At 37.9% G+C, this 54,755-nt stretch overlaps 4 protein-coding genes across 6 annotated transcripts; all 4 read left to right on the top strand.

Annotated features, from left to right (window-relative positions):
- The first annotated feature begins 1,100 nt into the window (after nucleotides 1-1,100).
- LOC133858151 (mitochondrial ATP-independent inner membrane protease subunit 2-like) lies at nucleotides 1,101-8,366 on the top strand. 3 transcript variants are annotated; one of them, XM_062293610.1, is made up of 6 exons: nucleotides 1,102-1,263; nucleotides 1,815-1,987; nucleotides 5,649-5,832; nucleotides 7,550-7,659; nucleotides 7,776-7,890; nucleotides 8,026-8,366. In XM_062293610.1, the coding sequence occupies exons 1-5, from the start codon at nucleotides 1,192-1,194 to the stop codon at nucleotides 7,855-7,857; spliced, it is 621 nt and encodes a 206-aa protein (XP_062149594.1). In that variant the 5' UTR covers nucleotides 1,102-1,191; the 3' UTR covers nucleotides 7,858-7,890; nucleotides 8,026-8,366. The 3 variants fall into 3 exon arrangements, with proteins under 3 accessions (XP_062149595.1, XP_062149594.1, XP_062149593.1); XM_062293611.1 differs by having other exon boundaries at nucleotides 1,101-1,263; nucleotides 7,553-7,659; nucleotides 7,776-8,366; XM_062293609.1 differs by having other exon boundaries at nucleotides 7,776-8,366.
- Nucleotides 8,367-11,937: 3,571 nt separating this feature from the next.
- Nucleotides 11,938-15,027, top strand: LOC133857283 (rho-N domain-containing protein 1, chloroplastic). The gene is made up of 2 exons (XM_062292489.1): nucleotides 11,938-12,090; nucleotides 13,593-15,027. The coding sequence occupies exons 1-2, from the start codon at nucleotides 11,943-11,945 to the stop codon at nucleotides 14,723-14,725; spliced, it is 1,281 nt and encodes a 426-aa protein (XP_062148473.1). The 5' UTR covers nucleotides 11,938-11,942; the 3' UTR covers nucleotides 14,726-15,027.
- A 3,222-nt stretch (nucleotides 15,028-18,249) lies between these two features.
- LOC133857282 (putative E3 ubiquitin-protein ligase XBAT34) lies at nucleotides 18,250-52,878 on the top strand. Its single transcript, XM_062292488.1, has 10 exons — nucleotides 18,250-18,380; nucleotides 45,718-45,923; nucleotides 46,583-46,697; nucleotides 47,015-47,095; nucleotides 47,215-47,303; nucleotides 47,408-47,499; nucleotides 47,726-47,807; nucleotides 48,350-48,452; nucleotides 50,462-50,547; nucleotides 51,970-52,878. The coding sequence occupies exons 2-10, from the start codon at nucleotides 45,804-45,806 to the stop codon at nucleotides 52,651-52,653; spliced, it is 1,452 nt and encodes a 483-aa protein (XP_062148472.1). The 5' UTR covers nucleotides 18,250-18,380; nucleotides 45,718-45,803; the 3' UTR covers nucleotides 52,654-52,878.
- Nucleotides 33,785-37,802, top strand: LOC133856850 (uncharacterized). The gene is made up of 6 exons (XM_062291889.1): nucleotides 33,785-33,903; nucleotides 35,515-35,633; nucleotides 35,754-36,383; nucleotides 36,616-36,795; nucleotides 36,886-36,953; nucleotides 37,395-37,802. The coding sequence occupies exons 1-6, from the start codon at nucleotides 33,785-33,787 to the stop codon at nucleotides 37,800-37,802; spliced, it is 1,524 nt and encodes a 507-aa protein (XP_062147873.1).
- Nucleotides 52,879-54,755: the final 1,877 nt, after the last annotated feature.

Here is a 54,755-nt window from a genome sequence, read left to right as displayed (position 1 = left end):
ATGAAAAAAGTGTTATAATATTAATTAAATTATTAATATCATAATTTCATAACATCTTATGATTTTAAGATGAATTATGGTTTTACATAGTATCATAGCATTGCCATTGTCTTTGTAATTCACATTTTATTTCAATAAAATATTTTACGTGTTAAGCTTTACTTATTAACGTAAAATTTGAGTCCACACTTGAAACTGAATATTAGAATATTAATTTAATGATTAAATTAACACTTTAAAATTTTGGGGCAATTAATAATTTAACATAAATAATCCATAAATAGATGATTAAGATATTACAATAAGTTGGGTAATATTTGGATGTAGCAAAATTTCCGGAATTCATCCGTAAGCAAAATTTCCGGATGAATTTCAAAATTTTTACTATGTAATTACAAGAATACCATCTATAAGCAAAATTTTTGAATGAATTCTAAAAATTTTGCTAGTGCATAGCACTGCCCCAATAAGTTTGACAAAAACATTGTATCTAATATACACTAATCTTTATAAATCACTTAAGCCTACACAATTATATATCCACACACCACACAAAATAGTGAATATATATATATATATATATATATATAAAAGTAAAAGAAAAAGAAAAAGAGGGGAAGAGATCCATCTTCACCGCCCCCTCTATGGTGGCGGAGATTTGGATACATTGATGAGGGGTGCTACACATGCACCCCTCATCCACCCTTCATCCTCTATTTACAATAAAAAAATTGATTTTAAGCAAAAGGGTGTCTCTAATGTCACATCAGAGACACCATTTTGCTTAAAATCAATTTTTTTAAGCAAAAAAAGTGGACAAAGAAGAGATGATGGGAGGATTTTTAGCATTTCCCTACATTGATACATTCTTATTTGTCAAAGGGAAAACTCAGGATGTTTTTAATAAATCTCAGAAAAAAAAAGGATGAAAAAAAGAGTCCAACCTTTTTTTTTTGATAGAAAGGACTGTACTAAGTTATAAAAAAACAGTGGCTTAAATTATAAAAACAGTAAAAATCTGCTAAAATGATGAAAATATTGAAAATGGATGACACCAAAATATAAAAAAAAATGAAATCTAGGGGTTTTACTTTTGATATCCCTCACACTGAGCCTATAGTATTCTTCTGAAGGCCGAACCTCGTTAAACAACAACAAAAAAAATAAGACTGGTCTGAGTCTCTGTTTGCGATGGTTTCCCTATCAACGTGGTTTCGGTACATAGCCCACAAGATCGAGTACTCCGTCTCTCTTAGCTGGAAGGTCCTTCACTTCGTTTCCCTGTCTACTCGTTTACCAATTTTCATCGTGATTTTTGCTTATGGGTTTTGTTGATTTTGAATAATTGGTTCCTCTCATTGGAAACGTCAATTTTCTTTAAATATTTATGTGGGTTCGTTATGATTTGTTTATTTAGTTTTTATTTTTTTGATGGGTTTGTTCTGAATAGCAAATGGGTTTTCTGGGATATGATGAAAGTTGTTAGATTTATGTTTATATCAAAGAAGTGCTAGTCAGAGCAATGTAAAATGGTAAAGAGAAGGTGAGGGTCTAGGTTAGAAATTTTAGCTTATAGGTGTATAATGGGAAGTAATTCTTCGATTAAATGGAGGGTAGAGGGTATGCTTGGTGAAGTAGTGCTTAAATTTTTTGTTGGTTCTTCTTCATTTATTTTGCTTCTTTTTTTTTTTTTTTTTTTTTTTTTTTTTTTTTTTTTTTTTTTTCTTTTCTTTTCTTTGGTTTTTTCGCACAATAGTGGTCATGGGTCTCTTTTCTCTATGGATTTTCCTGACCATATCAGCAATATGATGCAGGACTATCAAAGAGGTCAAATATCCAACAGAGAAGCAGGCGATGCGATTTGGAAGAATCTACTTCAGGGACGGTTGACGTACTTGCACTGGAATAAGGGTGAGGAAATGACTCCTACTACAGGTGCTCAAGGGGGAACTCTTCTCGTCCGGAAAATACCAGCTGCAGATCCGACGTAATTTTACCTTTCTCTTACTGAAGAGAACACGTTTTCTGTATGTTTGCATCTTAATTTTCTATTGCTGCGGTATGATAAAGTATATATATATTTTCTTATGAATTTACTGGACAAACTTGAACATACCCGGTGTCATTACTTATAATGTCTTTATACTATGCATTTCTGGTGAGTTGTTGCTTAGGTGACCTTCATAGGAGGCATTTCAATTGTCTTTGGGGTTCAAAATGTAATTTGTGATTTCATAATTCAGCCAGGAAGTTCATAATTGTTAATCCAAGCTCGATTCTCTAATACTTTTCTTCCAATTTAGTTGAACATTTTGAAGGATCTGTTAAACTTACCACCATCATATTTTTCATTTGAATTCAGCTGCAATTTACAGAAATATTAATAACATTTAGTTCCATTTCATAAAAAATGTGTAATTATAATTCACTTCTTCATATTTATCAAAAAAGAAAAGGAAAAAAATCTTAAATTAGATTATATTAGGTTAGTGTGAGCCATTTTCAACCACTAGTCCACTATGTCTATCATAATTAAAAATTTCATCCATAATCTCTTTAATATTTACACATGGGCATGCTCACTTTAATTGAGTTTTTGTATATAGTTAAAGCACTATCTGCTCTGTATTCACTTCTCATATCAATGTTCTTGGACTTGAATTTCAAAAAATTAATATGGTTCTATTGGTAAGCTTTAGGCTAACTAAAGAATGCGAATATTATCATTCCCCTTCTTATCCTGTTGTTTGCTTGGGGATTGGGTGTATTTTTATTTATTTGGGGGGTAGATTTAATTTTCCAGCGTATTTTTTTTTAAAAAAAAATTATGAAAATGGAGAAATACTTAACTATATCATCCTTGATGGTTTGCTTGATGCCTATCGTCACAATTTCGTTTTCCTTTTTTGCTTCACTTTGGAACACCGATAGAGGTATAGCTTGTTATATGACCTTAGATATACACGGAATTGAACAGTTTTGACTGAATTCATCTGCAAATCCTGTATACTACATTCCTGATTGAAGTAGAGTTTGTTTGTTGTGCATGAAAACACTTGTGCACATGATAAAAAATGGAGTGTGAGCCATAAGCCTGTAAGTAATAGTGTTATTTTCAATCATTGTTGTGCTCTGATGCCTGTTTAAATATATTATGATTTATGGCATCGATGTTCATATGGGATCTTATTTAGTTTTTACTACTTCCCAAACTAAGTGGTCGGTAGTCCTTTTTTTTTTTCTTCCCTTCTTGTCCCAAATTTGTAGAATTCAATGCATTTATATTTTCTACTTTCTGATGTTACCCTTACTTTAGATAAATTTAAAAAATGGCCAAAAGCAAAAAAAAAAGGAGAAAAAAGAGATAAATTTAAATGTATAAAATAAAGCAATAGAACTATAGAAGCATAGTTGGCACTAACATACCAGATAAATTTTTCTTGTGTATAAGGGTAATTTTGTGCAACAGGATTACGTATATAACATCGCCAAAATTATTTGAGCCTCCTCAACCATTGTGCTTTTTTCAAACATGATACGATTTGGGACGGAGTGATTATGCATTTTTTTTTTTACTTACCGAAAAGAGCATGTTGTTTTTTATCCTAGTTTCATCATTTGCTTTTGTGTCCTGTAAATGATAAGGTGACAATGGAGGCATTGCATGAGGAATTCGAAGGGAAATGCTCATCCTATTATGCTTTCCTCCTTAGCAGGATAGTAAATATTTAGATGTCACATATGTTTCTAACCTTAAACACCGTTGAACTAGATCATATTTTGTTGGAGACTTGTTGGCTATCGTTCACAAGTATGAATTGGAACCTGCTTCTCTTGCCCAAATAGTTTTCTATTTGAGTGATCTGGAAAATACACGAGAAACAACGCTGGAAATTTGGTGAAAGTTCTGGGAATACATATGGAAATTGCATCATAGTTACTGGGAGAGTTGTTGTCAATTAGAACAAGTTTATGAAACTTTTCCTTTTTAAGGATGATACTTTTGGATTTATTTCCTTAAATGTGTTAAAAGCATATGTCACATAGAAGATTAAAATATCACCTGGTTAGTTGGTTCAAGGTTTGCTCCCCTACTTTTGAGGGAGGTTTGGGGATTCGGAACTTGAGGATGTTCAATAGGGCCCTTTTAAGGAAGTGGTTGTGGCGTTATGTGCATGAGAGAGAGGCTTGGTGGAAAATTGTTGTGGATGCTAAATTTGGTAGTGGTTGGGGTGGGTGGTGTTCTTTTGATCCCCCTGGGCCGCATAGGGTAGGGCTTTGGAAGAATATTAGGAGGGAGTGGAGTTTGTTTTTTAGCCATACCAAATTTGAGCTGAGAGACGGGTTCAAGATCAGATTCTGGGATGATGTGTGGTGCAAAGAGATGACCTTTAAGGAAGTATTCCCAGATTTATATGGCATTGCTTGTGAAAAGGATGCGTTTGTTGCGGCTCACTTGGATTTTTCTAGTGGTTCCCTTCAATGGGATGTTAGCTTTGTTCAAGGGGCTCATGATTGGGAAGTGAATGTCTTGACTTCCTTCTACACTTTGTTGTATTCCATTAGAGTGAGAAGGGAAGGGGAAGATAAGCTTTGGTGGGCCCCTTCTCACAAAGGGGAGTTTGATGTTAGATCCTTCTACAGGGTCCTTGTTTGTATAGATGACGTTCATTTCCCTTGGAAGAGTATTTGGCGGACCAATGCTCCTTTGAAAGAGGGTTTTTTTTTTTTTTTTTTTTTTTTTAGCATGGTTGATGGCTTTAGGGAAGATTCTTATCATGGACAATCTTAGGAAGATGCATGTCATCGTGGTTGATAGGTGCTGCATGTGCAAAAGGAATGGGAAGTCTGTGAACCACCTTCTTCTCCATTGTGAAGTTGCCTGCGCCTAATGGAATGCTATTTCCAGCCGCTTTGGGTTGTCTTGGGTTATGCCTCATAGGGTGGTTGATTTGTTCGCTTGCTGGTGAATGGGTGGTCGCTCTTAGAGTGCTGTTGTGTTGAAGATGGTGCCTTCTTGCCTTTTGTGGTGCCTATGGAGGGAACAAAATAATAGAAATTTCGAGGATCAAGAAAGGACATTAGAGAAGCTCAAGACCTTTTATTCTCTTTTTACTTGGACAGCTGCATCCTTAGCTCCTTTAGTAATTGGCTTTAATGATTTCCTTGTTCTTTTTTCTTCTCCTAATTAAGCAGTTCTCTTGTATACTTCTTGTGTACCTGGGTTGCGCTTATAATGATAATTTGCTTGAGATCTACTCCAGGTTCAGATGTTCATTTTGTTATAACTCTTTATATAACGCTTGAAAGTTTTCAAAAATTAATGTGAAAAGGTTAACTTCATAAGTTTCTCACATGTTGGCAAGAAAGCAGATTTTGTGTTGTTGAGAGTTGAGATGAATGATTTGGAGAAGGCCTCCGCGACCATTCTTCCTTGTACATGATGTGATTTATATTAACAAACATGTCTGTATGTATGACTTTGGAAAGAAGCTAACAAATCATAGCCTATATTTCGGTTCTATGATGCTGCCATCCTTTGTTTTTCACACTTTTGGATTGTCTTGATATCACATTGGTCGTCTAGTATCTTGATATCTCTTGTTTGACTTACAATTTCATTTACAGCATGCATGTTTCTTTGACAGGCGTGTTTTTGTTGGAGATGTTGTAGTGTTGAAGGACCCCCAGAAATCAGATAACTATCTAGTCAGAAGATTGGCTGCTACTGAAGGGTATGAAATGGTCTCTAAGGATGAAAAAGATGAGCCTTTTGTTCTTGAAAAGGATGAGTGCTGGGTGTTGGCTGACAATGAAAACATAAAGCCTAAGGTAGACAGGACTTTCTTATTTAGTAATTCAATCATTATATTCAGATAAATTGTCTGGTTCGTTTACTGGATTACCCTACTTTTCTTTCTACATGGTATGGATATTGGAAAAGCGAATAAGCGAGAGAATATTACTCTCCTTCCAAGCAATAAGTAAAATAGTAAGCGATAATTCTACATATCGAATTTCAGTGCTATTCCTCTTTATGCTTTTCTTCTAAAGATATTTTTTTTTTCACTTTTTTTTTGGGTGGGGGGTTGTAATACTCTCAAACATGCTAAATACTTGGAGAAAAATGATAATTTAAATGGGAGACATTGTTAAGCCTAGGTGCTGGTCTCGCCAAAGAAGTGTAGTACTGGTCATCCAACTAGGAAGCTCACAGGACTAGCATTGAATTATTCAGAAACATCGAGTCTCTAGATGAAGAACCTAATGAAACCTAGTGTTTGATCTATATGATATATACTGCATTCTGGGACTGGTTCTAATTTTGAAACTTTCCATCAGAAAATCTTGGAGGAACGAATTTAATTATTCTGCTTGGTACTTCATAAGTAGAGCTAAGAGACAGTTTTCATAAAGCTACAATCAATTCAGTTCATGATTTAGATTCTGGAAGATCTCTCTCTCTCTCTCTCTCTCTCTCTCTCTCTCTCTCTCTCTATATATATATATATATATATATATATATATATATTCGGGTGTATCTATCTCTTTGGCTGATTACGGAATTGTGTTTACCGAAAACACAAGTCCATGGTGAGAGAAGAAGTTCTATATTATCTATTGTACTTTGCTTTCAAAGTTATATGCTTTTAACATGTGCACAAGCTCACATAAACTGGAGCTTATGTAATTTTGTCTTGGTTTGTTCTCCAATGCTTCCAAGTTCTCATCATCTTTTTGTCATTTCGTTCTATTCGAAAAAGCTATATCATCTGTTGGTGGAGATCTGCATAATCCCCCTAAAGAAGTAAAGAAAGAGAGATTGGTGACAGTAAGAGACTCCCCTAAAGAAAGAAATAAAAGAATTAGTCTATGATACTTTAGAATTTACAATTGCATAGTCTTTTATAAAGTATTGCCGAATTTCATCTTTTGTTAGTTAGAAGGTGCCTATTTCTCTCTTTAGCCTTGAAAGTGAAGATCTTTTAGACCATGTCATTTTGGGTTGTTGGGAATTTTATTAATTTTTATTTTTCCTTTCTGAAGAACTACCACTTTGTAACTCTTTGCAATGCTGAAAGAGGCACAAAAACTATGTAAATCTTGTAAGATCCAGCATTGTTCAGAAATGTTCTCATTGTGCATGTCTAGAATGTTGGCAGTTTTGATTGTGTCCCCCTTTAAAGGGGGAGAGTGATCATTTTACTACCTTTTTTTGGGCTATTATTATTTCGTAGTTCATCAATAGAATTCAGTCTCCTCAACTAAAGAACTGAAATTAGAATGCTATAGTTTTGGGAATTTTCCACTTCTGAATCCAGCCCTACATTACCCATTTAGAAGCATGCTAAAACTTATATATGCAGTTATTTGTGTTTTTTTTTTTTTTTTTTTTTTCTTTCAATTTTTATTATTCTTTTTCACAGATTGAGAGCGGCAAGCATAGAGTGGTTAGGGTCGATTGTTATATCCAGCATATGCTTATGCTTGATTCTTGAAATGCCTGGGCACAAACGGATAATATATTTTATTTTTCTCTCTCTAATAGCAGGAAGCCAACGACAGTCGAACATTTGGTCCAGTGCCCATGACTGACATTGTTGGCAGAGTAATATATTGCCTGCGAACGGCTGTAGATCATGGCCCTGTGCAGAATAGGTGAGCTCAGATGTTCAAGTTCATTTTACTTGCTCTTTTTATTATTATTATTATTATTATTATTTATTTATGGTAGAAAGTTCTGATGATGGTTGAAATTTTTGTTCGTATACCAGTCATTTCAGTATGAGAGAGGATTCACCAGTGTTGGAAGTCGAACTAGATGTTGATGAGATGGCAAAAAATCACAAAGCCTAAAATTCTGCCCCACATAAAGCACTGACTTAGTTTGTATGTATTGTTCTTTCCTCCCAATTTTCCAATTGGATTTCTTTTTTGCTTGAACTACAAGGGAAAAATAAAAGGAGGACTTTAAATTGTTCATCGGCTATGGAAGGGTGGTGTATTTATTGTTTCCTTGACCAGGTTTTCCGATCGGGTAGTCCGGTCTTTCTTTCCAAACTGATGCATATGAAGCGGCCTCTGCCGAATTGAGTTTCGGCTATATTTGACTTTACTTTGGAAAGATATTGTAGTCTTAAAACTAGCCAAAAGAGTGGAAGGGAATCAATCTTGTTGCTGTTCTGGATGCTTATATTGGACCTCTTTGGCTTGCCTTTAATTGCCTATGAGCTTACCATTGCCAAGTGTTGAAGTGTAACATCTGGTTCTGAAAACTCCCTATTTTTCACACCAACTGCTGGCCATTATTGGGCTTGTTTTAAGACTCTTTATGCTCTAAAATCAGTGCGATTGTCTTCTACACAGGGTCAGGTCTTTGTCTCTGTTTATGCTCTGCACCTATCACTGCCTGTAGCACAATGCTCTCTGATGGCTCTGTTGGTCGATCTCATTCAAAAAAACATGTTTTGCAATTTTCTCCAAATATAATTTTATTTTTTTCTCTCTAAATAACATTTTGATACTTGGAAAGGACCATGATTTAGCCTACATTGGTCTTGATGAAGTGCACCCATCAGAATTCTGCCCAAGCCCTCTTTTTTTTTTTTTTTTTTGAAGAGATGCCCAAGCCATTTTAAGGTCAAATCTTTTTGCTGTTTTTTTTTTTGCCCCTAGGACAGGGTACGAGCAAAAAACCAAAGGCAAAAGGTCAAAAAAAAAAAAGAAAAAAAAAGGGGAAAAGGGTAAGCAATAAATGGGTGTTAGTTGGTTCAATTGATAAAGGATAGAGGTTTCTTTCAAATTGAGTGGGAGGAAAATGAGTGTTAGTTGGTTCAATTGATAATTCAATTATGTTAGTCTTATTAAAAATAAAAATAAAAATAAAAATAAAAAATGGGCTTCTCACATTTTAAAGAATATATGACAATTTTATGGGCAGGATTTGAGGAATTGAATTCTACCTATAGGGGCGAGGGGTTCTAGAGATGGGTGTAAGATTGGCTCCATTTGATAAAACTTTTACTTTTTGCCTTAGTGTTTTGTTTTCTTAAAACAAAAACATTAACAAACAATTTAAACACAAATTACTCTTAAAAAATAATTTAAAAAACTACTCTTAAAAACATAAAATCATCTTTCATCTTTTATGTTACATTTCAAACCAAACACACACACACACACACACACACACACACACACACACACACATATATAAATAAATAAATAAATAAAAAAAGTCCTAAAATGCATTAACAAATAGAGCTCATTGCTTAAAGGGGTTTGATACTCGCACAACAGGTTGTCAAGTTGTGCAGCATGCTTTTTCCTTGCTTAAAAGTTGACAAATCCAATTGATTTTTAGTGGATAAAAAAGAAAAAATAAATGCTATTTGCTTTGGTGTTCCTATAAGTTGACTTCATTGAGAAAATGTACACTATTATTTGTGTTGAGCATCGTCGGATGCGAACTATTGTGTGTGGTGCTCCAAGTGGGTTATCTATTTTGGATTCGGCTTTTGTGCTATAAAATAAAAGAACGGACGGTAAAAATTGATTGATAGATATTTTAAAATAGAGAACGCCAATCTTTTAAAGGAATTAACAGTTTCGTTTAACGATATTTAACTCAAAAAAGTTGTTCAAACATGAAGCAAAAAATATACACAGTAAAGCTAAAATACAAGATGCAAGACACTATAGTTCTACTCCCAGCTTGAGGCATTGGTCATGCGATCTCCATGCTATTTGCTTGCAACTCTTGTTGATTACTCACCACTAACATCCTTCTTGGAAGTTGATAACTCGTTCCTTTCACATTGGCACAGAGACCCTCGTCCTCCCAATGATGATGGTAGTTCAAGTAATGATGGAGAATAACATATCAACAATTTTCAACTCAATTCATTCTTTAGTCATAAAGTGAGTAAAATCTTGTGATTTGTAAACCATGTGTCGGTTCAGGCATGTGTGTTTCTTTCAGTGGTGGTGAGGAGGTCCTTGAAGCTCTTTTTAGTTTGCTCTTGGATCTTGGAGAGATATAAGAAGGCAGTGACAAAATAAACACCGAAAGAGTGGAAATAATAAATAATAACAGGGTTACAAGAAGGTTGAGATCTTTGGCTATGGGAAGAGCAGAGGTGCAAAAAATGTCGATAATAAGGGCAAGATTTGTTGGAGTGCCTGGGGGCATAAGCTAAGCTGACCGTAGTGGTGGAGGATGAGCTTGCCAAGCTTAACCATGGAGATTGTGTGGCCAATGCCTCGAGCTGGGAGTAGGACTATAGTGTATTGCATCTTGTATTTTGGCTTCATCGTCTCTATTTTTTGCTTTGTGTTTGAACAACTTTTTTTGTTGTAGACTTTAGTACCGTTTAAAATGAATCTGTTAGTTCAAATCAATCTTCATCGTTCATTTTTTAACAACAAATATCGTGTTCTTTTATTTTACAGCATCGAAACCAGATAAATCATTTTTGCAACGGAAAGACTTCATCATTTAGGGTTTTCGAAAATGAAGTTGCACTTAATTTTCATCTAACATATTTGGTTGATGCCCTCATTTTCCATGGCAACACAACGCCAATCACTTGATTTCTTTCCATCAAATGCATACAAATAAAACAATAGAATCATTACCCAACACAAAAAGGATTTTCTTAAATCATTTAAGTCAAACAAAAGTAAATCAAATATTTGTACGATTAGGAACATAATTGTTGGGTAATTATACTTTGAATTATTGGATTGGGCCTCAAGGATGGACCAATACCATGGAGGGGGGTAGTGCGAAACAGGCCCATCAATCAAAAGAGTCCATCGTAGCCAAAAGCTTCTTTAAAAAGAAATGGTAGTGCTGAGCATCCGAGTGAGTAATGCTTGGACACTTGGACGATCGATTAGGTATTCGGCATATGTTCAAAAGGGAAGATCTCTTCATTTATGAAGATCTTTGGTCATTTATTAGACATGAGATCAGCCAGTTCAATCAGGACTAAGTACAGAGGGAACAACAGCGCCATGCACCGCTGTTCAGGCCAGTTCATCATACTAATGGTCAGAACACTATAAATGACCGCTGATCATGTCAGATCAAAGTTAAATTGGTCCTAGTCGGCATTGTGAAGATCACATGTGCGAGCTCACAAAAAGAATGTGATATAAATAGAAATCTTAAATGGGTAACACCTAACTTCTCAATTGCATTAATTGTTATTCTCTTTCATATTCACAAAAGCAGCGATTAACTTCATCATTGGAGGAGGCGTCGTCGGCCAACCCCCGACGAACCCCTTTTTTCTATTTTGCAGATTCCAAGGCTATCGGCCCTGCAATCTTCTTCGGGCTCTCACTGTTAAAAGAACTACCCTACGATCGACACGTCACTGTTCGGAAACTGTGTAAACAATAATCATAATTTTTCATTGAGGTCAAAGCATCAACGAGAGACTAAGCTTAATTTTAATAGGAGCTAAGCCTAATCTCTCGCACGGCCCCATTGATTCTATCCCTGTATGTTACATCGAATGATTGTACGGCCATTTATACATGATGTTACAATTTCTTTTTGTATATAAAACCAAATGTAATCCATGAATAACAAATAGTGATTCTATCTTTGTATCAATGAAAAAAATGGTGAGCAAATCACATTGACGTATTGCACCGCCCAAACTCAAAAGTAGATCTTTAGAACATTTAGCCCAATATTGCTACCTTGTTCAAATTGTAAAATAAATTTTTTTTTTTTTTTTTTATAAAAAAAAAAGAATGGGATTATGGGATTATGGGAGGGTGCAAATCCAAGTCACACAACCCCGAACCCGAACCCGAACCCGAACCCGAAACAACCTGATACATTTCCTCCTTCCCCCATTTTGCCCCTCACCAAACCGCATATTACCCTACCAGTCCCTTATCAATGGCAGAATGGCTATATAATTATGAAAACAAAGCCTTGGGACTTAGAGAAAAACTCAGACACCAGAAAATGCAAAGCGACCGCTGAACACACTCACTCACTCACTCTAAGCTCTCTGTGTACAAGAGCAATGTCTCAAGCAGTCGGCCTCATTTCCAAGAACGTTCCAGGTACTTATCCTACAATCCCAAGTTTCCTTTGGTGCTTTTTTCTTTCTGTTTGGTTCCTCAGAAACAGTAGGAAAAAGAAAGGAAAAACGCGGTTTCTGGGTCCTCCATTATCGTTTTTTGTGTAATTTCCACATTTCTCAAATGGGTATTCATGTTTTGATTGTTTAATAAGATTTTTCTTCTTCTTTTTTTCTCGCTTTTGTTCGTGTATATGTGGGTGTGAATGTTGGTTGTTGCCGCCAAAAGGGCCTGGGAAAATCGACTTGTTTGCTGTAATACGTTTGGAAAAATTTATGGGAATTGAGTATCCCATGTGTATGCTATGATGGATTTTATGTTGCGCACAATCTGTTTGTTGAAATGCTTTCTCCAGTCTCGAATGTTTGTTGAGCTGGGAGCAGGACTATAGTATATTGCATCTTGTATTTTGGCTTCATCTGTAGAGAAGAACATTAGAGTCTGAGGCTGCTTTCTGATTAGTTGAAGTTTGAAATTGCTAACAATGACTCAGGTTATTTTAATATGAAGAAAACTTGAAAATGTATTGATGAGCATCACCTTGACACTTGTCTTCTTTTCTTCATCTCTCTCTAGACTCAATTAAGTAGTATTATTTTTTCTTTTTGGGTGTTGGCCTGCGGGTAAGAAATTGAGTTGGGACCACTCAATCTATAGAGGTTTGATAAGTTAATAACTTAATCTGGGATTTTATGCTTTTGCTATCATATAATACATGGCATAAGTGGTTGGTTGATGTTTTAAGTATTTGATAGCCTTAGATAGTGTCGGTTATATTGGTTTGATCCTCTTTCAGAATGAATTTTGTGCTAGGCCATACTTGATTTTCATGCTTTTGATCAGAGTGCTTTCATGCTTAGATAAGTTGTGACACAAACTTGTGAGACATGCTATGTTTTAGTTAGCATGTTTATAAGGATATGTATAGGAATTCATCAAAAAATAAGGGTATGTATAGGAGCGAAAAGTGGCATCAACTTTTTTATTTGGTATTTAAATGATTCTAATTTGGAAGGATATATATATATATATATTCTCATATGGGAATCACATCAGATGGCTCATACGTGTATATGTGTGTGATAATTAAAAAAGGAAAGCTTCTCACACTATGATTATGTATTCTTCTTCTTCTTCTTCTTCTTTTATTTTTTATTTTTTATTTTTTATGTATAGTGTTAAATCACCACTTATTCCAAAAGCTTAAGCTAATAGAAAATAGTAAATTTAATCATTTAATCAATATTCTAACACCCCCCTTCTCTCTCTCTTTCACGTGTGGGCTACTGGGCTCAAACTCTCTTAACAAGTGGAATATTTAATTGAAATGAGAGGTGAATGACGGAGACAGAGTTTGAACTCAGGACCTTTGCTCTGATACAATGTTAAATCACTACTTCTCTCAAAAGCTTAAGCTAATAGGAAAAATAAAATAAAATTAATTTAATCAATATTCTAACATATAGATCTTGGCTTTGTTATAGGTTGTGGGGTGGTAGAAGGCGGATGTCTCCCTTGTTCAGGAGTTTCTGGAAGAGCAGCCACTATATCTCCTTCTCGTTTTGGCTGTAGATTACATTCACAGGTCAAGATCAGATCACTTAAATGTGCTTCCAAGGGAGCAGCTTTTGTCTGCCAAGCAAGTTCTAGTGGTCATAGGAGAAACCCAGACTTCTCAAGACAAAACAGGCACAGTTATTCTAGAAACAGGAACAGGCAAAATGAAGAGAGAGAGAGCTTTGATAACCTCAATGAATCCGATATGTTATCTTCAAAAAATGGGCCATTGCTCTCGCTTTCCAGTGCCCCGAAATTTCATGTAACTTCAGCCCCTGGACCTAGGGAGAAGGAAATTGTCGAGCTATTCAGAAAGGTCCAGGCTCAGCTTCGGGAGAGAGCTGCAAGCAAAGAAGAAAAGAAGACTGAAGCCTTGCAAGGGCAGGGCAAAGAGAGTGAAACTGTGGATTCCCTCCTTAAGTTATTGCGGAAACACTCAGTTGAGCAAAGCAAGAGAAGCAGCAGGAGCAATGACAGCAACAAAAACTTCACTTCGGAGCAGCCAGTACAGAATGACCTATACAATGAAGGAAAAAGTACAAGCTTCTATAATTCAAATAGCAGTTTGAAGAGTGATGCCCAAGAACCTGATGCTTCTTTTTTAAGTAGGCCTTTGTCAAATTTCCGGCGCAAGTCTCCCGTCCCTCGTGTGAAATACCAGCCCATTTATTCTGGTGAGGACCCTATCAATATCATGCCACATGTGAATTCAAGTGAGAAGAGAGAGGAAAATCAGGTTGAGAATGATCTAAAAACTGAACAAGAGTTGGAACCAGAGTTAGAGGCAGAGCCAGAGTTGGAGCTTGAACCTGAGCCTGAGCCTGAGCCCAAGGTCACCATTCCAGATGGTAGGCTTGCTAAGTTGTCAGAAGGTGAGACTTCAGATACCGATCCTTATAATGATAAGAAAGTAGGTGTGGAACCGACGAGTGAACACAGGGATTTGAGTGCATTGAAGCTACCAGAATTGAGGGCGCTTGCAAAGTCTCGTGGTGTAAAAGGGTATTCAAAGATGAAGAAGAGTGAGCTTGTGGAGTTGCTAACTGGGAGTTTTGTATGATCCATGATGCATGAGAGAAGCAAAAGGGAGAGACCACTTCAACATTCTTAGATTGCTTTAAAATACTGCCTCTTGTTTTGATAATATACTCTTCTGATCACTTTGTTTTGTACTTCACTTCAAACCCTCCTAGGCCTCTTAAGGACTTGTGCTAGTTGTGAAGCAACCGTTTCTCCATTTCTTAGGTCTTTTTGGATCAGTTATTGTTGTTGATTTTGAGATTGTTGTTTCTCTTTTCATGTTACTTTTTGTTAAAATTGCATCAGATTCAAGTTGCGGCTTTTTTCTGGTTTTACTCGTAAGATCATATGGGAAAGCTCTATATTTCAACTAGCAATTTAATTTTTTTACGTCTTTGGCAGCAAGGGTGATCTGTTTTGCTTGATTCATTCGTGATAATAGGCACGAGTCTCGTTTCCTTGACATTGTGTCTATGGAGGACAAATGATAGGGGGGACCTTTAACCCGCCCCCCCCCCCCCCCCCCTCAATAAAAAGTGTAATTTTATTAAAAAAAAAAAGTGTACTTTTTTATTCACGAGAGCAAGCTTTTTTGTCACTAAGCCAACCCCTCCGGTGATCCACTGAGCCAACCCCTCCTTTGGACGGCATGAAAACCACATGATTGTTTAAACAAAGTGCACCTATCATCATGTGATGTGCAGTTCATTTTTCCTTCTCTCAAGTCTTTTCATTGTCAGGCTTTACTAAAAAAGAGCCCTTGCTACTCTCTCAGCTCTTCTTCTCTTTCCAGAAAGTTTTCTTCAGCAGGGGCGTCGGTTGCCGGGGGAGGGAGGCAGCCTCCTCCCGGTCTTTGCATCCTCTCTTAGACCATTTAGGGCTAGAGAGGTTTTGTTCCCCCCTAGGTTGTTCCGGTGGAGGCTAGAGGCTGGGAGTCTCCCAGCCACTAGGGCTGTAGAGTTTTGAGTCCCCCCGGACTTGTTCCGGTGGTGGTTTTAGTCCTCCTAGTCCTCTTGGACTATGGAGGTTTGTGTAGGTTTCTTAGTTTTTTTAGTTTTTCTCTGGTTGTGGCAGGAAAACACTCCAGAGAGGCTCCGGAGGGGGTGAGTCTGCCGGTTGTTGGTGGAATGGCTTGCCTATATTTCAATTTTTATCAATCTTTGAGACTAGATCTATGCTGTTTCGCCACCCTTTTGTCGATACGCGTCCCCCAGCCTTGCTTGTCGCCGTCCTCTGGTTCAGCCGATGCCTCCTTCGCCTGGAAAGCTCATCGGTGATCGGCGCGTGGTCATCACGCACTAGGGTGTTCTTCACATCTTGAGCCGCGTGTGATGGCCACGTTCCGTACATTTTGCCCTGTTTGGTGGCGCCCGGAGGTTTCTGGTGCTCGACTGTTGCAGGGGATCTTCTGTCGACGGCGCGTGTGCTACCGCGCCGTCCTTGGTGGTGCTCCTTCCGACCGCAGAGTCTGTTTTGAATGTTTTTCAGTTTGTTTTTAACAGAATGTATTTGATAGTCTGCTTTGGGTTAAATTTAGCCTGGTCATTGCGTTTAAGCACAGATTGTGACCAACTCCATAGTGCAAGTAGAGGTTCATATCTCAACGCAGAGGCACATTTCTGTTGACTAGGTTTATTTGTAGCAACTATCAATATGTTCTGAGTTTTAGGTTAATTGTAGTGGAGTATTTGTTTTTCTGTGCCTATGTATTGATAGTTTGATTGTAACTATGTTACCCTTTGAGATTATTAATGAAATGATGACATTCTCCCTTTAAAAAATAAAAAATAAAAAAAAATCATAGTCTTTTCATTGTCATTGTTCAACACCAACAAAAACAAAGCATGCCTTATCAGTTAAGAAAGCTCATGGCTAACTAATTATGGGTCTTATCTATCTTAAATTACCACGTTGAAAAATACAATTATCAAGCTTCCCAATGGGTAATAACCTAAGTAAACTGATTTTCTTTATTTTATATATATATATATATATATAAAAAGAGGGTGGTTTCCAAAATTGCAATTTCTAGTAAATTCATCGAATTAAGAAGAGTTAATCAATGTTAACCACTCGTCCTGCCTTCCATTTGATGGGTACGACAATCAACATAAGAACTAACACATTATATTCTGAATTCAAAAGTTATCAGAATGACAGAATCTCAATGCAAATTTTATCATAATCATAATTCTTCTTCTTCTTCTTTTATTTTTTTATTTTTTTATTCATCAACTTTTGCTTGAATTGTATCACTTGTTGATTGGCTTGCTTCAAATGATAAAATGATGAAAAAGAAGTCGAGTTATTTTTTCGGTGAGCCATCTCCGACGTTTATTTTTTTTAATGGAGGATCTCCAAATATTTGTCACAAAGACTAAAGAAAAATGGTAAATTCAATGATAGGGTGCCACATCACCCTTTTCACGAAGGAAAATGATTTTTGGACAACCAAAAGTGCACAACTTTTACATAACCAAGATACATTGGTGGGACCATGCACGTGAGTCATATGGCTTGCTTTAAATGATAAAATGATGAAAAAGAAGTAGAGTTATTTTTTTCGGTGAGCCATCTCTGACGTTTATTTTTTTAACGGAGGATCCAAATATTTGTCACAAAGACCATAGAAAAATGATAAATTCAATGATAGGGTGCCACATCACCCTTTCCACGAAGGAAAATGATTTTTGCACAACCAAAAGTGCATAATTTTTACACAACCAAGAGACCTACGTGCATGGGTTCCACCAATATATTTTGGTTATGTAAAAATTGTGTACTTTTGGTTATGCAACTAACACATCTCTTCTAGGAATCCAAAACGTTCAAGAACATTGGAAGTCTCTGTAAGCTGTCTTTTCAGCTTGGTGACACGTGGACTTCATTATATGTGGAGTACTATCGAATAAGGAAGTGTGTTGTAGTTCATTTTCTGTTCGGTTTATTGTTGCTATTAAAACGCTGCCGTTTAGGCTTGCCTATTTTGTTGGTTGTATTTATGTTATGTGGCAGGAGTATAAATAAGGGACCTATACAAAATGGGGGGCATTCATTCGAGTTGTAAACTGTTTGGATCTGGAGGGTTTTGGTGCCTCGAACTGCCAGTTGTTGAATACAATAGTCTCCATTGTTGTTCCTCATAAATTTCCTCTTCCTTTTTCTCAAATTCTCCCTCAATCTCCTCAAATTTCTATCTCAATTTCTTAAAGCAGATCAGTACTGCTACAAGTGGTATCAGAGCCTAGATCCATTGTTTCTGCTCTTGATTTGTGATCAACTGCGATGACTTAGACAAGATCAACTTCGGCTGAAGTTCGGGAGGTGCAGGATGGTTTGCAGTTGCTGCACGCGGTAGTTTCGGAAGTTCAGGCGAATGTGCGGCATAATCAATCGGATGTGCAATCTACTCTCCGATCTTAGGAGGAATTCAAACGATCTCAATAGGAGATTAAGCGGACACAAGAAGAAATGATCAGAATGCTTAAAAGGCAGGGAGAACAATTTCGGCAGATTGGCTCACATTTTAAGCTCAAAGAACCGGAGTGTCAAGTGTGTAGATGCTAATGACGGACTTGGAGAAACCAGCAAGAATGCCGATCATGCCTTTCAGACGGATTCTTCAGGAGGTGATGCCTTTCAGACTCGACCTTTACGCCTTGATTTTCCTAGATTTGACGGTAATGATCCTGAAGGTTGGTGCTACCGTTCCTCTCAGTTTTTCGATTATTATGCAATTTCAAACCAACAGAGATTTACTATCTCTGGTTTCCGTATGGAAAGCAAGGCCTTAGTGTGGTTCCAAGAGTTGCGAAATAGCCATAGCCTGATCACTTGGAATGAGTTTCTAAAAACTCTCCGGACTCGATTTGGCAAGGGGTCTTATGATGATCTTATGGAGGCTCTAGTAAAATTAAAGCAAACTGGTAGTATGGAGGAGTATAAGTCACGGTTTGAGTATTTGGCTAATAGAGTCTCATGATTATTGGACAATTTGAAGCGTGGTTGTTTCCTAGGGGGTCTAAGCGATAAGATTCGTCTTCCAGTCAGGATGTTCAATCCGAAAACCATGCCTGATGCTTATGCCCTAGCTAAGATGCAGGAAGAGTTGATGTTGAATAGTAGAAAATCTACTAAGCTTCTAGGTAGTACTGCTCAAGCAAGAGTGGTAGGGGACTAACCGGCTACGTGGATTTTAAATTTATAAGTTTACCACTCGCAATAGTACGTTTCGATTGTACTATAGTAAGGGTGATCGAACCACAGAGATTATTGGTTGTTTTGCGTAATGGAATATTAAAGAGCGTATTTAACTTAACTTAAAGATAAAAATAAAAGTAAGGGTTGTAGAATTGAAGCTACAACAATAAAGTGAATGAGTGAAAGCGGAAATTGAAAACAACTTAAAGAAAACTTAGGGTATTGATCTTGTCCAATCCTCAACCAATGAAATGCTTAAAGTCTATATGGATCTTCCTAACATACATGATATGAGCGCGTAATTGGCGTCAACCATTACGACGACCTCGACATGAAAACACTTTCGTTAAGACGTAGTTATAAAGCACCTAGTTTTACATTAATCTATTCCACGTAAAGATTAGTCTATAATTGAAAAACGTTTACACTACGAAAGGTGTGGAGTGATTAATGCTCCCTAGCTTACTACTCTACAACACATCCTAATAAGTATACATAATACATGAAAACCCTAATTAGGCCACAATGATAAAATATATCTAGTTTCACACCAAATCATTTCACATAAAGTTTAAACCACAATTGAAAAACATTTTAGACTACCAAAGGTGTGAAATGATTGGTGTTCCCTAGCATACCCTATAAGGTGACTCTAATGAGAAATCACACATCATGTCAAATAGCATCATTGCAAAAGACATCATTCTCTTTCAAAAATGTTGATTTTACTCATGAATCCAAGAAAACTCATAGACAAGCATAACTCTTTTTCATGAATAAATGGATTGAAATATTGAAAACAAAACCTTTTAGCATGGGTTTTGCAATCCTTTAGCCTTACACAATCATCAAACATATTAAGAAAACCTCAAGAACATCAAGAACACTTCATGGTTTTTGGAGAGGATTTTGATCAAACCCTAAGAACTAAATTAGCTAGACATGAAGTAAACTAATTTAAGCATGAAATTAAAGGAAAACAGTAAAGAAAACAAGAAAGAAATGAATCAAAAACAACTATAGTAAAATTATGAAATTCAGACTACAAAAGGGGAGAAAAACCTAAGCTAGAACATGAAGAACAAAGAGGAAAAAGAAGAAGAAATTGCTCTATGGAATTAAGCCCAGAAAACGTGCATCAAAGTAAACTAAAACATGAGAAATTAAAGTGATACACCTGAGAAAATCCAAACAAACCCCAAAAGATGTATGTCTAAACCTAAATCCGTAATCTCATATATATAGAGAATTGGATTTACAAAAGACCATCAAGAATTAATTATAGCCACGCAAACAGAGCTGGTCGGCGTCCATTTCTGTCCACAAAATCCAACTTATGATTTGAATTGCATAAAGAATTCAAAAGATCTTGAAATATCTGATTTTCTGAAAGACAGAGAAATCGATCGATCGATTATAAAGTCGATCGATCGCATTTCCCTTGATCGTAGTCGGGCTTGTCCTGGTTCGATCGATTTTTCTTCGACTGAAGAACTTCGATCGATCGATCGATTTGCCTTAGCCGATTCTTCAATTGGCAAGAGCAATCTCAAACTCTGGAATGGACTATAATACCCTTGATGTATTTTTAGGTCTAATTCAAGTGTTTTGAATTAGATTTCAACTAAGACCTGAAAATAAGATAAAACACAAAACTACACAAAATATTATATTTACAACACAAACTAGGTATAACAAATGCAAGTTAAGGGGTCTTGAATAGAATAATTCAAGACTTATCAAAGAGGTCGACAATCGGTCAGTAGTTATTATAATCCTAAAATGAGCTTCCAAGGGCCATCTAGAGCTTTTACTCGATGACCGGTTAAGGGAGGGGACACTGCTATGGCCATAGTACTTATCCAGAAAATTTCTTCTGCTCAAATGGAGGAGAGGAGAAAAAAAGGGCTATGTTACTCGTGTGATGCTAAGTGGCACCGAGGACATGTTTGTGAAGGCCCTAAATTGTTCTTGATTGAGGCAGTGGAGGATGAATGTGAGGATGAAGCTACACTTGCTGTGGAAGAGCATGAATTGTGTAGTGGAGATTAGGGCTGAGCATGGGGCGGGGGGGAGGGGGGGGATGCCCCTTTTTTGGCGGGTTCCCCGCTAAAATCCCCATGCATCCGTGCAAGGCGGGGGTGGTGCGGGGCGGATTGTGCGGGTATCCCCAATTCAAGCCAAAACTTGAGAAAAATCAAACCAAAGCCAGATTCAATACCTAGAAAGCTAGCAAAGATTCAATACCCATATACAATACCTAGATTCAAGTCATATTCATAAAGAAATGATAGCAAAATCCACAAACGAAAAGACGACTTGAGAATGTTTGGTTTCACCTCTTGAAAGGAGGAAAAATGGCGACGAGAAGTAGCAGATCGGAGAAGGTGAAGAGGATTTTTCTAGCAATTCGATGCGAACCATGGGACCGTTGCGTGGGTGGTCTCGCCCAGAAGAAGCAGAGGACCGCTGCGTGGGTGGTCTCACCCAACCACGGGATCGTCTTTGACAACACGTGGGAGATCGTCAACGACTTGGAGATTCTCATCAAGAGGCTCAAGGCAAAGCAAGCGAAGGTCTCCATGGTGGTTCCTTCCTCGAAAATGGAAGGAAGAAGACGAAGGGCGGAAGGTGAAGGAGAAAAGGAAGAAGACGAACAGCAGCGGCATAAGGGTTTGTTGGCTAAGAAAATAAAAATGATGGGTAGGGTTTTTAGAATTTTAGGTATTTAGATGGTTAGCGGGGCGAGGCGGGCCCCCAGGGTTTTTAAAAACCCCAACCCGCAACCCACCCGGCCTCGCACGGGTATATTAGTTTTAGACCCGTACCAGCAAAAAATCACCTAAAACCCAAGATTTTAGGGGCAGGGCGGGGCAGGGCATGCGGGTTGGGGCGGATCCGCGGGTATTTGATCACCCCTAGTGGAGATACAAAAGGAGTAGAGTCGGAAATCTCCTAAAATGCCATCACAGTAACATCTACACCTAAGACAATGAGGTTGATAGGTTTCCTAAGGAATCATAAGGTGATAGTCCTTATAGATTCTGGGAGTACACACAATTTTGTGGACTCTAAACTTGCAGCTATGTTGGGAGTGATGCCTAAGGACTCGAAGTTTATTAAGGTCAAGGTGGCTAATGGACAAGAGGTGATTAGTCCATGAAGGAGTGGAGAGATTGCTCTTAGAGTGCAAAGATTCATTTTTCAAGTGAATCTGTTTGTGTTACCACTTGTTGGCTGGGATGTGGTATTAGGCATTCAATGGTTGAGGTTGTTAGGGCCTATACTGTGGGATTTCGTTGCCTTAACCATGGAGTTCACCTATGTGGGAAATAGGTGTTTGTTAAAAGGGTTGCAGTAAGGGAGTGTATGGAGTTTGGAAAATGCTGCTACTATCAAAGTCTCCCAACAGAAAAATAAAAGGGTGGTTTTACAGCTGCTGCACTCTAGTAGTGAGGGCTCTGTCTTGACATAATTGTGTGAAACAAAATTTTCCAACTCTTTGGAAGATTTATTGTAGAGGTTTGAGGATGTGTTTCGGGAGCCAAAGGAGTTGCCACCTCCTAGACAGCACGATCATCAGATTCCATTACAGCAGGAAGCTCAATCGATTTTTGTGAGGCCATATAGGTATCCATTTTATGAGAAAGAAGAGATTGAGAATATTGTTAAGGAACTCTTGCAGTCTGGGGTTATTCGGCCAAGCAACAGTCCCTTCACTTCTCCGGTACTGTTAGTGAGAAAAGCTGATGGAACATAGCGTATGTACATGGACTACCGCTCCCTTAACAAGGTAACAGTTGTAGTGTATTTGTGACTTGATTTATCAAGTCTTATTGTGGGCCCCACTTGTTTTGACTTATTTTTGTCCACACACGTGGCCATGCATTGTGGAATGCTTCCATTGGAAGCTAGAAGCTTGGTGCAGCTTCTTGTAGAAGCTTGGAGATAGCTTCTTTGAGAAGCTTTGTGAAATAAAAGGGCAAAAAGCCTTTTTTGTTGAAAATAACCGAGAAGCTTCTTTTGGTCTTTTTGTGTGGTGTGCAAGAAGACATTGTTGAGCTTAAGAAAAGAAGGAGAGCGTTCAGCAGTGCAGTGTTTTTCAGCAGACTCCTTGGGAGAGATAAGTCACTAAGTCCCTTTTGTATTCTCACTTATATTTTCTCACAATTTGTAGTGCTATTTACGGCTTAGAGAATTAGAGAAAGTTTTCTCTTTTGTGTATTAATTCTCCTTTGTGTGAGAGTGAGATTTAGGTGTATTGGAGCTTTTGGGTTTGAATTGTTGCTCTTTGTATTGCACTTTGTACTCCATCCTTTTTGATAGTGGATTTCTCCTGGATCGTCTTCGACAGTGGATGTAGGCTTGTTAGGCCGAACCACTTAAATCTTGGTGTCTCTTGAGTTTGTGTTGTGGTTATTTGCTATTATGCTATTTTTCTGCTTCTTTAGTGATCCTGAAATATTAGTTTTGTCACAACAAACTTGTATCAGAGCTTGGATCTTTATTTTGTGGGATGGCTACTACAAAATTTGAAGTAGAAAAATTTGATGGTCAGAATAGTTTCAGTTTATGGCGACTCAAGATGCGGGCTTTGTTACGACAACAAGGTTTGGCGAAGATTTTGGATGGTGAGGTGCCATCAACATCAATGGAGGAAATGAAGGAATTTGATGAAAAAGCTCATAGTGCAATTTTGTTGTCTTTTTCAGATGGAGTTTTGAGAGAGGTTGCCGATGAAGAAATTGCTGCTGAACTTTGGAAGAAGTTTGAGAACCTGTACATGAAGAAGTCTCTCACTAACCAGTTGTATTTGAAGCAACAGTTATATACCCTCAAGATGAAGGAAGGTATGCCTCTTTGTGATCATCTTGATGAATTTAATAAAATTCTTATGGACTTGAAAAATATTGATGTTCAAGTAGATGATGAGGATCGAGCCTTGATTTTGTTGTGTTCACTACCAGATTTGTTTGATAATTTTGTTAATTCAATGTTGTATGGTAGAGATACCATCTCCTTAGTTGATGTTAAATCTGCTTTGAATTCTATGGAGTTGAGGACAAGATTGAATGGGAAAAGTAGTGATAATCAGGCTAAGGGTTTATTTGTTAAAGGTTGTTCGGAAAGTTCCTCTAATTTTAGAGGTCGATCCAGTAAGAAAGACTTGGGAAGCCAATCCAAGTCCAAGAAGAATATTCAGTGTTACTATTGCAAAAAGTATGGACATTATAAATCCGAGTGTCTGAAGTTGAAAAATAAAGAGGAAGGTGGTTCCTCTTCTGTGGCTGGTATTGTTGAAGGAAATTTTGAAGATTCAGGATTTGTCCCTGCTGTTACTAGTTCTGATGGTCGTTTTAGCGATCAGTGGGTCCTTGATACTGCTTGTACATTTCATATGTCCCCTAAAAGGGATTGGTTTACTACCTATGAGTCAGTCGATGGTGGTTCAGTCTTGATGGGAAACAATGTTGCCTGCAAGATTGTTGGTATGGGTACAATCAGGATAAGGATGCATGTTGGGATCGTGAGGACTTTAAAGAATGTTCGACATATACCAGATTTGAAGAAAAATCTTATTTCTTTGAGCACTTTGGACTCCCTTGGATACAAGTATTCCGGTGAAGGTAGAGTTATTCGGGTTTGGAAAGGTCCATTGGTTATGATGCAAAGTAACAAGGTTAATGGCCTCTATTTTCTTCAAGGTAGTACGGCGACAAGTTCAGTTGATGTCTCTTCAGACGCCACTCAGTTATGGCATATGTGTTTGGGTTTTAGCAAGCAGGTGGAGCTTCAGGTAGAAGATTCACAGAAGGTGCAAGATGGCACTCAAGCTTAGCCCATTCTAAACAGTTTGGTTTCGATTTTGATGATGATCCACAAGAAGAACAAGAAACTAGTATTGCGGCTGGTAGACAGAGAAGACAGATTAGACTACCTCAGACATATGGCTTTGCAGATTTGGTAGCATGTGCACTTGCAATGGTAGAAGACACTGTGGTCTAGGAGTATTCTACTATTTCAGAAGCCGTCACAAGTAATAAGTCTGCATTTTGGGTTGTTGTCATGAATGAGGAAATTGAGTCACTTTATAAGAACCAGACATGGGATTTGAAGAAATTGCCAGAGGACGCAAAGACTGTCGGGTTGGGGAGATTGCTGTATGGCTTGGAACAATCTCCGGGACAAAGGTACAAGCGTTTTGTGTATTGTGAGCAATTTTCATATGCTTATTTGGTGCTCTATGTGGATGACATGCTTATTACTGCTAAAAGCATGTTTAAGGTTAAGAGGTTAAAATCTCTTTTGGGTGAAGAGTTTGGAATGAAGGATTTGGGTGGTGCGAAGAAAATCCTTTTGTTTATGAGTACTTCAGATGATGCACATTTCAGACTCTCAGCAGCGTTAGCACCACAGTGTGTTTTGATTCTCAAGTTCAAGAGGTGCTTGGACTTGATTGTTGTTTGTGAAAATTGAAATTGACTTCTAAAAGTAAAGTGTGTGCACAAGTGTCAACAAAAATTAAGTACAGCGGAAAATAGAAGACATACAGATTTTTGTTAACGAAGTGGAAACTCAATCAAGAGAAAAACCACTCCGGGGCAGCCAAACCCAGGAATTCTACTATTAAGAAAACAAAGCTAGATACAAGATAGTAACACTCACATTAACCCGATGCAGTGGTCATACCTTGCTCTCTGACGTGTAACCCAACGCATGCTTCCCAACCAAGTCTTCTACCTGAAGGGGTCTTCAATGGAATCCTTTACCTTAGAGCCGACCTCTAAGATAGACTTCAGATGTAGCGCAACACACTTGTAACGGCTTCAGAGGGATCTTGAACATCTCTTAACTCTTGTGGAATTCATTACCGAATTCTTGCAGTTCTTAATGCCCAGGGGCCTTTATTTATAGGCTGAGGTGCATAATGGGCGACTGCTGTAATATGTACGGACGCCGTCCGGACGGTGAACCTGGGCCGTCCGGACGGACAAATGTGAGACACTGACGTCCGGACAGTCGCACATCCGCTGCAAGTAATTTCCTTATAAGGCTTCGCGCGTCCGGACCATGGGGGATGAGCGTCCGGACGGCTGAACTTCAACACGCAATTTCCATATCTGCTATGCGCGCATTCGAACCATGAGAGGCAGACGTCTGGACGGTTGAAGTCGAATCGGCAATTTCCATATTAGTTGCACGCGCGTCCGAACCAATGCTGACTGACATCTGAACGGTGATATTTGAATTTCGATTCTTGCCTTATTTATGAGCGCGTCCGGACGGGAAACCACGTCGTCCGGGCGGTGTATCAATCTTCCCATATTCTGAACTTGGAAAGAATCTGAAGCTGATCGATCACTGATGGACGTCTGGACGGGCTTCTGAGAGGTTCGGATGGATGCAAGCTGGAACAAAAGCTTCTCGATACAGTGGAGGGTCCGGACGGAAAGATACGTCGTCCGGACGGATGATGCTGGTCTGTCTGGCGTCTGGTTGGGATGAACACGTCGTCCGAATGGATGGAACAGTGGACAGATGGACGTCCGAACGGGATGACACGTTGTCCGGACGGCTGACAGGGAATCTGAAATCTTCTATCTTTTTCGCAGTGCAGAGTCTTCTGAAAATGCTCTAACAAGTGGAATCCCTGTTTACAACATCTTTACACATAAGTGATTTTGTCCAAACACAGAATGAGGCCAAAATACTAACAAACTCCCCATTTGGCCATTCTGGGACAAAAATCACTTAACCGGTTTGGAAATACATTCCCGGTCCAATAATAAAAATTACTTCCCCTTTTTGTCACAAAGGGACAAAGGGTAAACCAGAGTAAAAAAAATCAACTGTAATAAAAATTACTCCCCCTAACAGTCTCAGAAGGACCTAGGAGACAGAGTAATATAAGTCAAACAGTTTTACAGACAAGAGGAAGGAAAAACATCAAGCTGAATGGAAGAAAAAAGGAGCAGCATGGATAGGTCTTTCACAAGTATAAGAGCATGCGCATGTATCCCTGTCTTGAGAAATTAGACACAAAGCATGTCAAAATTATTCAAACATACAGTTGATAGACAAGAATAAGATAGGCACAGATTCCCTTGTAACTAGAGTACGGAAAGTAGCACTATTTGCTCATGCAATGTATGGGTGTGTGAAGACCTTTACCCATAAGGTATGACTTTCAATATTTTGACCAATAGCAACCAGATTTTCTTTGACATGAGAGAAAATAAATGGAAGATAAGCCAAAAGTCAAACCTTACTAGGGCCTAGCCACCCTCACTTGATACACTCCCCCTGAGATGCAGCACCTAAGTGATTTACTTGTACCATGAAGGACAATGTAAATGTTTTACTTGCAAGTAGAGGGCAAGGCATAAAGCAACTGTAGCACATAAGCAGTGAATATATACTTTAAAGCATAGATTTCATACAATTAACTGCTTGTTTCTTATGGCGCTGCAAACTATAGGGAATGCTAGAGTTTATATGTGCTAGGTTCAACTAGCATGTAGTCAATTTGGTCATCTTATCAAAAACTTCTTCTCTTATCCAGAATTTCTAGAAACAAAAAGGTCAAAGAATGAAAGATGTACCTTATATGAGAGTCGTAGATAGTGCACATTTTTCATCGCATGAGGAAAAGAAGCTATCAATCAAAACAAGTGAGCAGGAAACCTTTGCATATGTCAGATTTGTGTTCTCAACCCTATGTAAGAATAATTCATCCATGCATAGTGAACTAATAAATCAAGTAAAATGCATGAGAGAGCTGACATACCTTAGAAAGGACCAACCTGCTGCAACCTCCCAATTTTTTTTATTTTTTTTTTACAACATCATACTGGCAAACGACAAGAAGCTTATCCCAGCATGACACATCATGTCTAGGACATGGCACACACACCAATGGCTTTTCGAAGGGACTCAAACTTGCTACCATCTAGAGGTTTGGTAAGAATGTCAGCCAATTGGTTTTCAGTGGGGATGAATGAGAGTGAGACTACCTCGGATTCCAAAAGATCACGTAAGAAGTGATGCCTGATGTCGATGTGCTTGGTCCGAGAATGCTGAACGTGGTTCTTGGAAATATTGATAGCACTAGTATTATCACAGTTGATAATCATAGTATCTTGAGAGAATCCGTAGTCCCCCAGTAATGTCTTCATCCACAATAATTGGGTACAGCAGCTACCCACAACAATATACTCAGTCTCAGCAGTGGAGAGAGATATGGAGGCTTGTTTCTTGCTCATCCATGCTACAAGATTGTTCCCCACATAGAAACATCCTCCCGAGGTGATATTTCGATCATCAGCATTTCCAGCCCAATCTGCATCAGAGTATCCTGCAACAACAAGGTTTGTTTCTCTAGAATACCAAATGCCATAAGAAAGGGTATCATTTACATACCTGATGATACGCTTTACTGCAGTGAGGTGAGATTCCTTAGGATTGGCCTGAAAACGAGCACATACTCCCACACTGAAAGCAATGTCTGGTCGGCTGGCTGTAAGATACAGGAGGCTCCCTATCATACTCCTGTAAAGGGATGGATCAACAGATTTGCCTGCAAGGTCACTACTAATCTTGACACTGGTACTCATGGGAGTACGGGCATGACTCTTCCCATCCAAACCAAACCGCTTGACTAGATCTTTAGCATATTTTGACTGAGAGATGAAAATGCCTTCAGTAGTTTGCTTGACTTGAAGGCCAAGAAAGTAGTTCAGCTCTCCAATCATGCTCATCTCAAATTCTTGCTTCATTTCTTCAGAGAACTCATGGGCAAGAGAATCTAAGGTAGCTCCAAAAATGATGTCATCAACATAGATTTGAGCAATAAGTTTGTGAGTACCTTGATTTATGATAAATAGAGTTCGATCAGCTTGTCCCCGAGTAAATCCCTTAGTCAAGAGATAAGTAGTTAGACACTCATACCATGCTCGAGGAGCCTGCTTGAGCCCATATAGAGCCTTTTTCAGCTTGTACACATGGTGGGGATGATGGGGATCTTGAAAGCCCTTTGGTTGTTCTACATAGACTTCTTCTTGAAGAACACCGTTTAGAAATGCACTTTTAACGTCCATCTGATATAACTTGAAACCCAGATGACAAGCAATAGAGAGGAGAATTCTGATGGATTCTAACCTGGCAACCGGGGCAAAAGTTTCATCAAAGTTGACTCCCTCTATCTGAGTATATCCCTGTGTAACAAGACGGGCTTTATTTCGAACCACAGTACCATGCTCATCTGTTTTATTTTTGAAGATCCACTTGGTACCAATAATATTCTGTTCTGCAGGACGAGGAACCAAGGTCCAGACATCATTTCTGGTGAATTGATGGAACTCATCATGCATTGCAGATACCCATCCTTCATCTTGTAGGGCTTCATCAACTTTCTTGGGTTTTGTCTGAGCAAGGTAGCAGCTGTAAGAAACTTGATTGGCTACTTCATTGGTAGGTTGAATGACTCTACTTCTGAGCCTACGTCCTTCATCTATGTTCCCCAGAAGCTGCTGAGGAGGATGATTGTGCTTTACCCATGTTCCCCAGAAGTTGCTGAGGAGGATGATTGTGCTTTACCCATGATCGCTTAGGAGGATTAGCAGGAGTATTCTTATCTTCGGAAGTAGTGGGAGTGGTATCCGAAGTCGTGGGGGAAGAGGGAGACTCATCTGGAGACACGTTTGGAGAGGACTTAATAATATCAGTTGGAGCTGCTGAAGAGTCAACTGAATCAAGTTGATTTTCCTCCCTGCAGATTGGTCTCTGAATTTCTTCATCATCAATGACTACATTTATAGATTCCATCACAGTCTCTGTTCTTTTATTGAATACTCTGAAAGCACGACTGTTTGTGGCATATCCCAAGAATATACCTTCATCACTCTTGGTATCAAACTTCCCCAGATTCTCCCTGTCACGAAGTATATAACATTTACTCCCAAAAGTTCTGAAGTACTTTACCGTGGGTTTTTTACCTTACCAAATCTCATAGGGAGTCTTGTTTGTCTCAGGCCTCAGGTAGACCCTGTTGATGATATGACAGGCAGTGTTTACGGCTTCCCCCCAGAAGTGTTGAGCAAGAGTCTTTGAGTGGATCATCACACGAGCCATCTCCTGAATTACTCTGTTCTTTCGTTCAACAACTCCATTCTGCTGAGGAGTGATAGGTGAAGAAAATTCCTGCTTGATTCCATACGAGAGACAGATTTCTTCGAACTTGAAATTTTTGAATTCTCTTCCTTGATCACTGCGGATTCTCATAATCTGGCAATTTTGCTTAACTTGAATCTTTTTGAATAAGTGATGAGCTGTATCAAAAGCATCCGATTTTTCCCGAATAGAAATAGCCCAAGTATATCAAGAGAAGTCATCTACAATAACCATAATATACTTTTTCCCACCTAGACTAGTAGTTCTAGTGGGACCCATGAGATCCATGTGCAGTAATTCTAAGTTTGTGGAAGTTTGAATACCTGAGGTCTTCTTACGGGCTGCACGAGTCTGTTTCCCTAGTTGACAAGAACCACAGATTCCCTTTCCAGTCTTCCCCATTTTGGGCATACCTTTAACCACATCTTTGCCTGCAATTTTCAACATATCTGAGAAGTTTAGATGCCCTAACCTTTGGTGCCACAGCTCACTGTCATTTATGGTTGCTTTGTTGCAGAAAATCTAAGGATTTGTAGTCAAACCAGAAAGACCATAGCAATTATCAGCAGTTCTTTCTCCTCCCATGAGCCATTTGCCACTGCTGTCAAATATATTACACTCATTCTTGGAGAATTGCACCACCAGATCATTATCACAAAACTGGCTGATGCTGAGGAGATTCGCCTTGAGCCCCTCCACATATAAAGCTTTCTGAGATATTCCGAGGCCTGGAATGTTGATGATCCCTTTTCCAATGACTTTGGATTGGCTCCCATCTCCATAGGTGATCCGTCCACCTTTGCCCATCTGAACTTCTTTTAGTAAAGACTTATCACCTATCATGTGTTTAGAACAGCCACTATCCAAATACCACAAACAAGTATCAAGAATATTTAGTGCAGTATGAGAAACTAAACACAGATTGTCTTCCTTTTTAATCCAGACTTGTTTGGAAGCTTTTTTATTATTAACCAGGACAGATCTTCGCTCATTAGGGGTGAGGAATGCTAACTTCTCACTAATGAGTTTAACTTGATCACTTAGCATTTTGACTTGCTCTACAAAACCTGGTTCATCTTTTCTAGGGACAAGGGTTTTGTTCCAAGGTTTCCGAGACCTAAGCTGAAAACAATCTGGACGAATATGACCAATAATACCACAGTGATGACATGTAGGTACAGATTGATTTTTCTTTTTACCCTTACAAGCAGATTGAGTATGACTATGAGACATGATAGGCTTAACAAACATGGTTCTATGAATAGACATATCATGAGAAACAGAATCAATTTTATCCATACTCAATTTAGGCATAATAGAAGTCAAAAAAAGCATTCAAGATATTAATCTTCTCAGAGTGTACCAGGCTCTGATACCAATTGAAAATCGAAATTGACTTCTAAAAGTAAAATGTGTGCACAAGTGTCAACAAAAATTAAGCATAATGGAAAATAAAAGACACATAGATTTTTGTTGACGAAGTGGAAACTCAATCAAGAGAAAAACCACTTCGGGGCAGCCAAACCCAGGAATTCCACTATTCAGAAGACAAAGCTAGATACAAGATAGTAACACTCACATTAACTCGATGCAGTGGTCGTACCTTGCTCTCTGACGTGTAACCCAACACGAATGCTTCCCAACCAGGTTTTCTACCTGAAGGAGTCTTCAATGGAATCCTTTACCTTAGAGCCGACCTCTAAGATAGACTTCAGATGTAGCGCAGCACACTTGTAATGGGTTCAGAGGGATCTTGAACATCTCTGAGCTCTTGTGGAATTCAATACCAAATTTTTGCAGTTCTCAATGCCCAGAGGCCTCTATTTATAGGCTGAGGTGCAGAATGAGCGACTGCTGTAATATGTACGGACGCCGTCCGGACTGTGAACCTAGGCCGTCCGGATGGACAACTATGCGAAAGGATTTTCTGAAAATTTCGCTGAAAATCTTTCCTGTTTAAGAGCCGCATCCGGATGGTGAGACACCGACGTCCGGACGGTCGCATGTCCGCTGCAAGTAATTTCCTTATAAGGCTTCGCGCGTCCGGACCATGGGGGATGAGCGTCCGGACGGCTGAACTTCAACACGCAATTTCCATATCTGCTATGCGCGCGGTCGGACCATGAGAGGCAGACGTTCGGATGGTTGAAGTCGAATCGGCAATTTTCATATTAGTTGCACGCGTGTCCGGACCAATGCTGACTGACGTCTGGACGGTGATATTTGAATTGCGATTCTTGCCTTATTTATGAGCGCATCCGGACGGGAAACCACGTCGTCCAGACGGTGTATCAATCTTCCCATATTCTGAACTTGGAAAGAATCTGAAGCTGATCAATCACTGATGGACGTCCAGATGGGCTTTTGAGAGGTCCGGATGAATGCAAGCTGGAACAGAAGCTTCTCGATACAGTGGAGGGTCCGAATGGAAAGATACGTCGTCCGGACGGATGATGCTGGTCTGTCTGGCGTCCGGTCGGGATGAACACGTCGTCTGGACGGATGAAACAGTGGATAGGTGGACGTCCGAACGGGATGACACGTCGTCCGGACGGCTGACAGGGAATCTAATATCTTCTATCTTTTTCGCAGTGCAGAGTCTTCTGAAAATGCTCTGGCAAGTGGAATCCCTGTTTACAGCATCTTTACACATAAGTGATTTTGTCCAAACACAGAATGAGGCCAAAATACTAACAGTTTGTAATTTGTGATTGCCCTTCGGGGTGTTGGAGGAGACGTGATTAGGAGATTTGTGTTGAGGACTTGATGAAATTCAAGTCAAGGTCGAGATTTGTAGTGTATTTGTGACTTGATTTATCAAGTCTTATTATGGGCCCCACTTGTTTTGATTTATTTTTGTCCACACACGTGGCCATGCATTGTGGAATGCTTTCTTTGGAAGCTAGAAGCTTGGTGCAGCTTCTCGTAGAAGCTTGGAGATAGCTTCTTTGAGAAGCTTTGTGAAATAAAAGGGCAAAAAGCCTTTTTTGTTGAAAATAACCGAGAAGCTTCTTTTGGTCTTTTTGTGTGGTGTGCAGGAAGACATTGTTGAGCTTAAGAAAAGAAGAAGAGCGTCCAGCAATGCAGTGTTTTGGGAGACTCCTTGGGAGAGATAAGTCACAAAGTCCTTTTTGTATTCTAACTTTTATTTTCTCACAATTTGTAGTGCTATTTACCGTTTAGAGAAAAATTGAAGCTTTAACTTCATGATGTGTCTCAAGAGGGATAATGATGAAGGAATGAGCTTCAATACTCACTTCCTTGTCATTGGATAGACTTGTAACTGCTGGGGGCTCAATTTTCTCTTTATGCTTGACTTGCTCTATGTGCTCAATTTGCTCCTCTTTGTGCTCAACTTGCTTCTCTTTTTCTTCCTCCTCATTGTTATCCACAATTTCCTTACTCTCGAGTATGGTGGTGTCAGGGACATGCTCATAACAAGAATGGCTAGCACCATCCTCATCAATCATGTAGTGCCCTTGAGCCTTCAATTGACTTTGAAGCTCTTCTTCCTCTATTCGGTTGAATTTAGCAACCAAATAATCAATTTCTCCTTCCATCTTGACAATAGCTTGACGCGTGAACTGATTTGAATTCCTGATCTCATTTGTAAGCTCTTGTATATTCTGGCTATCGCTCAAAGTGGCAATCTTAAGCTCTTGTATAGTCTGGTTAAGCTCTTGTATATTCTGGCTACTTGCCTATATAAATGCTTTGACTGTGTCTTCAAATGATAATTCTTGTGCCGGATAATTGTAGGATGAAGGATGGGAAAATTGGTTATCGAACTGTGGATATTCAGGATGGTACAGTTCATGGTATTGGGGAGCATAATTTCCCATGGCTTGAGTTTGCCACGAAAAATCAGAATGGTTGCTCCAGTTCGGGTTGTAAAAATTGAAATTTGATTAAAATCCCGGGCTAGAGAAATTTGTGTTAATTTGTTCACAAGATGAATTAGAAAATTGTCTAAATGCTAGACAATCACTAACATGATGATAAGGATTGAAACAATATGAACATGGTTTATGTGGGTAAAATTGTGAGTGTAGTTGGTATGAGCTGGTATCCTACCACTAAGCGAAGCATGTTGTGCAGAAAAATTACTATAATTGTCAAAATAAAAATCCATACTTCACTCACATCCTATAACATGCAAATATCACACATAAAATATGAACCAATTTTATTTTTTTAAAAAAATAATAATAATAAAAGAAAATAAAAACAAGGAAAACAAAGAAAAGAAAAGAAAAATCATTTTTTTTTTTAGAAACAGGAATAACAAAAACAAATAAAAATAAAAATAAAAATCCTAATTATAACTAGTAGAAAGATAAAAATCAATTTAGAAATAAATTGTTTTAAAAAATTAAACAAGTACCCGGCAACGGAGCCAAAAACTTGATGTGAATTTTAAATGTACTCGCAAGTGCACGAATCGTTTGCAATAAAGTATTTTGCAAGTGCGAGGTCGATCCCACAGAGAATTGTGTTATTGGAAAATAATTTTGTTTCTAAACTAATTAAATCTTAACCTAGTTCCAGAAAAGATTTTTGATAATAAAAAGAAAAACACAAATAAAAAAAAAAAAAAAAAAAAAGGTACTAAGGTTTTGGAATCCACACCCACCAAATCATAGTAATATATTCTCATGTTCATCAATACACATTCGAAGTTCTCACCATATAAATCTTATGTATGTTCTACTATGCTTCAAAAAATCATTAAATCATTCAATGAATCCATTCTTTGCACCAATCACAAAAGATATTTGGCACTCATCATCATACCCCCAAACTTGATTGCAAAAACACATGTGAATGATGGCTTGGACGTTTAGGATCAGAAAAGTGGTCTAAGAGTTAATGGATTAATTGAAAAAGAAAAATTGGGTAAGGGTGAGAATTATCAAATAGCTTAAATGGTTTGTTCAATGATTATTGAATGTCTTGTTAACGATTTTTTTATTTTTGTTTTTACTTTACAATATTATAAAATTTTGATTTTGAAAATTGTTAATTTAATCTGATTTTTATGACATAGAACATCATTTATATCACAATATAGAAGCGGTGCAAAATCACTCAACGCAAGTCGTGCTTTTTGAGGTTAGTTTTCTAAGCTCAATTCCTAATATAAGTAATATTGTAATTTGGATATTATGGTTATTAAATATTGAGAATATTGGTTATTATAGTTTATAAGTTTAAACAATTAATCGGATAATTTAACATGTGAAAGCTATTATATTCTATTGTTTTTTATGTGAGTTTGTTAATTGCTAAAGACTCTAATATAACCATGTAAATTTATTTGTAGATGATGGGAAAGCCAAATACAATACTTGACTTTTTCGAGAGAAAAAATCCACAAAGTTCAAATACCAATGTTGGTGATGCATCATCGCCAACTTTTGATATCATAGTTTCTTAAAATTCTTCTAAAAAATCTCGAAGAGTTGACGTCAATGAATTTGATATTAGTTCATTGGAGTTTGATCCTGGATTGCGTAGTCAGATATGGGATTATAATGTTAATCAACAGGATGAAATTCGAAAAGCTTACATTAAAGCTGGTCCGTACCAAATAATCCTCCCACAGTACCCAAAATATGGAGATAAAAATCATCTTCGTAGCTTTCAACCTTCGTGGTTCAATCTATTTCCTTCATGATTTGAATATTCATGCGATAAAGATGCAGCATTTTGTCTACCATGCTTTCTCTTTAATAAGCCATCTGGGCATCCTGCGCAACGTGTATTCACTATAGATGGATTCAAGAGTTTGAAGAAAGTTAGAGAAGGAAAAAATTGTGCTTTTCTCAATCATATAGGAAAATATCCTAATTCATTTCACAGAATTGCTGAAAGGTCATACGAAGACTTGAAGAACCAGTCTCAACACATACAAAATGTGTTTGAAAATTTCACTTCTGAACAAATTGCAAACAATCGACTGCAGTTAAAAGCCTCAATTGATGTTGTTCGAGTGCTTGCATTTCAAGGTGTTGCTTTTAGAGGTCGGGATGAAAGTGTGGATTCAACGAATCGTGGAAATTTTCTTGAAATATTGAATTTAATGGTTTCATACAATGAACAGATTGCTGAAGTAATAGCCAAAGCTCCAAAAAATGCCTTTTATACATCACCAATGATACAAAAAGAAATTTTACATATTTTTTCAACCAAAGTGAAGGAGGCAATTCGTAAAGAAATTGGTAATGCAAAATTTTGCATAATGGTTGATGAAGCTCGTGATGAGTCAATGAAAGAGCAAATGGCTATAGTTTTAAGATTTGTCGACAAAGATGGTTTTGTGCGAGAACGTTTTTTTTGGGCTTGTTCATATCGCTAATACTGCGGCACTAACCCTACAAAAGGGTATATATTTTGTATTGTCTCAACATAAGTTAGCCATTGAAAATATTCGAGGGCAATGATATGACGGCGCAAGCAACATGCGAGGTGAGTGGAATGGGTTGCAAGCTTTGATTTCAAATGATTATCCATATGCCTACTACATTTATTGTTTCGCACATCGTTTACAATTGGCATTAGTGGCGGCATCAAAAGAAGTTATTCCTGTTCATCAATTTTTCACTAATTTGAGTTCTATTGTCAATATTGTTTGTGCCTCATGCAATCGATTTGAAGAATTGCGGATTTCCCAAACTGCTGAAATTGCTTACTTAATTGAAATTAATGAGATTGAGAGTGGGATGAGACTTAATCAAATTAGTACTTTACAACGGGCTGGAGATACTCGTTGGAGTTCTCACTTGAGATAAGTTTCTAGCTTGATCAAAAATTTTAGTCCAACTTGTGAAGTTATTCTTAAAATCATTAATGTGGGAACTACTTCTTCCCAACGAGCAGAAGCAGATTCAGTTTATCAGGTAATGACTTCATTTGAATTTGTCTTCATCTTACATCTCATGAAAGAAACGATGCAGATCACTGATCATCTATGTCAAGAATTGCAATCAAAATCTCAACACATTTTAAGTGCCATGCATCTTGTTTCATCCACTAAAGCATGTATCCAACAATATAGAGATGATAAATGGGATGATTTACTTACGAGTGAGAAACGCAATATAGATGTCCCAGATATGAATGCTCGATATGTTGAGAGATGAGGTCGAGCTCGTCATCAACAAGCCGACTTTACAATTGAGCAACATTATCGAGTGGATATTTTTTGTGCCTCAATAGATTCTCAATTGCAAAAATTAAATCGCCGGTTTAGTGAGCATGCAGTGGAGTTGCTTATTCTCAGCTCAGCTCTTGATCCTTGAGCCGCACGTGAATCTTTTATAATTGGTGATATTTTTCAGTTGGTAAACAAGTTTTATCCGCAAGATTTTACTGATCTTGAAAAGGAACAGTTGGAAATAGAACTTAACCATTATAAGCATAATGTAGTTCAACATTCGAGTTTCCAAGCACTGTCAAATATTTCTAAATTTTGCCAATGGTTGGTTAGTACCGGAAAATCAGCTATCTACGAACTTGTTTTTCGAGTTATTGTACTTGTGCTTACTCTTTCCGTTTCTACCCCAACTACAGAACAAGCATTTTCAGCTATGAATATTGTCAAAACTAGGCTTCGCAACAAAATTGAAGATGAGTTTCTGATGGATTCTTTAATGGTGTACATCGAAAGAGAAGTTGCTACAACAATTAGCATAGATTCAATTATAGATGATTTTCGAGATTCAAAAAAACGGCAAGTTCCATTTTGATAGGTGTTTTGGCTGAAATTTGATGTATTATGAAACCCTTATTTTGTATAATTTATTTTGTTTAATATTTTGTTTTTGGGTTCAAAAATGCCTTGGCCTTTGCTCAAAATATTTTCTGGCTCCGTCCCTAACAATAGCCCACTAAATGTTATACAAATCACACTATATTCTATACAAAACACATTCAGCTAAACGCAACACAAAACAAATGAAACGCATATCTTCTAGACTTTTCTAATGCCGTCTAGCTATTTTTGCCCATTTTATGTTATTTTTGCCACATATCCTTAGGAAATCAAGCTTTGTCAGGTGTGTGACTCATCAAATCCACACTTGTCTTCTTTCAATGCACTGCTTTACTAAATCTTTTTCATTTACTTTGAACAAAGCATCTATAACTTTGTAAAGCTCCTTACATTGTTACATTCTCAGACATGTACATTGCTACCCGTGAAATATTAAAGGAAAAAGTTTTGACAATAAAGCTATCATTCCAAATGAGATGAAACCAGTTGAAGAGATGATAAAAGGGAAGGGGGCCAAAGGGCCAAACAAATTTCTTGCTAGGGGCCAATAGGCAGAAAACCTTAATTTTTTTTTTTTTTTTTTTTACCTTAATTATTATTTTGGGAAAAATATAATTTAGCACCCCAAACTACCATCGATTCTCCGGATGGCACCCAAAACTATCAAAGCTTGGATTTCGACCCCCCAAATTACTGACGCTTGTATTTTGGCCCCATCTATCAGCTTGGGCCGTCTAATTGGACGAAAACCGACTCACGTGCGCTTCACGCGACTCATTTAACCAAAAAAACCCGAGATTACCCCTCTCCCCACAGACTGAAATTCTGAACATTGTAGCCCTGTTGTCTTGTCTTTTTTTTTTTTTCCCAATATTTTCGTAATACAAGAGAGGAGAGGAGGTCGCACGGGTTAGGGCTCAGATACATCGCAGGTCCCAGATCGAACTCGCGGCAGCAGCTACTGATCGAACTCGCCTTCAGGCGGCTCCCGTCGTTCCAGCATCCGTTTTCTCCACCGTTGACAAAGCTAGACGAGCTCGGCTTACCAGCATTCGGTTGCTCCTTCGCCGACAAATCCAGCAACCATTTTGGCTCCAGATCCCTAGTAATCCCATCCGAAATCGTAGTAAGCCGTTCAATCTTGATTTTGTTTTGTAGAAGTGGGTTTAATCGAATGAAATTTTGACCAAACCATGTGCTGTGCATAGTGGGTGTTTGATGAAATGTCTAAATGGTATATTGTGCAATGTTTTTTTTTTGCTTGAATTTATGTGCTTGAAGATTTAGGGGTAGTTAGCCGAATGAAATTTTGAGCAAACCATGTGTTGTGCATAGTGGGTGTTTCATGAAATGCCTAAATGGTATATTGTGCAATGGTTTTTTTTTTTTAGCTTGAATTTATGAGCTTGAAGATTAAGGGGTAGTTAACCGAATGAAATTTAAAGCAAACCATGTGCTGTGCATAGTGGGTGTTTGATGAAATGCCTAAATGGTATATTGTGCAATAGAAGAAGAATTACTGAGTTGGTGTTCGATGAAATGCCTTAATAGGAAGTGTATTTAGGCTTTGTGGTATATTGGTTTTTTTTTTTGCTTGAATTTATAATCTTAATTGTATAGATCTATTATTGTATTAGGTGGAAATTCGAAACTTAGGTTGCTCTAAGTTTGGGCCTTCGTATTTAGGTTGCTCGAACTTGACCTAGCTATGGAGTAATATGTTATTGTGCTAATATATTACATGGATAATCAGTTAGATTACACAAGCCATTTGTTGGTATGTTATAGAATTCTATTATGAGTGATATAAGATTTGATTGTCATGTGCTTTCTAATGTAGGCACGCGTAAATGTCTACAACGAGTGACTTATCAAGTGGTCCGCCATTATGTAAATGTGGAGAACCTGCACGAGTGAGGTACTCTTGGACCTCGTCCAATCCCAACAGGAAGTGGTACGGATGTATTAACTATAATGTAATTTCTTTCTGAAAGTAGTTTTGTGTTATATTTTGTCGTTAGTAGTTTATGACATTTTTTTATTTTTTAATGCAAAAAGCCGCGATTGTGATTATTTTGATTGGGCTGATAATAAAATGACCGCATACGAGAGGGATCAATGAAATATTTAAGAGGAATGGAGGAGAGAAGGCTTGCTGAGAAGGACAAAGTCGATGAATTGATTGAACAAAAATGCAAGGAACATGTTGATAAACTACGTCGGGAGTTAGGGTTGGGCCAGAATAATGGCCAAAATAACGGGAAGATGTTTAGGGCTGCGTTGTTAGTTGGCATTTTGGTGTTATTTTATTTTATTGGTTATAGCAGACCTAGAAGTACTAAGTTGATGTTAAAATGGCAGTTGTGGAAAATGTTCAATTGTATGTTTCATTTTGGATGTTATGCATGTATAAAATTATCATTTTGGATGCCTCTTTGTTTTGAATTTTAGGTATATTTCTTTGTCATGGTGTTATTAATGAGATTGAGCATAGGCTATATGTATTGACAAGAACATGAGTTGTGTATTTAATTTAGTGAAAAGTGCTCAATTCGTACAAATGTGTAATGTGTAAACAACACCTGCTCAATGAAAAGTGCTCAATATTAATCTCTAATCCATTACAACCCAACATAACAATCATCCAAGTCATAAAAACAACACCTACTCAATGAAAAGTGCTCAATATCAATCTCTAATCCATTACAACCCAACATAACAATCACCTAAGTCATAAAAACAATACCTGCTTGTCATTGAATTACTTACATCCAAACATTTAGGCATCATCCGAGTCATCTTTGCAATTCCATATTAACACATGCTTGTCCAAACATATCCATCACCTAAATCATCAAAACAACGCCTACTTTTCATCAAATTACATTCAAATACATCCATCATCTAAGTCATCAACACAATTACATAATTACACATGTTTGTCTAATCAATTACATCCAAACATATCCTTCACTTTAGTCATCAAAACAACGCTTGCTTGTCATCAAAACATTTCCACAATAACACATCCAAACACATCCATAAATTGTTTATCACTAACACAACAAGCCTAATATTTTTGTCATTCCGGCTTCTTCCTCTTTCTCTGAGAAAATCCTTCTGGTTGAGAAGACCCTGTTGGTTGAGTAACTGTCAATGCCTGAGAAGATCCTGTTGGCTAAGTAGACCCTCATGGTTGAGAGTTCCCTGATGGTGTAGGGGGTTCATACAATCTAACCGTGTTGACAGTACCTTGAAACTATAAATTCAAATTAAATCAGTGATGTGAGTAAAAAATTTAAATAAAATTCAAAATATAGATAACGAGTGTTTTGATTGCTCACAATAGTCGTTGGTTGTGACTGTGATGGTGTAGGGGGTCCATATAATCTAATTGTGTTGACATTACCATGAGACTGCAAAATGTTGTTAATTAGGTTATACCAAAACTTACATAAAGCAACATATATAAAAGAATGGTGGATTAAGTGCTTACAAAAGCATTTGTCTGAGGCAGAGGCTGTGACTGAGAATGCGGCTGTACTGATGAGGGTCCATACATCCTTACTGTGTTCACAGTCCCTTGAGACTGTAAAGACACATTAATTAGTGTTGAACATAATGCAATATAAAAGTTTAAAAGTTCTATTATAAAAGAGTGCTCACAATAACATTGGCATGGGTCCAAGGCTGTGACTATGAATGCAGACCATACCCCCGGACTGTGTTGACAGTACCTGGACACTGTCAAGACAATAAGTTAACAATAAGTTTGGGTGGGGTTTCCAATAAATAAACACGTAAAATATTGGTGTTTCCAGTACTCACCCAAGCATTGGTATGAGGTGAAGGCTGAGTCTGACGCTGGAGCAAAGGCTGAGACTGAGGCAGAGTATGTGGCTGTGGCTGTGGTTGTGGTTGTGGCTGTGACTGACCTCTACCTCTACCCTTACCACTGGTACCTCTAACCCCTTCCTCTAGACGATGCAACAGTGGTCTGTGAGGTGTGATGGGCAATTGAGGGCTGCAAAATGGATGTTCACCTTATGAGGGTTAGTGGCAGATGTAATGTAAATGATGGAAAAGTTATGACAGAGACCACTCAGCCTCTGTGTAAGCGGCAGCCGCGCTCCAGAGCTTGTCCTTCAATGCCAAACCTCTGTGACCTACATCTTTGTAATTTGCGTACAAATGTCTACAACAAATCCGATGCTCAGCATCGGGAGCCACCACTTCCAAACTCAGGACCAGGCCCTGTTCAAAGTAAAATTAAAATGCCAGGCCTAACATTGATTGTATCATAAAAAATAAAAAAAAATATTGATTGATTAAAGGAATATGTAATTGGTACTTTACCTTCTGACGATCAGAAATAAATGTCCATCCCTCTGCGTGGGGGGGGGGGGGGGGGGGTGGCCAAGATCCGATAGCAAAGCCTCTAAAAACCAAGTCCAACTGTCTTTGACTTCTGCTTCTACCACTGCAAAAGCCATTGGATACATCTGATTATTTGCATCCCTCGAAATGGCAACCAAAAGTTAGCCCTTATGCGGACCTTTCAAGAAGCACCCATCCAAGCCAATGATGGGCCTACAACCAGCAAGAAAATCGCTTTTCATGGTGGCTAAGGAGAAGTACAACCTTTGAAATTTTGCGGGCTTATCAGGTAATGACCTCTCTATTTTCATCATTACACAACTGCCAATATTTGTTCTCCTGATTGTCTCACAAAAGTCCCACAGCTTCGTGTACTGGTCGTTCACTTTGCCACGTATCTTGTCTTTTGCAAGTCTTCGAGCCCGGTACAACCTATGCTCCTTCACATCCACACCCCATCTTTCTTTCACTGTCTCTACCATTGCCTTTACAGGCATATTGGGTTGTGCTCTGAACTTCTCAATCAACTTATCCGCAATCCAAGACGATTTCAAAATAGAATTCTTGCGTTTCCTCCTACAATTGTGTACGGACTAAACTGATCGAACTTCGAAGGATTCCTCGTCCTTGCACTTGCGCCCATAAATCCTATATTTGCAATGCGTATCCCTGCGTACCACTATACATTTCGCAAGGTAATTTCTCCTAAACTTTACATCCTTCCCTATGTTTACATTAGTCTCTCTAACTGCATTTCAGAAAACCTGGATTGACGGAAATTTTGACCCACCACAAACTCCGTGTTACCCATGTTAGCCGTTTGGAACTCAGAAGGCTCTGTCACATGTCTCCTCCGACTCTGGGAGGTCACCTCATACTCATCATCACTTCTGGGAGAAGATGTAAGAATGTCACTACGTGGCATGTCTGAGTTTGTATCTTCATCATAATCAGATCCACGTTAGAATGGTCAACTCTTAACCTACCTCCGTCTTCATCACCTTCCTCTTCACCCTCATCACTTTTATCACTCTCTTCACCCTCCACACCACCATCACTTTCCTCCCTACCCTCCCCACCGATGTCTCCAACCTCTCTAATGCCCCCCCCCCCCCCCCCCCGGTAGATGGCCCAGGAACATCATCATTATCCACAAACAAATCCGATTCATTTACCTCTTCCCAATATGGATCGTCCCTCTCGATCCTAAAATACCCCCTCTCATCATCATCATTATCATCTTCATCATTACCCTCATCAATGTCAGGTATGGACTCACTAAATGAGTTTATGTACAACTCAACAATTGGTAGACCCAAGTGGGCTTTAACCATTTCATTTACATCAAAGTTCGATGTGATTAATTTCAACCCATTTTGAAGAGTACACCCCGATAGTAAGTAATAAATCAAGTCCTCGGATTTGTACCCATAGCTTTTAGCAATATCTTCTACAACTGAAAATGACACCCTATTATGCTGAATGGCATCTGTGTACACATCAACATCTCCCCCAACATATGAATTCATGAACCTCCTATCTATGTGACCTCCATAATGCACCCCAAACATGAACTCTCGTGTAGCCATCTTCACAACAAAACATAATAAATAAAGGAACAAGCAAATTGAATATCAAGCGAAAAGATGTACGCATGTGAGTGACAAGCCATTTTTCCTAAATCAAACACATTGAGTTATTATTATTTTAGTTATTATGATTTTTTTCCCTAAGTCTTTTTTCATCTTTTCTGTTTGTTCCCATGTTTTGGTCAAAAAATTCAAATCAGGTATCCTAGACTAGATATCAGCCATTCATCAGGTCTCATAATGTAAATGGAAGGTTTCAACCCAATTTCATAAAATACAAGCAAACTTATTTTAAGGGAACCAAGAGTGTGTGTACAGATTTTAAGGGAACCAACAGTGTTTGTACCGTGTGTGTACAAACATGGTCTATTTTCAATCACAAGCCCATAACAACTGACCCATTATTTTTGCATTTACAAAAGTCAATTTTCAATCAAGGGGACAAGAAAGTGTGGACAAGGGGACAATGGATAATACAACTGACCCACGGCTGTCTCTTAGGGGACCACTAAACCCTAAAAACCATTTTCTTAATTCAAATGGGACCAACTAAAAAATGGGACCAGCTAAACAAACAAATCATATGCAAAAAGGGTCGGCGTCCAATATACAAACAAGAATCATAAAGTGTGGTAGGTCCAGCAAGTCAACATTTCAAATAAAGATTGCAATAAACAAACAAAATGCTCATCGTTTTCTATGAAGTATAAATAAGGTGTCAGGTGTCGGCATTTAGGTAGTGGGTACTTACATACAACATTCATGGGGAAGAGAATCCTTTGCACGAGACCCGTCCACAATCACCCTTCACACGAAACACACCCTTCGAGAATCGCCCGAGTCCCTTCGAGAATTGCCCGTCTCCTCCCCTTCGACAGTGTCGACCAACGAAGGTGAGGTGTGAGCAGTGTGAGCGGCATGAGCTAATGATGTAAACCCAAGGATCTGAAATCTGAATCTCTTATTTTTACCGAATGGCATAATCGTAATTTATGTATAATAAATGATATTTTATTTCGAATTTCTCAGTTAAAGGACCGAAGGCCATTTTTGGAATTTCAGTCTGTGGGGAGAGGGGTAATCTTGGGTTTTTTGGTTAAATGAGTCATATGACGTGCACATGACTCGGTTTTGTCCAGTTAGACGGCCCAAGCTGACGGATGGGGCCAAAATACAAGCGTCAAGTAATTTGGAAGGCCAGAATCCAAACTTTGGTAGTTTGGGGTGTCATTCGGATAATTGATGATATTTTGAAGGGTTAAATTGTATTTTTCCCTATTATTTTTTTCTTAAGAGTTGAGGGGGGGTCATGGCCCCCACCGGCCCCCCCTTCTCTCCGTCATTGTGTGTCACAATTCCATGATGTGCCACAATCTCATGGGATTGTAACACATCATTTAGAAATCAATTTTTGAAATTTTTTTTTGAAATGTTTAGCATTTATCATATATATATATATATATATATATATAAAGGCAGTTCTTCTCTTTTATTGTGCATGACCGAGTGTGCATGGCCTTTTATATATATATAACAGTACGTCGGTTAAGACCTTCACAATAAAGAAAACCAAAACTTCTCTAAAAGAAGTTCAGTGAGAAGCCTTCACCGAGAAGTAAACAAGTAGCTGCAATTTGTGTGGATTCACAAAACAGCAATGGGCCCACCATTAGACTTGTGAAATACAAGTCATTTTCCAACACTGTTTTGTGGCGGGAGTATAAATAAGGGGAGTGATCCTTGTACAGAATGGGGGCATTCATTCGAGTTGTAACTTTGGATCTGGAGGGTTTTGGCGCCTCGAACTGACTGCCAGTTGTTGACTGCAATAGCTTCCATTGTTGTTCCTCAGAAATTCTCTCTTCATTTTTCTCAGATTCTCTCTCAGTCTCCTCAAATTTCTATCTCATTTTCTTAAAGCAGATCAGTACTGCTACAGTCTCCTCTCAGAAAACCTCAGACATCCCTTCTGCGCTAAGTTTCTGAGAATACTGCTCGGTGAGAGAATTATGGGCCAAAATCATGGTTCCATGAGCCAACGATCCAAAGCCGAGTTGCTCTATGAAATGGTCTGCACTGGTAACGTGGAAGCCATTAAAGGTCTATGGAGAGAAGATGCTAGCCTTGAGGTAAAGCTCATTCATTTATGTTCGTTTTTCATCACCTTCAAATCCACTGATTTACATCTTGTTTTTTGATTTTTGATGTGTTTATGACATTCTAGGATAATGGGTTTTCATATAGTTATCAAGTAGAAGCATTAAGTCTGGTTTTTGGAAATTGAGTGTACAAAAAGGTGACTATAACCAACAATTTTTGTGCAAGAATAAACCATGAATAGTAAATTTGTCAAGTCAGGATATGTTGTGGAAATGGGTCTTTGTATAGCCATCAATTGTGTTACAATGTACGTTTAAATCTGGTTATTGAAAATGAAGAACTGATGGACATGTCATGAATGTTAATCACATGAACCCACTGGCAAATTATGCTGCGATTTGTAGGATAGTTCTTCCTCCATTGATAAGAAAACAAATTGATTGTATTTAGTGAATTGCTTCTTTTAATCACAAAGAAGTCAGTTATTAGCTTTGAGTCTTTGTCATTGACAAGTATAATTGATGGAAGCAATCATCTTGATTTTATCTGTTTTCAAACTGAACACTTCTTCTTGTCAATTATAATGCTTGATAATTTGGTACAAAGCTTTATGTGGTTGCTCTATTTGTGTCTTTTTATGAAAAACGTTCTAATAATTAAGTTTTTGTTTTTTTTTTTTTTGTCACAGTGGATTGACAAAGAAAGAAGGACCCCTCTCATTGTGGCGTGTATGAATCCCGAACTGGTTGATGTGGCCAAAACTCTGATTGAATTGGGTGCTAACGTCAATGCTTATTGTCCTGGTATGCTTGTGAAAGTCAGACGTTGTCCGCTGGGTCATCGATTATTATCTTACAAATGGTAGAGGCTAATTGGCTATAAGTCATATTTTGGAAGTCAAACGCATATCTTGTGCATAACACAAAGTCGTTCATGTTTAATTTATTCCACATCTGTATCTTGAATCAGAAACGAGTTATTTATAATAATACCAATAAAAATAATAAAAAAAGTAGTAAGTTAAAGTTTGTATGGAAGTTCAACCGGTAAGAGTACTATGAACATGCAAGCTTGATTCAGTCTTCTTCATTATTTTTTGTAATTTATTAATTTCTGGCAGGGAGTCAAGCAGGTACTCCTTTACATCATGCAGCAAAAATAGGCTTGGAACAGCTTGTTATGCTACTTCTTTCCAATGGAGGTTTGTCTTATACTCTTAATCTGGGTTGACTCTTTGTTGCTGAGAATAAACCTTGAATCGTATTTTAGTATAACAATTACTTGGCAATGTCTAAAGAACTAGTTTGATTACTGTTTCAGCAAATGCCCTGGTGAGGAATGATGATTGTCAAACTCCACTTGGTGTTGCTAGAACAAAGGGGCATGCCAATGTTGTTCGTGTCATTGAGGTATGCTTGACAAATTTAGAAATCAGAACTACTCAAAAAGTTCTCTATCTGTATCTATATAGTTTAACGTGGTCGAAGTTTTAATTTTCCTTTTTGCTCTTTAGAATCATGTTTGCTACTTCTCTGGCTGGCTGCGGGAATGTTATGGTCCAGGCTTTCTTGAAGCATTAATGCCGCAACTGTTATCAAGAAAAATGTATGTATAACATCCATTTTCTCTATTATCAATGCATTCTCTTTTATGCCCTTCCCATAGAATCATTTTCCTCGCAAAAACGATATTATGTTATTAATATTTTCCTACAGCTCTGGGGCATCACAAATGCAAGTTATACATAGAAATTGAAGTGTTTTATCATTCAAAACAATGCATATATATGTGTGTGTGCACGCGCGCGCTGATTCAAGTTCATTGCTTGCAGTTGGGTTGTTGTTATACCTTTTGGTTCCAGTAATTCAACAATGCCCCTCAAAATGGAGCTCATCATATATCCTACTTTGCAGGTATGGCAGAACATAATCGGTGAAGTTGTTTATGGTATTGTGATCTGAATTTCTCTGGTTGATGAAATATTCTTTTCTTTTTGGGTGCCATAACCTGTTATGAAACTGGATGATGAGAAAAGATAGAATGAGAGAGAGTACCAAAGAGTATGGCTGGCATTTCTCTCTCTCTCTCTCTCTCTCTCTCTCTCTCTCTCTCTCTCTCTCTCTCTCTCTCTCTCTCTCTCTCTCTCTATATATATATATATATATATATATATATATATATATATATATATATATATATATTATTGTTTACGAAGTGATAGTACAATATGGCATTGACTAATGCATAATTCTGTTAACATTCCCCCTAAAACTGGAGCATAGATGTCCATATGGCAGTTTGTTCCAAAAATTTGAGAAATAATTCTTGATTAATACCTAAGAATTGGGTAATATGACTTATAGTTTGTACTTCAAAATATAGAAACTGTTTACAGTTTTATATCCTACACATTTATTTGTACATCTTTCGAGCAGTAATTTTGGCCAATGAACAGGATGCACAGCCTCGTTCGGTCATTGCTCTTTGGAAGGCCAAAATTAAGGAACCCAAATTTCAGCAAACAGATCCTGCGCTTCGTATATTTGACCAGGCTACCAGTAAGTTCTTCCTGATGAAACTGTTATCCTCTAGTAGAATCACCATTTTCGTTACATCTTACTCTGAAGCTTTTCTTGTTTTCTTTTTATGGTTGGGGGGGGGGGGGGCGGCTTGTTCAAAATCTCTGAAACATGTGAACAAGGCATGTATTGAGCCTTTAATGTCTCTACATTTGCTGTTTGAATCTTTCCTTTTAAGTAGACATAAATTTGTCTCTACATTTTAGTTCTCTTCAAGGACCTAACAAGTTGAAGTGTCAGCTTGGTTTATTAAATTACTTTCTCTTGGTTTTCTCACTTGTTCATTGTGACATCTCAGAAAGTTAGTCCCTTTTCTGAGTCCCACATTAAGAAGATAATTGCCTGCATTGAGTGTGTGAATTATAAAAGTGCTCATGTGTAAGTTCCATATTGGTTCCTTATTAGGTGAAACTGGGCTTCATAAGTGATTTTAGGAAGCTTCAATTGCAACTTGACTAGTACTTTTGGAGTGATACCACAAATGTGGCTTCCCTAAGTCGTTATAAATTGTATCAGAGCAACTTGGTAACTCCATGTGGCTCTGAGGCATTGCATGACATGAACCTTGACAAGGACGTCAGGGATTTGAGTGGAGGAGATTGTGACACTCTAGAAAGTTAGTCTCACATTGAGAAGATGGATTGCCCACATTGAGTGGGTGAATTATAAAGGTGTTCATGGGCGCTAAGTCTCACATTGGTTCACTTAGTATTATAAAGGTGTTCATGTGTGCTAAGTCTCACATTGGTTACTTACTAAGTGAGAGAGCTTTATAAGTGATTCTGGGGAGCTCCAATTGCAACTTGATTAGTCCTTTTGGAGTGGTAACGGAAATGTGGCTAGTGCTTTTCCTCGATCGTTACACTTATGTTCCCATGACTGAAATACTGGTCATTAGATGTGCTTTAGGGATGGATACGTTGGTACTTAAAATATCTGCCTTTCTTCTTCTTTTTTTGGGTATTTGATATTATTTTATAGTGGAAAATCCAGTTCTTTGGAATGTATCTATCTCATTATGTGTCTTTTAAATTTTGCATTCCTGGTTTATACTTTTTAAGTCATTCTTATGACAGTATTATATAATAAGAGTTATTCACAAACTGCCAGTATATTATATATTTGGTGGTGAACATATGGGTCTGAAGCAAAACTGTGTTGTAGCCAACTGCACCAATACAGGGAACTCTTGAATACTGAATTGGTAGTATTTTTTTTGTTTTTCTTTTTTCCTTTGAGTGGTAATAATCATGTAAGTGGCATGTGACCTCTATAGTGCAGTTGTAAACCTCACTTACCATTTGTGTCTAACTACTGTGCTTGCCACTTAATGCCGGCGAAGTTAGAAGTGATAAGCGTGCAAAGAGTTAATCAACTATTTCATACTATGTTTGCACAAATGTTTTAATGTTCTTTGTTGACTCCTGATTTTACAGTCTCCTTTTACCATTGGTTTTCTTGAGTGGAAAAAGGGGGTATCATGATAAGCTCATTTAGCAACTTTAAATTGATAGAATAGGGTTTACTAAGTTACTTGTTTGAGGTGGATGTCCTAGATCATCGTTAGTTGAGTTTGCAACGATTAAAATATGAACAGTAAAGAGACATGTTCTACTGAACACCATTTTACTCTTCTTGTTTTGTAATACTATATATTTTATTAGAGTATAAGAAAAGAATTTTTCTTTCCTTGTATTAGATCATATTTTACACATGTTTATTTGTATAGCCACGTGCTTTTTCTATTTTGATAGTTAGGCAGATATTTTATTGTTAATCAGATATTTTGTTAGTCTCTAGCTTGCAATGCAAGTTTTGTAACTCAGTATATATATACTGCAAGTCATGTAAAGTTCATAATATTCTGATATCAATAGAATTTCCATTTTCCCAAACTCTTTCTTCTCTAAACTTGACATATTTAATGTCTGTTCTCCTTGCTGTCTTGTTGGGCTGTTTCTGTCTAGTGATCATATCTTTCTTATCAGGAACTCAGTATAAACTTGCGTCTCCCATCAAGGGTGATAAAGAGCAACTTCAACGGTTATATAATGCATGCATAGGAATTCCTCAGGTATGCCATCAAAAACCGTTTACAGATTGTAGTTCAACTCTATGGTCTGTTCATGTTGCCACTATTCACATGTCATACAAGATAGGAAGCAATTTTTTTTTTTTGAAATTTGTTGGGCATGGATGACTGCATAGAGAAATGGAAACCATCTGCCTGCTTGCAATAAAATGTTTGCAGTGCATTGTCCGTAATGTAGTGGCTTGTTAAGGATAATTTGTCCTGTATGGTATAAAAAATATTGTCATTTCTTTCAGGCACTTGTTTAACCAATATAATCATGTATTGCATGAATGTGGGTTTTGAAGTTGAAATGATAGGAAATGAAGTTCGTTTATTACCTATCAAAAAAAAAAATCTTCTGATACTTAGTAACGACAAATTAATTTGAATACTGGAAATTGCTGTCAGCTTTAATTATGGGATAATCTGCTTGCACATTAACAGTAGCTAATTTTATGGAAGGATGATGGGTTGGTTATAGATCGGTCAACTGGGCTGGCTGGAGGCTTGCCTAAGCTCAGCCCAAAATAAGTTCTGAAGTGTACATCCTGCGCTCAGCCCATTGTGTTTGGAAATGCTTCGGACCGGGTTTGGGCTGGTCTATGATTAATACAATTAAAAGTTAATATAGATTTAATTATGAAGTAATGCTAGCAAGGTGTTTTAGATTTTCATGAAGGTTAGCAAATTGTTTTGACCCCCAAGCAATTTAGGTTAGTATTATGTTTCTTGACCAGCAAACCAAAGCAATTTTTGAGATCTAAGGGACCAATTTAATGTTTATTAGATATCTAGAAGGATACTATACGTAGATATCCTTGATAAATCAGGTGGGCTTCCTCTTGGGTTAGCTAACCCCAGCACAGGTTTGGAATGAACTCAAGTTCTGGCTCATTCATTTACCAAAATCAGCCCAGCGTGGAAGTAAGCTTAGTCCAATCTCTTCTGAACCAAACAATGGGGCGTGGGGGCTAGCTCACCCCTAGTTGGTTATACTCAAAGAACAAGTACTTTATTTTTTGTTTGCACCATGATCATCTTCCTGTAAATATAAATCTTGAAAGCACTGTATTAGACTTTCAATGGATTATGAAATTCACCTTTGGTTTACAATTTGTTCTAAAAGAACTTCAGGGTTTTCTTGGTTTAGACCTGTGGAACAGGGGAAACTTATGCTTTAGAAAAGTTATCTTGTATGTTGTGCTTTCTTAGTGTATTTTTCCAAGAGAATTGGCAGCGATACTATTCTTTGGGGTTGGATATTTAGAAGATTGAAGTAAATGGTAGTGTACAAGTACTTGGAGAAGGAACCTTAAGCAATTTAATGATTTCTTTTGCTTCATCCTTTTCAAGATCTAATTGGAGCCTAAAGATCTCACGAGATCACTGCTTAGTGTATGTTATAAGTTCTTTACTTTTCAGGTTATGCCTCGCCCGGTGCCTTATAATACCTTAACCTCAACTCCAGAAGCTGCACCTCAAACTGCTGCAGCGGATAGACCACTTCCTCCAAATACTCACCAGAGCTCTGAACCAATTAGCACAAATGGTTGGGGAGATTCTGCTGGGAATGCCAGTCACAATGGGTGGAGCACGACTGTAGGAACTACAACTGTAAATGCAGGCAGCAGTGGATCGATGGATAATCCATCAGAAGAAGTCTACAATGTATGGAGTTTGCCTAATTCAGGGCCAGTTGGCCATCCAACTCAACAGGCCCGAACCAACGACAAAATTTCCACCGTTGTTCCCACAAACAATGACGTTTCTACACCCATTTCGTCAGCTTCGGTTCCTTCTGCTCCACCTATTCCTGATGAGGTTTTGGACAAAGGGCCAATCCACTACCCACCCACTGATTTCAGCCCAGTGGAATGGTCCATTCCAGCCAGAGAGGATGGAGGTTCTGTAACAAATGATGTGAAAGATGAAGGCAATTCTTCCTCATGTGTGATATGTTGCGAAGCTCCAATAGGGGGAGCATGCATTCCCTGTGGTCATATGGCTGGTTGCATGTGTTGTTTGAATGAGATCAAAGCCAAGAAAGGTGCTTGCCCTGTATGCCGAGTCAAGATAAATCAAGTTTTAAGGCTTTATGCTGTCTGATAAGTGAACCATTACAAAAGGAGCTGGGATTGGTTCAAGATTTTGACATATTTATCTTAATATTATTTTTGGTTTATGAGCTTGTGACATACATGTATTGGTTTGTGGACATAATTGTACAGACTGCAACAAGGTGATTGTTTTGAATGTACAGTATAGCAAGGGGAACTGCTCAAACTACATTATTTAACTCCTCTAATAAAGCTGTTTTTGTTTTCACTCTTACTGCAAGTACAATGTACATAAAAGTAGCAATATGACAAGGAGCTATGCGATCTGTTGCCTTTATGAATCTGCTTAAGTGGTGTCGGTGGTGTGTAATCTCTCACTTTTTAGAATCCCTATATCTGACTATAAATGTTGCTCCCTCTCTCTCTCTTTCTCCACCTCAATAGTATGCTGTACACGTGGTTGCTTATGTTCCAACCTTGGAGACAACAATTGATTATTGAACTTTTCTTTTTCCTTATTCTGGCCATAATTTATATGAAATGAGGGTTCTTAGTTCTTACAAATGACGATTTTTTTTTTTTGATGAACTAAAAGCTTTATAATCAAACACTTCAAACTACACTCCAGTAAAAACTAGAATCAATGTTGCAACAAACCCACCTAGTTGCTAAAAAAGTAGCAAACCAGCAAACTCAAGCTCAAAACAGAGCAACACCAACAAACAAACAAAACACAACCAAACCTACACAAACCAGAAAAAAACCAAAAAAACATATCAGCGGCAGTGAACCATTCGACTTGGAAATTTGACCATCACTCTAGCTCTAACCTCCCACCGAATCCTGGAGATGATTTGCTCTTCAGTTCCAGGGGTTTTACCATGAAGAATAGCATTCCTTTGAAGCCATAAATGATAAACAGCAGCCCCCAAGCATAGTTTCCGAACACAGCTCACCATATTATTGCCCTTCAAAGCTACAACACTCCAAACAGCAATCTCATCTCAATCAGATAGATAGTTACTCACCAAACACTCACTCATAAGAGACCTCCAAATCCTTTTACTGAAACTACATTCAAAGAATAGATGGCTTTGACTCTCCATGGAAGCTCTGCAAAAAAGACATAAGCTATTACCAACAAATGATGATTTGCTATTTGAAAGTTGATGTTGAAGATAAACATGTTGTTCCTTGTACAAATTGCGGTCGACGCAAAGCTTATGTTTAATCTTGTGTTTTCTATTCTCAAAACAAAAACATTAACAAACAGTTAAAACATAAACTACCCACGTCAGAACAATTTTTCAAACGAAAAACAACCCTTAGATGTTTTCATTTGGTGTCTTATTATGTGTCCAAAACTTTTGATGATGTCTGCTCATAGCTGAAGAGCCCACAAATACCAATTGCAAGTCTGCAAGTGACCCTACTTTCCATTTATATGAAAACAGACCAGCACATGGCATGCTTCATAGGATCTCACAGAAATCTTGAAGTTGTCTTAACTTGCTCGAACATTTGCATGGGCACTAGTTCTGTAGACTGTAGTTGATCACATGAAGCAAATTGCCAACGGCTATATTACAATGTTCTTTATCATATATGCAAGTATATAAAATTTTCGCAAACTTTCTATGAGAAGAGACTTCTCTAGACATTGGCGAGACTTTATAGTCACAATTTTTTTTTAGATGAATTAAGATCTTTATAAGCTCAAACACAAGATTACGACACTCCAGACAGACTGGAACTAGATACCTGCAAAGGGACAAACCCCTAACCAGGAACAAAGCAAACAAAGCTTTGCACAGATAGCAAAAAACAACAAACACACTAAACCATCAACTGCATAACAGAGCAGTAAACACAATCAAAATACTGCTATGCACAAGAAAACACAGCAGGACAACAAACACATCAATCAAAAACCACACCAATTGAATACCCCTGTATCAGATTCTGCAAGTTCCAATACTGCACCAGTCCTAAGTTGTTTTTCCTCAATTTTCTTCTTGTTTTCCTAGTATCCGTTACTTTTACTGCCCAACTCTTCTTGTGCTGCATCACAGAAGCATTAAGGCTATTTCACTCCGATACAAAAACTAACAATAGCATTAGGATGTTTGTATCCAACACCATAAGTGAAAT

Source organism: Alnus glutinosa, chromosome 14, assembly GCF_958979055.1.
Source record: "Alnus glutinosa chromosome 14, dhAlnGlut1.1, whole genome shotgun sequence".
NCBI classification, from domain to species: domain Eukaryota; kingdom Viridiplantae; phylum Streptophyta; class Magnoliopsida; order Fagales; family Betulaceae; genus Alnus; species Alnus glutinosa.
The sequence above is the reverse complement of the archived record's forward strand: the minus strand, read 5'-3'. Positions and strand labels throughout refer to the sequence as shown.

Bases quoted from the DNA above. Each gene is read 5' to 3' on its own strand.
- LOC133858151 (XM_062293610.1), top strand. From the start codon at position 1,192: ATGGTTTCCCTATCAACGTGGTTTCGGTACATAGCCCACAAGATCGAG. The intron at 5,833-7,549 runs GTAGACAGGACT...TCTCTCTAATAG, and splicing joins ATGAAAACATAAAGCCTAAG to CAGGAAGCCAACGACAGTCG. The intron at 7,660-7,775 runs GTGAGCTCAGAT...TTCGTATACCAG, and splicing joins CATGGCCCTGTGCAGAATAG to TCATTTCAGTATGAGAGAGG.
- LOC133857283 (XM_062292489.1), top strand. From the start codon at position 11,943: ATGAAAACAAAGCCTTGGGACTTAGAGAAAAACTCAGACACCAGAAAA. The intron at 12,091-13,592 runs GTACTTATCCTA...GCTTTGTTATAG, and splicing joins CATTTCCAAGAACGTTCCAG to GTTGTGGGGTGGTAGAAGGC.
- LOC133856850 (XM_062291889.1), top strand. From the start codon at position 33,785: ATGATAATTCTTGTGCCGGATAATTGTAGGATGAAGGATGGGAAAATT. The intron at 36,384-36,615 runs GTTTTTTTTGGG...AATTGGCATTAG, and splicing joins AGATGGTTTTGTGCGAGAAC to TGGCGGCATCAAAAGAAGTT. The intron at 36,796-36,885 runs GTACTTTACAAC...CAACTTGTGAAG, and splicing joins GATGAGACTTAATCAAATTA to TTATTCTTAAAATCATTAAT.
- LOC133857282 (XM_062292488.1), top strand. From the start codon at position 45,804: ATGGGCCAAAATCATGGTTCCATGAGCCAACGATCCAAAGCCGAGTTG. The intron at 47,304-47,407 runs GTATGCTTGACA...TTTGCTCTTTAG, and splicing joins ATGTTGTTCGTGTCATTGAG to AATCATGTTTGCTACTTCTC. The intron at 50,548-51,969 runs GTATGCCATCAA...TTTACTTTTCAG, and splicing joins CATGCATAGGAATTCCTCAG to GTTATGCCTCGCCCGGTGCC.